Source organism: Xenopus laevis, chromosome 5S (genome assembly GCF_017654675.1).
Source record: "Xenopus laevis strain J_2021 chromosome 5S, Xenopus_laevis_v10.1, whole genome shotgun sequence".
In the NCBI taxonomy this organism is placed as follows: domain Eukaryota; kingdom Metazoa; phylum Chordata; class Amphibia; order Anura; family Pipidae; genus Xenopus; species Xenopus laevis.
In genome coordinates, this window is record NC_054380.1 from 64,173,476 (window position 1) to 64,245,564 (window position 72,089).

Consider the following 72,089-nt stretch of genomic DNA (forward strand, 5'->3'; position numbering starts at 1 on the left):
AATGTTCCATGTGGCCCCCCTTCAAGTCGCTGACTAGCTCAGAGTTATAGAGCTGAAAAGCAGGAAGTTGGATTCTGGCTGTTTTATTAGAGATCTGTTCACTCCAGCCTTTATACATTACATTTTTGCCAAACTAACTATATTAGAAATATTTTTTATTTTGCACAGCCTATCTATTTACACAGTTTTTATTTTCACACTGAACTATTCCTTTAAAGAACACTGCTCATTTGACTATCATTTGCTCTTATATATGAGAATGTGATCATTATACACCCTTATCTGTAGTCATTGTTTGCATCTCACAGCCATAATGTACATTGGCAGGTACAGTCATCTCTTGGAATGCACCTCCAAGTGAAAGCCTAGTGTAAAATGTGATTCCGGAAGTGAATGGCCTGAAATCAGAAACACAAACAGATATTCATAGCATTCCTGTAATATGAAAATACTCAGCCTAAGTGAAAATGATAAGGAGATGGCAGGGGTACTGTACCAATGATGCAAGTTCAGAAACTTGCCTCAGGCGGCAGCGTCCCACTGGTTACCAGGGCTGGTAAAAATGCCAAAATTTCCAGGTCCTGGGCCCAGGCCCCCCTGCAGACAGCAAAGAAAATACAGTGAGGGGAGGCGGGGCAACAGCAGCCAGCCATCTCAGGCAGCAGGGTCAGGATCACCCCTGGGAGATGGCTTATGAGCTGCAAACAAACAGACCAATAGGCTGACAGGAATGCAAAACTATAGTGGTTGGGGTTGCTAAGACAGAAAAAGCTAGTAGGTTTGTAAATATGCTGAATGACAACTTTTTATTCCAGCTCGTTTAAGAACCTACTAGGAATAACTCTCTTTTGGACCTTGTAATAACTAACAATACTGAACTCATCTCTAACATTTGCGTGGATGAGCATTTAGGGAATATTGATCATAACATGGTCTCCTTTGAGATTCTGTTGCAGAAGCAATTCTATAAGGGAGTAACTCAAACACTAAATTTCAGACGTGCAAACTTCGACAGTATAAGGGCATATCTGCAACATATTAAGTGGGAAATGCTTTTCACAGGGTTAAAGACAGAACAAAAATGGGAAGTCTTTAAAATGCTCTTTAATAATTATACTTGTCAGTATATTCCACTTGTAAGCAAGGAACTTCGATGCAAAGCAAAACCTTTTTGGTTCAATAGAAGCGTTGGTGTTGAGGTGGGTAAGAAAAGACGTGCTTTTAAGTCTTTCAAGTTAGCTGGTACAGCTGAAACATTTATAGGGTACAAGGAGGCCAATAAATCATGCAAAGAAGCTATAAGGCAAGCTAAAATTGATATAGAAAAGGATATTGCAGCAAGCAGTAAAAAAAATCCAAAATTATTTTTTAAATATGTTAATAGTAAAAAAATGAAGCAGGAAGGGGTGGGACCCTTACTATCAGAGGGGGGTCAGCTGGTTGATGAAAACAAAATAAAAGCGCAGATTCTGAACTCATATTTTTCATCTGTCTACACTAATGAGGAACCAGTAAGTGAAGGTTTCCTTCTTAACTGTCCCAATTCTAGTAATACAACTAATGATGCATGGTTCACACATGAAGAAATTCAAAAGAGACTAGAACATGTTAAGATTAACAAAGGTCCAGGGCCAGATGGTATTCATCCCAGGGTAATTAGCGATCTTAGCTCTGGGATTGCCAAACCTCTTTACTTAATTTCTCAGTATTCATTGAGATCTGGCATAGTGCAGAGAGACTGGCGAATTGCTAATGTGGTGCCTCTATTCAAAAAAGGTTCCCGTTCTCAGCCTCAAAACTATAGGCCGGTTAGTCTGACGTCAGTGGTAGGAAAGCTTTTCGAAGGGTTAATAAAGGATAAGATACTGGACTTCATGGCAAATCATACTATGAGTTTGTGCCAGCATGGTTTTATGCGTAATAGATCTTACCAGACTAACTTAATTTCTTTTTATGAGAATGTGAGTAGAGACCTCGATTCTGGGATGGCAGTGGATGTGATTTACTTAGGCTTTGCTAAAGCATTTGATACAGTGCCACACAAAAGGTTACTGGTTAAATTAAGGAATGTTGGCCTGGAACATAGTATTTGTACCTGGATAGAGAACTGGCTAAAAGATAGACTACAAAGAGTGGTGGTAAATGGAACATTTTCTAATTGGACCAGTGTTGTTAGTGGAGTACCGCAGGGCTCTGTACTAGGTCCCTTGCTTTTCAACTTGTTTATTAATGACCTGGAGGTGGGCATTGAAAGTACTGTTTGTATTTTTGCAGATGATACTAAATTGTGCAGAACTATAGGTTCCATGCAGGATGCTGCCACTTTGCAGAGTGATTTGTCAAAACTGGAAAACTGGGCAGCAAACTGGAAAATGAGGTTTTTGATAAATGCAAGGTTATGCACTTTGGCAAAAATAATATAAATGCAAGTTATACACTAAATGGCAGTGTGTTGGGATTTTCCTTAAATGAAAAGGATCTAGGGGTCTTTGTAGATAACAGGTTGTCTAATTCTGGGCAGTGTCATTCTGTGGCTACTAAAGCAAATAAAGTTCTGTCTTGCATAAAAAAGGGCATTAATTCAAGGGATGAAAACATAATTATGCCTCTTTATAGGTCCCTGGTAAGGCCTCATCTGGAGTATGCAGTGCAGTTTTGGACTCCAGTCCTTAAGAGGGATATAAATGAGCTGGAGAGAGTGCAGAGACGTGCAACTAAATTGGTTAGAGGGACGGAAGACTTAAATTATGAGGGTAGACTATCAAGGTTGGGGTTGTTTTCTCTGGAAAAAAGGCGCTTGCGAGGGGACATGATTACACTTTACAAGTACATTAGAGGACATTATAGACAAATAGCAGGGGACCTTTTTACCCATAAAGTGGATCACCGTACCAGAGGCCACCCCTTTAGACTAGAAGAAAATAACTTTTATTTGAAGCAACGTAGGGGGTTCTTCACAGTCAGGACAGTGAGGTTGTGGAATGCACTGCCGGGTGATGTTGTGATTGCTGATTCAGTTAATGCCTTTAAGAATGGCTTGGATGATTTTTTGGAAAGACATAATATCAAAGGCTAATGTGATACTAAGCTCTATAGTTAGTATTGGTATGGGTATATAGAATTTAATTAAAAGTAAGGAGGGGTGTGTGTATGGATGCTGGGTTTTCATTTGGAGGGGTTAAACTTGATGGACTTTGTCTTTTTTCAACCCAATTTAACTATATAACTATGTACTATGTAACTATGTAACTTAAAGGACCAGTAACATCAAAACATTTTTTTTAGAAATGCATTACTATAAAACAAAAAAAACAAGACAAATTAAACTTTAAATTAAAATGCCTTTATTAAGAAATAACTTACAGAAACTACACTTCTGCTCCTCTTCAGAAAAGGCGACAAGGCGACCATCCATACTGCAGTGCTCGATTTCTCCTCCCTGGCTATTCACTGACAGCATGTGGCTGGGAAGCCCACAGCTGTGGACTTCTCTCCCATCCCCTCTATATTTTATCCCTGCCAAATCCCTAGCCCAATACCCACAATAAAGATACACACAATGACTTTGTGGTTAATCTGTGTAATCCACAGCTTTATTAATAATTAGATAAACTGAGCTTTTTATTGCAAGGAAGGCAAAAAAACTCTGACAAGTGAATTGCCTTCACTAGAGGGAAAAATTCCTTCCTGACCCCTTAAAGGCGATCGGATTTGCTTCCACGATCAATGCGCCACATTGAATCAAGGGAAGCGGAGGGGGGGAATATCGTAAAGTAAGGGACTGCGGTGAAAGGATGAGAAAGAGAACGGAATATGGCAGCATAAACATGGGCACATTTAAGACACACGATGAATGCTGCTTTCCTTTCCATTCCATTGGACCCCGGGCAGCCAGCAGACCCCGGCATTTGCAGTCTGAGGGATGGAATGAAAAGGAATGCAGGGTCTACCAAGTGGCTTAAAGGCGTTCATGTGTATAACACCATATTTTGGATAAAGGGGAGGAACCACTGGTGGAACTACACTGGTGAAAGTGCAGTGGATGAAAGGGGGCATCACTTGTGGAATTGAGGTGCCCCATACTGCTGTTTCCTGAGGATATGGTGCCTAGACTGAGGTGCATCGGTATTTGGTACAGAGGAAACTGCTGGTGGTGCTGGTATCATGTGCCGTTTGCGAGTTGTTCGGAGGACCATCTGTGAAACCAAACAAGATAACTCAGACAATGTATTTTTTTACCTTAGCAAGTGATATCCCTGTAAAATCCTTATGAGGGTATTCTGTTATCCAGAATGCTTGGGACCTGGGGTTTTCTGGATAATGGATCTTTCTGTAATTTGGATCTTCATACCTCAAGTCTACTAGAAAATCATGTAAACATTAAATATACCCAATAGGATGGTTTTGCTTCCAATAACTATATCTTAGTTTGAATCAAGTACATGAAACTGTTTTATTATTACAGAGAAAAAGGAAACAATTTTTAAAAAATTGGATTAGTGGAATAAAATGAAGTCTATGGGAGATGGACTTTCTGTAATTCTGAGCTTCTTGGATAATGGGTTTCCAGAAAACGGATCCCACACCTGTAATATTTAGGAGCACATTAAACACGAATCAGGTGATTAAGCAAAATTAAATGATTGACCAAGTGTGCGAAAGAAAAGGATGGATTATATACTGCACCTGAATATCTCTCATTGTTCTTAATCAGTATGGCCTTGTTGATCTTCTCTAGGTCTTTGTAGAGGTGTTTCAGGTGGGCCTTGATATATCTGTAGTCCAGCCAGAACTCGTTCTTGAGGTGTAATTTCTACCATTTTGTAATTTTCACACAGTCCTTGGCCATACACAGATGGTAGAGTGCAAACCCGATGTCATTGGTGATCTTGTCCCTGATGCACTCGAGGGCCCGGGAGTGGATCCTCAAAATCCCTGATCTCAAAGATGTCCAGATCAGGTGAGATCCACCGTGAGTGCTAGAAAAATGTAAGAAGCAAGAAAACATTGAGGTCAGGGCACACACTATGCTAAACCCTGTCAAATTTCTGTTTCATTGTATTTACACAGAAGATATGCATGTTTAGCATTGGGTTAGCCCCTCCTTTAACCCCTTGGATACCTTTCTCAGCAGTCAGAAAATAAAATGAGGAAATTAGCTGTGAGCACCTTTACCTTTTCATAGTGCCACTGGTAGTAAAGCCTGCTACTTGCACTCATGCCCATCTTTGATGTTCCTGCAATATAAAATAGAGATTTGGGATAGAGATTAAAGAGATATTGGGAACACAATAAAGAGGTAAAAACAGCAGCATATTTACACCTTATTTAATAAGAACCCTTTTCATTCAGAAACTATGGTTTTAATATGGTTCCAATTAGAAACAAATGCTTACTTATGTATATAGAATGCCCCTCCCCACCAGCTCCCCATGTCCTCATTTTAAGACAATACCATCCCATTTTATTTGGTCCACAAATCAGCCCATTATTTCTGTGAGGGCCCTACTTTCCTCTGGATCAGCAATTACACAAAAAGTTAGACCTTGATGGATGTGTGTCTTTTTTCAGCCTTGTCTACTGTGTAATACATATTACAGATGCAAACAGGGGCCTCTGCACTAGCGACTTGAACCCCCACGACACCCGTCCAGCACTGAAGGTGAGTGCCGCGGGGAGGCGGCAAAAACAATGGCGGCAAATTGGGCAGGATCGCCCCTGATTGCCACAGCCTATTGCCACTTGTCCATAGAGACTGGGACTAGAGCTGCACCCAACAAATATGCTTTAGTAGGGTGCAGCAGACCCAGCAAGGGCCTAAACATTCCCCCTATGCTGTGCACCCTAACCCCTCACCACCCCCCAGCTCCATCACCGGATTTCCAATGAAAATCTGTGGTAGAGACTGGGGAATCTTATTTTTTTCATTTAAAAAATAAATTTATAGGCACCCAAGGGCCGCCCCCCAAAACCTGCCACCTTAGGCACAGGCCCTCGGGGGCCTTAATATAAATAAGCCCCTGTCTTCTCCAAGAGATAACACGGCTCCTACATCAGAAGCATTTTCTGGAAACCGCAGATATTTCGGATGTACAATACTGTAGCAGGTGCTGAGGAAGGCATCCACCTTCTAATTAAATCTGACAAGGACAGTGTTTGCATGCAGTGCTTCCTTTAATGAGGACTGAGAGAAAAACAAATTGTTTGTTGCATAATATTTCCACACACACACTCTCTCACACACACTCCCTCTCTCTCTCACACACTCCCTCTCTCACATACACACACTCTCTCACACACACACTCCCTCTCACACACACACCCTTTCTCTCTCTCTCACACACACTCACTCTCTCACAAACACACTCTCTAACACACTCCCTCACACACACACTCTATCACACACACACTCTATCACGCACTCCCTCTCTCACACACACACTCCCTCACACACTCCCTCTCTCATGCACACACTCACTCCCTCACACACTCTCTCACACATACACTCCCTCACACACACACACTCCCTCACACACACACACTCTCTCTCTTACACACACACTCTCTCTTACACACACTCCCTCTCTCACACACACACACTGACTCTCTCACACACACTCACATTCTCACACACTCTCTCACACACACACACACACACACGCACTCTCTCACATACACACTCACTCCCTCACACACTCTCTCACACATACACTCCCTCACACATACACACACACACACACTCTCTCTTACACATACACTCTCTCTCACACACACACTAACATTCTCACACACTCTCTCACACACACACACTCTCTCACACACTCCCTCTCTCACGCACACACTCACTCCCTCATACACTCTCACACACACACACACACACACACACACACACACACACACAAACACACTCCCTCTCACACACACACACACACACACTCTCTCTTACACACACACACTCTCTTACACACACACTCACACACACACTCCCCCTCTCACACACACACTCTCACGCACACACTCTCACACATACACTCTCACACATACACTCCCACACACACACACACACACTCTTACACACACACTCTCTTACACACACACACTCACACACACACACACACACACACTCTCACACACATACACTCTCTCTCACACACACACTCCCTCTCTCACACACACACTCACTCTCTCTCACACACACACTAACATTCTCACACACTCTCACACACACACACTCTCTCACGCACTCCCTCTCTCATGCACACACTCACTCCCTCATACACTCTCACACACACACTCCCTCACACAAACACTCTCTCACACACTCCCTCTCTCACGCACACACTCTCACGCACACACTCTCACACATACACTCTCACACACACACTCCCACACACACACACACACACACACTCTCTCTTACACACACACACACACTCTCTTACACACACACTCACACACACACTCCCCCTCTCACACACACACACTCTCTCACACACACATCAAATGCACTATTCCTTTGATTCATACAATTCGAATTCAGGTAAAAATGGATCAATTCGACAAAAAAAAAAATTAATTTTGGTTGGTCTTTTTGAATTCGAATTTCGAAGTTTTTTCAATTCCAAATTCGACCCTTGATAAATATGCTCCTTAGTGTTTTATCTTCCAGTAGGAAAAAATGGAAATAATAAGATTTTACCAGCTATGAGATAGAGGTCACCATTAATAAATTCCAAACTTTCTTCAGGAACTTATACAATACAATATCTAGGGCAATACTGCCTGTCTTCTCTGTTACCAATTATTTCCTGTCATTAACAGCTATTTTTGCTGCCCCTGTTCTAGACCATTTATTGAAACCTCTTTTCAATAAAGTTGTTAGATGTTTCTTTTAAATGCATAGTTTATTTTCTATAATTGCATTTTAGGAATAATTTGAATATTTTTTCATTACTATTATTAACACAAATATTTTTATTCTCTTTTATTATTTTGGAAAAGGATTACTTTATGCCTTCATTTATATTAACCATATGTTTTACACTTTGCATTTCAATTGTCCAAGTATATGGAAAAATACATTTAGTTACAGCACTGTGTTATATAAAAGTTAAGAAGATACATTATGGTATTAAAAAATAATAAAAAAGAGAAGAAAGGTTTTGCAAACTCTTTTGCTGTTATGATATTATAGGAGGATACATATCTTCAAGACCAACATGAGGAAATAATGGGGTCTTATGCTATTTGGTTTATAGTGCCAGGGAGGCCCAGGTTATTAGCTCACTTTCCACCCAGGCCCTGCCAACTAAGTAGAATAGTGTGATTAAAACTCATGTTCACTCACAAATTAATTTTTTTTATTTGCATAATGAAATAAAATTAAATTTTTAGCCACTTTTTTTTATATTTATTAAGTATTCATTGTAAAGTGTCTAAAGTTATTTGTAAATGAAAGGGAGAACAAATAAATGAAAAATGAAAGGGGAAACTCTTCCTTGAATAAAAGCTTCTCTTGAATAAAGCTTAAAGCGATACTGACACATTCCTATAAAAATCATAGGAACGTGTCAGTATCAAGTATGTGCTGCACCCGCAATAGTTCCCCTCAAAGCCCCCCTCAAAGCTGCCCCCAGCCCCGCAAACCTTGGTGCAGCCAGGGCCGGAACTAGGGGTAGGCAGAAGAGGCACGTGCCTAGGGCGCAGCAGTGGTGGGGCACTGGCATGTGCCCCTTCCGCGTGTCTACCCTGTGTTCCGGCCCTTCTATAACAGCTCACCAGCGCAGGACTTAATACTTTGCCCTGCTTCTTCCAAGACCCGCTCCTCCTGCGATGCGCTCATCACCACTAACACCCGCCCACCGCACTGGTTGTGCAGTGCTGGTAGCAGCGCAGTGGGGAAATTTATTACAGAGAGGGAGGTGCAGGAGGGAGGGTGGTGAGCGGCGTGTCCTGCCTTGGGCGCATTAAGTGCTTGGCCCGGCACTGGGTGCAGCAGACTGCAGACACTACTAAGAGATCTTGGGGCAAATTCACTAAGCGCCGAAGCGCCGAACGCTAGCGTCAATTCAGGCATTTTCGTTACTTCGCAAATTCACTAACGGACGCTGGCGTAATTTCGCTAGTGTAACTTCGCACCCTTACGCCTGGCGAATTTGCGCAACGAACAAAACTACGCAAATTCACTAACGCGCGCATTGTTCTGAACGCCACCTTTTACGCTAGACTTCCTTCGCCACCTCAGACCAGGCGAAGCGCAATAGAGTAGATAGGGATTGCTTCAAAAAAAGTGAAAATTTTTTCTAAGTCCCAAAAAACGCTGGCATGTTTTCTATATTATGGGTGATAGGCTGAAAAAGATCGAAATTTTTTTTGGGGCTCCCCTCCTTCCCCCCTACATTTCCTAACTCATGGCAACTTAACTATACAGTGGCCACTTGTGTAGGGCAAAATAAAAATTTTATTTGATGTTTTGAAGGTTTTCTAGGCATTTGTAGTGCTGATACGTATTCCTCCATTGAAATTTGAATTTGGCGCCGTATGCAAATTAACCATCGCTAGCGAAACTTCGATTCGCTTGGCGAATTAACGCTAGCGCAACTTCGCAAACTTACGCTGCCCCTGTGCGCAACTTCGGATTTTAGTGAATTTGCGGAGTGCTGGCGAAACTACGCCTGGTGAAGTGTGGCGAATTTGCGCCTGGCGCAACTACGATTCTTAGTGAATTTGCCCCCTTGTGTATTGCTTCAGTGGTGCTGGGCTGGGGTCGGAGTGATCCTTCCATAGGCTGAAGTCCTGTTTTTATTTGTAATTAGCCTATGGAAGGATCGTGCCGCCCCCAGCCCAGCATCACTGAAACAGCACCAAAGATTTTTAACAGTGTTGGTGGGTCGCGTTTCTGCAGGTTTGCGGGGCTGGGGGCGGCTCTGAGAGAGGCTTTGAGGGGAACTATTGCGGGTGTAGCCCATGATTGATACTGACATGTTCCTATGATTTTTACAGGAAAGTGTTGGCATCGCTTTAATAGTATAATGCCTGTTTTGGGTAGAGGGCTTTGTAGATTTGGGACAAAGATTAAGGGGAGTGCAATCCATAGAACACAGGATGAGAATGGGCATTCAAATGGCCATCTAGGGTAAAATACTAATGTTGTATTTGCTTGAACTTTAGATGAAGATAAATTATTTTTTTTAACAAATTTAGCTTTATCTAAAAACCAGCCTTGGTTTAAGAAATGAATCAGTCAGAGGTTATCACAGGTGAGTTAGCTGTGAAATTTTACCCAGACCATCCTGTTTGGAAAATATGAATTATTTATATGGGATTACGAGGGAAGGGTGTTTGCTAAGGTTGTACTTAGATTTAGCTTTATCCCATTTATTTATTCAGGGTGGAGTGATCTCTGTATTAAATGTTTCAGTGTAATAAATCAATTCAGAGGTAGATGTATAGGTTGCTTGTGTCTGCATGATGAAAGCAGTCTAAAGGTGGCCATGCACAGACCAAGTCAGCAGCTTATTGGCCTCTGTATGGGGCCCTCCGACGGGTCTACCTTACCGTTATCTAGCCAAAATCAGTCAGATGTTGATCGAGCAGGTTTAAAAATCCTATCAAGGTGAGGACAGCATAGTAGTAAGACTGCTGCATTAAAGGAATGATAATGTAATGTACTCTTGTCATGCACTGGTAAAACTGGTGTGTTTGCTTTAGATATGCAACTTTAGTTTATATAAACAATCTGCTGTGTAGCCATGTGGCAGCCATTCAAGCATAGGATACACAGTAGATAACAGATAAGTTCTGAAGAATCCCATTGGATACTACAGAGCCTATCTGTTATTGGCTGTGCATCCTGTGCCTTTTCTCCTTTTTCAGTTTTGAGTAGCTGTACCCATTGCTACACAGCAGCTTGTTTATATAAACTATAGTTTCTGAAGCAAATACACCAGTTGTACCAGCACAACAATACATTATAATTCCATTACTTTAAAACACTTTTATATTTTGTTGTTACTGTTTCTTTAAGAACATTTCCATGCACTGAACAAATCTGTCCTTTATCTCCATGTTTGATTCCAGTGTAATATAATGAAGAAAAAATTAGGGATGCACCGAATCCACTATTTTGGATTCGGCAGAATCCCCTTATCCATCTTGGAAGATTCGTCCGAATCCGAATCGTAATGTTATTGTTCCTGTGTGTCATTGCCCCTAGAGACATTTCTTCATTAAACATTCAAATGCAACATAAACAAAACTCTAACAAGTTTCAGCAGTAAACCATTACCACATGGCTATATTGTATATCTCCTCTCCAGTTAGTTGGTATTGGAAAAAATGCACACTTAGATTGTTTTTCTTGTAATACTCAACCTATAGATTGCCACCAAATATAATCCCACTACTAAAAGTTGACCCATAGATTGTACAAGTTATTTATAAATTTTGGGTAGTGTACACATTATCATGGAAGGAAACAAAATGCCACATGATGTGTGTATAGCCAGTGGGATCATGGCTTTTAGTCTACCTGTGTTCCCATAATATTAACATTACTGTTAGTTTACCAGAGGGTATATAATGTCTGGTCAATCATTTGTTCCTTATTCTGTCTCTCTTGAGTACAGGATCCACGTAGCTCGTATACAGTTAGGTCCATAAATATTTGGACAGTCAACTTTTTTTCTAATTTGGTTCTGTACAATGAATTTTAAATTAAACAACTCAGATGCAGTTGACCTACAGAGTTTCATCTTTAATTCAGTGGGTTGAACAAAAAGATTGCATAAAAATGTGAGGAACTAAATCCTTTTTTTAACACAATCACTTAATTTCAGGGGCTCAAAAGCAATTGGACAATTGTCTCACAGGCTGGTGTGAGCAATTCCTTCATTATGTCATCAATTAAACAGATTAAAGCCCTGGAGTTGATTGTAGGGGGAGGGAGGTGCTTGTATGTGGAAGATTTTGCTGTGAACAGACAACGTGTAGTCAAAGGAGTTCTCCATGCAGGTGAAACAAGCCAAAAACAGGAAAAAAAAACATCCAAAAAATTGCTACAATATTAGGAGTGGCAAAATCTAGTTTGGTACATCCTAAGAAAGAAAGAAAGACAGCACTAGTGAACTCAGCAGTACAAAAAGACCTGGGTGTCCATGGAAGACAACAGTGGTGGATTATCACAGAAGAAAAGAGAGAGAACTGACCCATATATCTGCACCTTCCTATCCACAGCACCCAAAACTCATGTGTGTAAATAAATAAAATGTAACTTTTAATATACCATTAAAATTGATGTCCAGTATTCACACTTACAAATTGGTTAACAGCAGGAGGACTGATTGACCTGGGCAAGGTAAGTGGGTTCTTTAGGTCGTAAGCTATTGTGGCTATATGGTAGACAAGTGCTACCAGCCACGCTTAGCCAAGTCAGTCACCTGATCTGAACCCAATTGAGCATGCATTTCACTTGTTGAAGACTAAACTTCGAACAGAAAGGCTCACAAACAACAACTGAAAGCCACTGCAGTAAAGGCCTGGTAGAGCATTAAAAAGGAGGAAACTTAGAATCTGGTGATGTCCATGAGTTCAAGACTTCAGGCTGTCATTGCCAGCAAAGGGTTTTCAAACATGTATTAGAAATGAACATTTTATTTTCAGTTCTTTAATTTGTCCAATTACTTTTGAGCCCCTGAAATAAAGTGATTATGTTAAAAAAAGGCTTTAGTTCCTCACATTTTTATGCAATCTTTTTGTTCAACCCACTGAATTAAAGCTGATAGTCTGCAGTTCAACTGCATCTGAGTTGTTTCATTTCAAATTCATTGTGGTAATGTACAGAACCAAAATTAGAAAAATGTTGTCTCTGTCCAAATATTTATATAAATAATAAACGTTGTCAATCTTTCTTCCTCAAGTGATCTCTGGTCTTTTGATTTTTCCCCGACAGTATATACATTATATATTATGAGAGTCAGTCCAAAAGGTAGGAGAGAGTTCTTATTTAAAAGGGGGCCCATCACCCAAAACAATTATTCCAAATCCTATTTTATCATGTTATTCAAGCAAAATGAACTTTAATTACACTTATTTGAATCTTGTTTCCATCAGTCTGGGAACTCTTTTTTTATAGCAAGCAGGCATGAGCCATTTTGTGGACACTGTTATGGACACTGTTATTAAGACAAGCCTTGCATCATCTCAGAATCTTGTTTGCACACCAGAATGGCAGAACCTGATGTCCATCCCCATGCACTGGCTACTCAATTAAATGGTTAAGAGAACTGGGGGAGAACAGTGACATCTAGGAAGTGCTGAATGGAAAGTGAAAGCAATTGCTTGCCACACCTCTATGCCTAAGGCATAGAGGAGGGGCAGGCAAAATTTGTTACACTGCTGAGATTTTTAAATGAGTTTACAACAGCTATGAACGCTTTAATAAAAAAAAGAATTTGGATTTCATGTTTAATTTGAAAAGGACTTTTATTATACAGTTTTTTATGTCTGGGTGACAGGTCCACTTTAATAAGGGAAACTCAGTAAAATGGCCATTCACAGTTATGGGCTGCACGCATAACAAAGTAAATCAGAAAACATGAAGGCTACAATGTTTTATAAAGTGATTTAAAACTAGGGTTGCCACATTTTCTGGAAATAAAATACTGGCCTTCCTATATATTTATCTTTTTTCCCTATTAATAAAATTGGGATCAACCATCATTTTTACCGGCCAGGTGGAAACCCTATTTAAAACTTAAGTTTGTGACTTGATGTAAAGGGTAATCAGCAGGAAGAAAAACAGTTTTCGGGTTTGGAAAAAATTATATTGTCTAGTCTTGAGAAGTCTCCTATAGATAAACCCAAACCCCCTCTCATCCACCCCCAGTTGCCCGGAATAGTGATGAGCGAAATTTCTCACCTAAAACGACACCCAATGGGAGAAAAAAATTTATGTAAAAAAAAATTATCACTGCAAAAAAATTGTTGCCCATAGACAATGCATTTTGGAGAATTTTTGCCTTTTCGCAAATTTTCACTAGCCCATAAATGGGGTATGCTTGGGAGTGGGACTGTGCAACTCCTGATAAAAGGGCCTGTGCTTAGCGTATATCAGCCTGATGCTGACAGCCTTCATTCCTACCATGCTTCACAAGGCTACACGCAACATAATTTATGTTAAGGGTGTTAATTTCTAGTAAAGCTGCATTATTTATAGGGTCGCCCTTTCAACCTAAGCGGTTATAAAGACAAAAGTAGAGTTTAAATAAAAACCAAAATAAACCGAGTTTTTAACATTATTTTAATCCGAATGCTTTTCAAGCACAGGTTGTCACTACACTCGGTATATGTGTATGGATGTGTACAACACCAACGTTTGCTATTTTTAACACATTCCATGATGGCAGAAAAAGCAGGCATGGACAGCACCAACATATCTCTGGCTACTTCACTACAAACCAGCATTTCTAATTGGTAGAATGAGCCGGCGTTGACATCACAATGATTTTTGTAGCTCCTTAAAGGAGATTCATTGCTAAAAAAATTTCGCTGCTTCGGGACTTTGGCTTCGGCTGTTTTCGTGGCTTCGGGTCCTTCGGCTGTTCGGCACTTACGCATTTCGGCTGTTCGGGACCTCAAAAATGGGTGCACGGCTTTGGCACTCTCAAGCGCAGAGATAGAGACAGCGAACAGGAAGGGAGAGTTACCACACCACTAAGGGTGGGGGGGGGGGTTCTGGTTATGGGGACAGAAGGAGATCAAAGCAGCAGGACACTGACAACAGAGTCTTTGAAGCCATGTAGCTGCTGATGTTGGTTTTACAGTTTGTGACTGACAGCACTGACAGCCAATGGGAGTGAGAACACAGCTGTTATACAAATTAGCCAACCCTGACCTCAGAGCAGCCCAGAAGCAGGTAGGAGAGAAGCAGCAGGGAATGGATTCACTATGACTGCAATATTTTTAAAACTGTACCTTTTTTTAATACATTATATTTAGACATTTTCATACTTTCATGCAATGATTCTTTTTTACCAATTTTTAATTTCGCGAGAGTTCCCCTTTAACCAAAAGAAAAAACAGGATCAGACGGAATAAGCCGCAGATCGATGGGCTGTACCACTGTGTGGCTGTAGGTTGCGATCAGAAAAGCATATTACAACATAAACGTTTATGGTTATGAGCGAGCAAAATAAATGAACCATAAAGCAGCCGCCATTTTGCCAACGCAGCTGTAAGCCGTACTCATGTTAAGGAAGACGGAGTGGGACAAGAAGATTCAGCCGATATTAACCAATACGCCCCCCTTTTATTTTCCTGCCTCCGTCCTTTTCACAGATCACCTATCCCCGCCCTCTTCCATCACAAGCTTCTGCTCTTGCTGTAGGGCTGGCGAGCGCCCCGGGCTTGTGTGTCGTTATTTGTTGTCCTTGTTACTCGGACTGGCCGTGACAACGGAGGTTGGGATGGGGGGAAGCTGCTGAACTGGCAGAGCAAGAAGGGGGGAGTCCGAGGCAACACGTGACTCTGGGAGTAACGGAGGGAGGATGAGCTGCAGGGAGCGCTGAGTGTCCAGCTGCAGAGAGAAGTGCGGAGGGCTTCATTCAGACGGAGCTCGGCCAGTGTGTATGTATTTGTCCCGGCAATGGGGAAACATCTGTCTATAAATACATGTATATATGTGCGTGTTTAGCTAATATAGGATGCACATGGGATTTTGAAGGCAGGCGCATACCTGTACATACACACACCATATTCCACTCATTCCCAACCTTTGTGTCATACAGCTGTTGCTGGACTCCAGCAGGCGGTCTTTCAGCATATGTTAGAGAGGGTAGTGGGAGTTGTAGTCTAGCAACAGCACTGAGCCATACTGGGGTGCAAAGCAGTATCCATTTTCTCTGAATACAGATGCTGTGAGTGAGCAGCCCTCTGATGAGCACCACAGTCTATTTTCCTGAAAGTAAAGAGCAAAGGGTTTGGGGGAAGTGCTGGCATTTTCCAACCTGTCCCTGCTGCTGTGGTATTCGAGGAACACAGTGGCACATTTGGGTACAAGTTCATTGCCATGCCTCATATATTGTCAAACCCCAAATCATTCAAATATTAATTTTGATAAGCTGCAAGCCTTTCCCGTGCCATTCATTTTAACAGAAGCATTGCATGATGGAGGATCGCTGTCTTATCTGCACAATTGTACTTGCCCCATATTTATATTCCCAGATGATTTTACAGAAGAGCTCTCTGCGATATGAGGGATAGTATATTGCCATAGGATGGCCAGCCTGCAGTCCTTACAGCTTTTGCAATACGACACCCTTGGACAGCCAAATGCTGTCAAATGATTTGAGAGTTGTTGTTCAGCAACATCTGGAGGGTTGCCAGTAAATAATCCTTGATAATCTAACGTTTATGTTGTGGTTCTAGTGCTGTCAGCCAGTTTCTGTTACATTGAAACATACGTTGTACCATGTCCGCTTCACATGATATCTGCCAGACCTCGGTGAACCTTGTTTTACTGAATTGTAGTCTTTTAATTAGTGCACAGGTTACTACATGCTCTTTTAATGCAGGGAAAGGCAAATATACAGTAACGTAAAAAAAATTCTAATGAATTAGAAATAATACGTTGGTACTTTACACCATAGGTCACCCTGTTCCACGTGGCTTTAAAGGGCATTCTCAGTGTTGCTCATATCTGGAAGGTTGATATGGACAGTAGTATCACACATTTACTACCTACCAGTTAGCTGTTTCCTTACTCAGTAAGTCATTATATGACTAGTGTTTTCTGGGATATCATGTTCAAGTTGACTAAAGAGATCAGATTTTCAGAAAGGAAAATCGTATGCAGTGCAGTTTCTTATCTGTAGTTAGACATTCTGTACTGTGTACATGTATCCTATGTACCTGAAAGTATGTCATTTACAGCAAACACGGAGCCATACTCGTGTGTGTCCTGAATGTAAATATTGCTGTGTCAGACTTGGACTGGTGTCTGATTAAAGCAATTTGATCCTCCTCCTCCTCCTCTCTTACCAACCCCCCACCTGCCAGTTTTCCTTCCTGGAAGAGGAGGGGTGAGATGATATCTCACTGGTAACCTGCTTCCTCCTCTTCATGAAATGTTAGTGAATTCCAGTGAATTGTGGGAGTTGTACCAGGGGACAGTGGAAAGAGCCCATGTTACAGTGACCCTGCATTTATATATGTAATGCATATCTGAATAAAATAAGATGACTGATATCACTCTAGATAATTATTTTACTCTATATAATTTTTTAGTTCAATGAGCAGCCCTTTTATAAATGTTTACATTCTGTTATGTTCAGGCTGACTGTACCAAAATGACTTTAAAGCAAGGTGGAAGATAGATCATCAAAGCAATTCTAGGCATAATGCAATACATTAAACCATATCTGTATAACATACCTTTTGTAGAGTGAGTGGATTGTTGTTCCTGTTCAGCTTCTTCTAACAACCGTGTACGGTATATACCATTTTATGAGAGGCTGCAGCTACCCTTAAAAGGGTATCTTTTTTTAATGTTAAAAATGATCCTACTAATGTGAAACATGATGCATGGGCAAGATGTATTTGTCCCAGTCAGTGATGGAGTAAATATGTTTATGTTTCTGATTTTTGAGAGCGTAGCTATAAGATGATGGTTAGCAAAGCTGTGCAAATTGAAGGTGTCACAGTTAATAAATATATATATATATATATATATATATATATATATATATATATATATATATATATATAAATGTTTGAAGGGGTCATTCTTTAAATAGCAGAGGCACCTTTTTACTGAATGCACACATTCATTCACTGATACCACCACTAAAACAGCCAGTGAGATATCAGAAAACTATTCCTACCTTGATTAATGAATAATTAACATTATGGGCTGTGATCTGACTCAACTGGACAGATTACAGCAGCATGATAATGTATTTTACATAATTTGGATGCATGTGCCAATTGAATGATGCAATTTCATTACAATTACGTGGGATAGAATATAAAAAAGGAAAAAAAATGAAATGACTGGCACAGTCAATGAAAATCACAGTTACATGTTACATGTTTCATTTTCATGCTGCTTCTTTGTCATAAATGTAGTTTTTGTTGTTAATGCAGCTCCTCAGGTTGAATCCAACTGCAGCTTTATGGAACGCTAAATTTAATTGGAGGTAATTGCGGAAGTGGAATCAGATCATGAAATTCCCGGTCATAACGTAGCAGTATATTCTCTTGTTTAATGTTAGTTCAATCTTTAGAGCTTGTGCTGAACATACATGAACTATGGATTTAATCATGGAAAATGTACAATATAGTGCCCCTTTAATGGTTTGGACTGTAAGTCAAGAGAGCACCAGCTCTCTTAGTCCAACTGATTCAGAATAATAATCAAAATAAAGTTGAAATAGAGATCTTATATGAGTTATGTCCATATTGCTACTATCCAGCAAGTGAGAATAAATGTCCTTTGTTTTCCATCAAGCAAATCCCATACTTCCAAAAATACAGTGTACTAAATTTTGCCTTCTGAATGCAGCAAAAACAGTTCTGCTCTGGTATAGCTCTAAGTATAATTTACAAGCCACAATTTGTTGATGTTGGTTTTTGTAGGTTTTATTTAACATATAATATGACAACAAACTATCTGTGCATTGATTTGACAATGCTGGTGGCTCATAATTACAACTCAATAAATACCCTTTGCATGATAGGAATACATTATTGCCAGCATATGATTTCATATTATAATTAAAGGAACAGTAACATCAAAAAATGAAAGTGTATAAAAGAATTGAAAATAAAATGTACTGTTGCCCTGCACTGGTACAGCTGGTGTTTTTGCTTCATAAACTCTACTATAGTTTATAATATATAAATAAGCTGCTGTATAGTCATGGGGGCAGCCATTCAAGCACATGAAACACAATAGATAACAGATCAGTCTGAAGAATCCCATAGTATAGTACAGAGCTGATCTGTTGTGTATCCTGTGCCTTTTCTTCATTTTCAGCTTTGAATGGCTGCCCCCATGGCTACACAGCAGCATGCTTATATAAGCTATAGTAGAGTTTCTGAAGCAAACACACCAGCTGTACCAGTGTAGTACAAAAGGACATTATAGTTTCATTACTTTAATACATTTTTTGTAGTAACTGTTCCTTTAATTACTATTCACTTCATTTATTAGTGTGAGTATTGTTGGTACAGTAAAGCTGGCCATACAGGTGGAGATTCACCAATTTGGCAAGTTTGACAAATGAACAGATCTCTGATTTGGCCTCATTCACTGGGCCAAACCGAGCCGATCAAACCATGGATCAGGCTGAGTTGGTAGATTTTATTGACTCTTGGATGGCAACCCTTACATGGGTAATAAAGTCATATGAAAAAGTTTGTAAACCCCTCTTAATTCTTTGGAGTTTTGTTTATCATTGGCTGTGCTTTCAAAGTATCAACTTCCTTTTAATATATAACATGCTTTATGGAAACAGTAGTATTTCAGCAGTGACATAAAGTTTATTGCGTTAACAGTAAATATGCAATATGCATCATAGACAGGTGCATACATTTGGGCACCCCAACAGAGATATTACATCAATACTTCGTTGAGCCTCTAGACGCCTCCTATAGCCTAGATGAGCGTCTGGATGGTGGTATTTGTGACCATTCGTCCATACAAAATCTTTTCAGTTCAGTTAAATTTGATGGCTGCCAAGCATGGACAGCCTGTTTCAATTCATCCCATAGATTTTCCATGATATTCAAGTCAGGGGACTGTGATGGCCATTCCAGAATATTGTACTTCTCCCTCTGCATAAATGCCTTTGTAGATTTTGAAGTGTGTTTAGGGTCATTGTCTTGTTGTAATATCCAACCCTTGTGTAACTTCAACTTTGTGACGGATGCTTGAACATTATGCCGAATTTGACAGTAGGTAGCAGGTGTTTTTCTTGGAATGCGGTGTTCTTCCGATATGCAAAGTGCTTTTTGTTATTACTAAATAACTACATTTTTGTCTCATCAGTCCAAAGCACTTTGTTCCAAAATGACTGTGGCTTGTCTAAATGAGCTTTTGCATACAACAAGCGACTCTGTTTGTGGCGTGAGTGCAGAAAGGACTTCTTTCTCATCACCCTGCCATATAGATGTTCTTTGTGCAAATTGCATTCAATTGTAGAACAATGTACAGATGCACCATCTGCAGCAAGATGTTTTTGCAGGTGATCTTTGGGTTGTCTGTAACCATTCTCACAATCCTCCGCAAATGCCGCTCCTGTATTTTTATTGGCCTGCCAGACCTGGGTCTTACAGCAACTGTGCCTGTGGCCTTCCATTTCCTGATTACATTTCTTACAGTTGAAACTGGCAGTTTAAACCTCTTGAGATAGCTTTTTGTAGCCTTCCCCTTTAACTATGATACTTAACAATCTTTGTTAAGTTGCTTTGATTATCCCATGCTGTCATTCTTCAGAGGAGAGTCAAACAGAAGCACAACTTGCAGTTGGCCACCTTAAGTACCCTTTCTCATGATTGAATATACCTGCCTATGGGTTAAGGGTTAATAAGCTAATCCAACCAATTTGGTTTTGCCAGTAATCAGTATTGAGCAGTTACATGTGTTAAATTTGCAAAATTACAAACTTTGCACATCCAGTTTTTCTGATTTTATTTAAATTCATACAACTGAATATTGCTTCACTAAAAATCTTTGTTCAGAAAACACTCAGTACTCAGAGGTTCCTGGGAAATGAAAGACATACCACTGTTCTCTTTTTTGTTGAAAGTGGAGTAATTTATTATGCAGGCTGAGAGGGGTTCCCAAACTTTTTCATATGACTGTAGTATCCAACTACAGAGGCTCTTCATATTTTAGGGGAGTTCTATGAGAGTGTAATTTACCAGTTCAATTCATTGCTGTATCATGGGTGTCGTTGGATTCATTAATGTTATAATAGTGTGCCACATACGTTTTTTGGCATGTTTTGGCAATAACCCATTAGACGTGAATTACTTGGAGAACATGTATTTGAAGCTAAAGAGAACTGTAGCGAATAGTCTATAGTGCCCATTTAAAGTTTTTCCATGAATCTCGAAAATTCATGGTTTTCCTATATTTCTAAAAAGCTATAAAATTTTGAGATTCATTATGTTTGAAAACCTCTGTCAAAAGTTCACCAAGTAAAAGTTGTTGAGGTGCTGTAGAAGTCAATGGGAGCTGTTCTGATCTCATTGGACCTCTTTAAATCAAAATTCAAGGATTTTTTTTTGCTAAGAATTGTCTGAGAAACTTGGATTTTTAGAGGTTTTTGCGGTTCTTGTATTTTTTTAGCGCATGTTCAGCATGTTTTTCCTGTTCATTCTTTTTATATTCTGATCTTTTAATAAATTCAATGACAGTCATGGTTTTAGAGTTTGTGAGTTTAAGCGTGGTGTCAAAAACCTCTAAAACCACTAAAATCCGACCTTCAATAAATAAGCCTTCCACGTGTATGTGATGTTTACTAGCAACAATGTCAATTAACAAACTTGATTTACGTTGCAAATATTGAAACAGGTAGCTTACTTCAGCATAATATGTTTTCTTATTTAAGTTAAGTATTTTTTATTAGCACAAAATGTTTCTGTGTACAGGTTATTTTAAATTTGTGCACTTTGCAGTTTGGCCCTTACCTGTAGGTTTCCAGCATATAGAGATTATTCTTCACTGTAGAGGAAGCATTCTTATTTTATGCAGTACCTGCTGAGGAAGCATTCCAACTGCCAAGTGAAATCTTTTTTACTGCAAGATTCCTGCCCATCATGGAAGCTCCTACATATATAAATATTGCCGTTAGTAATTTGTGTTCATATGAATGAGTTATTCATTTTGCACAGTACCACAGTGATAGCATTTCAGTATTGTTATATCTCATCTAGTAAATTCTAATCATATTTATTTGTTTATTTTTTTTATAAAATTTAGCATACTTTTAAGTAGAATTATAGGCATAACATGTTTATTACATCATTGCGTTATTAATTGAACTTTTGCTAAATAGAGGTAAATCCATTTTCATGTTGCCTATCACATCTTCTTTGCTCTGTTACTACTTTATTTTTTTTAGAATACTTTTAGATTTACTTAAAAGGAGGAGTAGAGAGAGCAAATTTTGACATGTGCAAAATGCAAAGTATTGGGTAAATTGTTTCCCTAAGGGCAATGACACACAGGGTTATTTATCAAATAAAATGCTTTTACTATTTTCTGAAAACCACTCTGACCAAATCCGCACTGACCTCCCCCCCTATTTATCAAGAAATTTTTACGAAAATTTCTTGTGCGGGAAAAGACTACTGTAAAAATCGAATAATGCGTTTTTTTCTGATTTGTTGATGAAAACGGCAACTTTTCCGAAACAACAATCTTTAGATTATCGAACGAAACTGAGCACAGATGAGGATATCTTCAAAATGTCAACGGGATATCTGCCTTTGACTTCTACATGAATTCAGCTGGTCTGAGTTGGAATACTTTTTTATTCAGACTTTTAACACCGTTGGGGTTTAATAAGTCACAAAAAGTCTGACCAGAACAAATAGGACTTTAATAAATAACCCCCACAGAATTACTTATAGCCACTACAAAATACTAGTTATACTGATTCACTGTACTAATTCCCCCTGGAGCATTCAAAATACCTAGTCCCAATGCTCTTAATGTACAAATTATCCTTCATTCTGGCAGTTTCTTTATTTAATCTCAATGCTTCGTTCTAAGAGTCAATCCTGAACAGTATGTCCTTGTTTGCTTTCTCTTTTTTGTTTGTTAACATTTGCACTGATATCTTACAGGTAGTAAGTCGGGGTAATTTAGCAAGGGACTTGACTCTTTATATGGCTCCAGCCTCTCCAAAGACTCCTTGGACATGTATTTATGATTGACATAATTTTCTAAGCATCTGAAGCCCCTAGGTGATGCGTAAGAAAACTAATTCGCTAAGCACTGTGTTGTGTGCGGCTGATAAGCTTAGGTCGTACTGCATGTTTTGTACATTGGCAGAGAATAGGTTGATCTTTCCCACACCTGTCCTATATTTTTAGTGACAGGAATAAAAGCGATGTGCATATCACTGTGCCCATGGAATGGTAGGTATATATTTTCCTGCCACTGCACTCAAGGGGGAGATCGCCAAAACTCAGGCATAGAAAATGTACAGTTTGACATAAGACTTAAAGGAACAGTTCAGTGTGAAAATAAAAACCGTGTAAATAGATTCTGTAAAATTAAAAAAAATTCTAATATAGTTAGTTAGCCAAAAATGTAATGTATAAAGGCTGGAGTGACTAGATGTCTAACATAATAGCCAGAACACTACTTTCTGCTTTTCAGCTCTCTAACTCTGAGCCAGTCAGCGACTTGAAGGGGGGGGGCCACATGGGACATATCTATTCAGTGAGTTCGCAATTGATCCTCAGCATTCCGCTCAGATTTAAAAGCAACAGATATGACCCATGTGGTCTCCCCTCAAGTCCCTAACTATATTCGAAACATTTTCTATTTTGCACAGCCTATCTATTTACCTAGTTTTTATTTTTACACTGAACAATTCCTTTAAGGTGATCATGTAAGACCTCTGGAAGATTTGCATGTTTGGTTGGCAAACGAGCGAGTATTTCCCTGAATATGCAATGGGCAATATTGTGCTAGAACATTTGGCCCTTAGGAACCAAAAAGAGGGATGCAAATAGTAAATCATAAATTGAGGACCACATCAAAAATCAAGCCTGCCCTATCGAGTTCTGGCCAGTTTTTTGGCCAGATATCGATTGGGAATGCCTGTTGGTGGGCCCCATACATGGGCAGATAAGCTGCTAAATCAGTATCTTAAATCTGCTTGTGTATGGCCACTGTTAGATGCATTTAGAGAGATGCGTATTTCAGTGCATCAACAGTGGATGATTAGAGGAAGTTACTATTTTTAATAAGGAAGAATTGGCATTTTTGTGTTTTGCGTTTTGTTTTAGTTGTTTGCAGCATTCCTAAACTGATATATCATGACTGATGTGTCATAATAGGTTGGTTTATCTAGAAAAATATGTTTAACAATGGATGTTATTTTTTTATGGTTCAATGTCTTTTTTTTTGTATTTGTGTCGTAAATGGTGGTTAATTTGAGTGGTGCATTTTTTTGTTTTCTTTTAATAAAAATATAACAAACATAAAGTAGTTAAATATTTTTCAACACAGCTTAATGGGCGTTATGTCTTTTTGTCACAAAATAAGGAAGTGAAAAATATTTTTCCCCTTCCCACCCCTAATTTGCAGATTAGGATTCAGATTCAGTTCGGTATTCAGACGAATCTCTCACTAAGGATTCAGGGGTTCGGCCGAATCCAAGATAGTGGATTCAATGCATCCCTACTTTTTATTGTTGTACTCCTTCTCCAGCCATAAAGTGCTGATCATTATTTGATAATCTGCTTTTGATACAACAGAGAGACTGTATAGAGATTGGCAGAAGGAAGAGGATTTAAAGTTTTGAGCTATCATATTGCGAACTGCTAATTATGTATAAAATGATGCACAGTTTATATAGTGGAAACATCAGTTACAAAAACTTCTAAATTAAGGTTCTTATTCCAGATATCTATGCTGCAGTGTAAGTATGACAAAAACTTGCATGATTTTAAGGATTCAGATTCAGTTCAGCCAGGCACTGAATTCTGGATTTGGTGCATCCCTTTGAATTGGAGTTCTATTTTGTAATTTAGCATGTTCATTTCATACAAGTCTCATTTTAAAGGGGTGAGTATGAATCCTGCAATAAGTGCCAGGATTTGATGCATACCTAATTTAAATAAAAAACAACCTGCCATGATGCTTTAATAAGAGAATGATAATGGTGGATTCATAAAAATTATGTATTCAGATATGCATTCTATCTTTTACACATAAAGCCTATGGCAAACAAGATAGGGGGCATACAGAAAGGTAAAAGCTTGTTAGTGATGCAGGAAACAACTCCTGATGCTTCTCTACTGATTCATTAAGTGTGAGTGTCAGTATCTGTCAGTTCTACATCAGTAATTTAAACTTAAGACTTAAGATTTTTTCAGACCCCTGCCAAAACAGAGCAGCAGGTAGTACTTCTGTTGCACCTTCATGATAATAGCAGCATAAAAACTGCTAAATATTGTATCTCCAAAAACAAATGTAAATAGCAAAATTACTTAGAGCCCTATGGCTTACTATGGAATGAAAAAAGTTTTTTTTGTGTAAACGTGATACAGATACAAGCTATTAAAAAAAAAAAAGTTCATCGTGATACTGGTTCTTTTGATTGTTCTTTGTAAACATCACTTAAATATGTTGTGGGCTGTACACTTCCTTTAAAGGGGTTCTAAGCCCAAAAATAAGGGTTTGCCTAATAAAATAGCATGTAATTCTAAGCAAGTTTGCAGAATATATTAATTTAAAATGTTCTTTGGAATTGCGATTGCATTACTTTTTTTTTATTATGCACAGCTGGTTCCATCTTTTGAAGCGGTGCAGCTGCTTTTAATAACCGTATTTACAAATACTTTTAAAACCATTGCTAATTAGTAATTCATGTATATTGGAAAGTTGCTAAGTTGTTGTAGTATTTGTCTTTATTAAGATAAATATGTTCAAACATAAAATTTGTATATATAGGGGGGAAAAAGCAGCAAAGTGTGAGGGTTAGGGCATGCCTACCAACCATCCCTATTTCTGCAGGACAATCCCGATTTTGATAGCTCAGCCAGCAGTTCCGGGTTTCTACTGAAATGTCCTGAGTTTCTATTCTATCTGAGTTTCTCCTGCACTGACACCAATAAAAGTTACAAAGTTTCTGAAACGTAATTAAAATAAGAGGCTTTTTGGCAGATAGCTCAGAACGCTCAACAGCTGGACTTTGATACATTTGTAACAGTTAAAGATAAGCAAAGAAAAATTGTAAATATTTAAGATAAGCAAGTCTATTGGAGAAACTGACTCACAGCTTAAAGGGTAATTTCAACTTTATTAGCAAAACTATTATAACACATAAAACATGGACCAAAAACTCTCAGAAATGTGTTCAGACTTTCATAACCTGGCAAATTTTGTAAAATTGACATGGTAATTAGGGGGTGTGGTCATAAAATGGTCCGGGTCAAAAAAAATTGCGCCTGATATTTTTGTCCCTCTTTTAATTTTTAAATGTTGGGAGGTATGGGTTAGGGAATGTAAATTAAGCAAGCAAATCTTTAAAAGGGTTCTTCACCTTTAAATTAACCTTTACTTGTAGAGAGTGATATTTGGAGACAATTTGCAGTTTGTTTTCATATATATTATTTGATCTCCAGTTTGCAATTTCAGCAATCTGGTTGCTAGGGTCCAAATTACCTTAGAAACCATGCATTGATTGGAATAAGAGACTTAAATATGAGTATGAGAGGCTTGAATAGAAATATGAGTAATAAAAAGTAGCAGTAAATAATAGTAAGGTTCAGGTTCAGTGACCCCCATTTCAAAAAAGAAGAAGAAGGCAAATAAGTAAAAAACTATAAAAATGAAGAGCAATTGAAAAGTTGGTTAAAATTAGCCATTCTAGAACATACTAATAGGAAATGTACAGGTGAACCACTTCTTTAATCATTTTTTTATAACTCTTTATGGTAATTATAAGCATATATCAACAAATGAATAACATTTTAATCATTTTTTAAATATACTATAAGCTTTATATTTTTTATTTAAAAAAATGACATTGTGGTATTTAAGTCTGTGTTTAAAGGCCTAAAACAGTTTCATGGCTGCGCTTTTTTCAACTCTGCATATTCATTAAATAGTTTGGGCCTTTTTATGCCAAGCATATGCTTTAAATGTCAGCCTGAACATACTGTCCATTCATACTATGCAAGCACTCCTCATGGGTAGAATAATTTGCATGACTGCTTGTATGTATGTATGTATGTATGTATGTGCTCGAAACGTTGGATTTTTTGTAATAAGATGTTTTTCTTTGTATTAAGTCCAAGTTATATATATATATATATATATATATATATATATATATATATATATATATATATATATATATATATATATATATATAGTCATTCGCTATAGTATAATTCATATGTTTTTATCTTTTTTTATCGTTATTGAATTATCTAAAGGATGTCTATACGCTCTGGCTCTTAAAAGGGATCTACAATTTTAAAATTACAGGAGATTCTATTACTATTAAGGGATACAGATATTATTTTGCTGGCAAGACAAGAATTGACAGCAGAGCATATATCTGCAACTGTTTTAGATATAAACAAATTCACTCATATGGTTCCTGTTGGCTAACTTTCCAACATTTCCCAGGGTTGCAGTAACCGTGTCAGCCAGAGAAAGCAAAGGAGAGGAAAGATAGAATTGTAAGGAATAACACTCCTTTAAATTGCTATATGCACTTTTGCTTTATAAAACTTAAAATCAAATTTGCATGTAAGTTCTCTGCCCCCAACCCATTAGTTAATAGCACCCCTCCTCAAAATCCTGCTTTGGAAAGCATTGAAAATATTTAATATTTAGGGGCAGTTTGTGTGATATTAGAGCTAAGCAGACAAAAACCGACTCACTTTTTTATTTATTCCTATGAGGTTTTTAGAATTGTATTTATCAATAGAGTTCAACATTTGACAAAATGCTTTTAAAAAAAAAATCCCATAGGAATGAATAGAAAGTGAGTGAGGTTTTTCTGTGGTGAATCCTAATCTCACACTTCGTAAAATCTGCCCCTTATTCTTTACATTTGATCAGGTTTAGACATGTTCTTAGTTTCCCAGGTGCCCACAATCTTTACTGCTGCACTGCAAATTGGAGTGATATGCCCCTCACCAGCCTATCAACAGAACAATAGGAAGGTAACTGCTGCTTGACACCTGCATTGCTAAAAGTATTCCCATGCCCCTATAGTGGTAGATATGAGAAACAACATAAACATTGGCTTATCTGAGAACAGTTCCATTGTGAAGTGCTGGCTCTTTTTAAAAGCTCAGGATCAGGCACAGTGGCCTGAGTTGCCTATACACCAATATTACAGCTATTTGTTCAGGTATAAGGCTGGGTCCAAACAGGGTCTAAATCAGCCTGCTGAAATCTGCTGAAGTCTGATTTCAGCCCCTTGCTGCTGTTCTTCTGTTTGTGGCCAGATGCCTTGTGTCTGCGTGAATGCACTTGTGGATTTCGGCTAAGAAACGCAAAACTTTGCATTTTGCTCCATTTTTTCTCACTGGAGCCAACACTATGGTTCCAGACACTAACAGAAGAAGATATTGAGGGGCTGATTTCAGACCCGTCTGGCCCCAGCCTAAAGTTTTAAATTGTAGCATTAATTATTTAAAATGTACACAGTGTAATTTAGTAATACAAGCTATAATCCTGACGGAAACCCTTTAGGTATAATTTTAGTATGGGTAACCATTGCAATAGATCAATATTGCCTTTTCTATTGTGTAACCAGACCCTAAAAGGGGTACCACAGACTTGTCTTGCTCTTAAAATATATTAAAATATAGCAATTGTCACATTTAACTTGATTATATTTTCCATGGCATTGTGTGAGCAGCACTGCTAAGGTGGTACATATTGATTGGATTGCATTATTAAAAGTAGACCGCATATTTGTAAGTGTATGGGCACCCCTGCACTAGGTTATGCAAAGGAATACAAAAAAATGGATTTAAAGGAGAAGGAAAGTCAATTTACATTGGGGGGTGCCAAAATTTAGGCACATCCAAGTTGATTCTATTTACTTACCTGACACCTATGGCTGGTGCTCCTATCAGCAGAGAACTACACCGGCCCAGGGTTCTTCCAGCGAGCACCACTGAGCAATCTTCTTCATTCTTCTTTGGTTTTCAAATTTCATAGGGCAGACGCAGAATGAAAATAGCAGGCTTTCCACTCTACTGCCTCTAGAAGACCGAGGAAGTAGGAAGAGGCTTGCTCCATGCTGCTCGCTGGAGGAACCCTGGGCCGGTGTAGTTTTGTGCTGATAGCAGCACTGGCCTGGGGTGTCGGGTAAATCAATATAATCACTTGGAGGTGCCTAACTTTTGACACCCCAAGTGTAATTTACCTTTCATTTTCCTTTAAATCTGCCTTTTGTTCCTTTAATTCTTTGACACTTAGTACTGTAGAACTGTAGAATAGAAAAGCTAAAGTGTTTGTTGCATGTGGGTGTTTGTCGTAGGCGATTTAAAGTGCAAAACTGTTACTTAAAAGATGTAATTGGTGCCACAAAGAATCCTGGGTAAGATTTGAATAACTGCCTTATTCAACAAATTTTGTTTGTAGAGAAAATTTGGAATCTTTGTTCATCATGTTTGCTACAATAATAGAGAGTTTAACAGTATTTTTTTTATATTAATTTTATCCTGCTTATTAAAATAGTTATATTGTGTTATATTGAAGCCCAATCAATAGCATATGCTTGTGTTTAGTCATATGATTTTATTTTGGGACAATTGTGATGAACTCCTTTATTTAGGTTGGCAATTTATTGCAATTACTTGGAACAACAGGGTTTACTGTGCTACCTGCAGTTTTTATGTTATTTGTTATCTTTTACAAAATATATTTTTAGGTAAGGAAAAAGCTGTGCAGAAAATAACTAAATTAAACTAACATTAACATTTGCTGATGCTTTTCCCTGAAGTTTAGGCAACTTATTTCTTTTGGGGTCGTTAGGCTGAGCTTATGTCACATTAGCACTGTGGTTGCTCTTTAACCACTTGCTAGCTATATATCAATTCTGTGGCATCAGGATACTCTTTAATCCAGGGGTGTCCAAACTTTTGGCTCGCCGGGCCACATTGGAAAAATTGTCTGGGGCCACACATGAAATACACAAACACGTTTGATTTGTAAATGTAAAGGAAATACACAGAAAAGAACTACAATGCCAGTTGGATAACCAGATGGAGCTATACACTGGAATATCAGACACCTGGATATTAAATAGACTTATTATTATATTATTATTACTAACTGGGCAATGGGCAGAGTCCCCCCTCCTATATCTTTTGCGACATGACGTTTCCTCGGGAACCAATCGTTTCAAGCTGGGCCGCATTCATATGCATCCTGGGCCGCATGTGGCCCTCAGCCGTAGTTTGGACACCCCTGCTTTAATCTATTGTATACCTCTGGTAACCAATGGAATGGTGTGATCAAAGAGCCCCAGCAGACATGAGGTTAAAAGTAGCAATGGTGCAATGGGCCAGTAATACAAGAGCAAGGAGTACCACTTTGTCACTGGATCTAGGGGTCTTTGTAGATAACACGTTGTCTAATTCTGGGCAGTGTCATTCTGTGGCTACTAAAGCAAATAAAGTTCTGTCTTGCATAAAAAAGGGCATTAACTCAAGGGATGAAAACATAATTATGCCTCTTTATAGATCCCTGGTAAGGCCTCATCTGGAGTATGCAGTTCAGTTTTGGACTCCAGTCCTTAAGAGGGATATAAATGAGCTGGAGAGAGTGCAGAGACGTGCAACTAAATTGGTTAGAGGGACGGAAGACTTAAATTATGAGGGTAGACTGTCAAGGTTGGGGTTGTTTTCTCTGGAAAAAAGGCGCTTGCGAGGGGACATGATTACACTTTACAAGTACATTAGAGGACATTATAGACAAATGGCAGGGGACCTTTTTACCCATAAAGAGGATCACCGTACCAGAGGCCACCCCTTTAGACTAGAAGAAAATAACTTTCATTTGAAGCAACGTAGGGGGTTCTTCACAGTCAGGACAGTGAGGTTGTGGAATGCACTGCCGGGTGATGTTGTGATGGCTGATTCAGTTAATGCCTTTAAGAATGGCTTGGATGATTTTTTGGACGGACATAATATCAAAGGCTATTGTGGTACTAAACTCTATAGTTAGTATAGGTATGGGTATATAGAATTTAATTAAAAGTAGGGATGGGTGTGTGTATGGATGCTGGGGTTTCATTTGGAGGGGTTGAACTTGATGGACTTTGTCTTCTTTCAACCCAATTTAACTATGTAACTAACTATGTAACTGTGCGATAAAGATTTTTAAATAATGAAACTTTGCTTAACTTTTTTTTTTAATTAATGAAACTGGCACAAAAAAGATAAATAATGTTTCAAACATCCATGGCAATGAAGGAGAAAACTATTTTGAATTGAGTTGTTTTGGACATTTTTAATGGCTTAATATAGTGATCCCAAACCAGTGGCTCAAGAGCAACATGTTGCTCACCAACTCTTTGGATGTTGCTCCCAATGGCCTCAAAATATGTGCTTATATTTCAATTCCTGGCTTTGAGGCAGCTTTTGGTTGCATACAAACCATGTATGCTGCCATACAGAGCCTCATGTAGTCTGCTAGCCCACACAGCGGCTACCAAATAGGCAATCACCGCACTTATTGGATCCCCAGGAACTTTTATCATGCTTGTGTTCTTCTCCAACTCTTTTTACATTTGAATGTTACTCGTAGGTAAAAAACCTTGAGGTCCCCCAGCCAAATATAGAGTGACTTGGGGGAATAAAGGCTGTACTGTCAAGTTGAACTTGAAGCTGCTGTGAGGCTTAAAGGTACATCTACATGGATACTTTACCGCAGCACGTGACGTGCATTCATGACTTTTAATCCAAGACCATAACTTTTTTTTAGTAAAATATATTGTAACATGATATGGTATTAATTTTGTTCTGTCTAGTTTATTGGGCTATGCTGCCTACATGGCCAAAGGGTATTTTAAAGGGATACTGTCATGTGAAACCATGTTTTTTTCAAAACACATCAGTTAATATTGCTACTCCAGCAGACTTCTGCACTGAAATCCAATTCTCAAAAAAGCAAACGGATTTTTTTATATTGAATTTTGAAATCTGACATGGGGCTAGACATATTGTCAGTTTCCCAGCTGCCCCCAGTCATGTGACTTGTGCCTGCACAAGGATGGAACTATTTTCTGGCAAGCTGTTGTTTCTCCTACTCAATGTAACTGAATCAGTCTCAGTGGGACTTGGCTTTTACTATTGATTGCTGTTCTTAGATTTACCAGGGAGCTGTTATCTTGTGTTAGTGAGCTGCTATCTGGTTACCTTCCCATTGTTCTTTTGTTAGGCTGCTGGGGGGTGGGGGAGGTTGGGGTTGATATCACTCCAACTTGCAGTAAAGAGTGACTGAAGTGTATCAGAGCACAAGTCACATGACTGGGGGCAGCTGGGAAACTGACAATATGTGTAGCCCCATGTCAGATTTCAGAATTGAATATAAAAAAAATCTGTTTGCTCTTTTGAAAAATGGATTTCAGTGCAGAATTCTGCTGGAGCAGCACTATTAACTGATGCGTTTTGAAAAAAACATGTTTTTCCATGACCGCATCCCTTTAAAGGATCATGCTTTGTTGAAAATTCTTCTCCTCTACAGTGTAAGCCAGACATTTTGTTGTTGGCTCATCTTCCTCTTACCTATCCTAAAGTCTATCCAGTTTCACTGTTTTTAAAAACAGCCACCGGACAATGATCCATCTCGAGTTTAACATGAATTTGTTTGCTGAACACAGTTAATTTGGATTGTATTACCATTTCTCTTCAGATATGACCTCATTATTTTTCTATCTTGGAAAAATGTTGGAATTTATCCTTATAGCTACTGATTGGGTGAGTTGTCCCTCTCATTATCCTTTGCAATCAGACTACTTAAGAGTTTGGAATAAAACCTATATCTTTTGCTTTTGTCTACATTTACTACAATATACATATACATAAATGGATGTAACATAAATAATATAGTCAGAACTAGTGTTCCTTCACTTTGAGGCATGCTATCCCAAAACTACAGAAATAGACTTGAACCCTGATTTCCTGTTACCCGTTTTAATAAAATCAATATAGATATGTAAAACACACCCTGTTGAGTTGCCAAAATGCAAAGCCAAAGTAACACTGAAGTAACACTGAAGAACAAAATAAAAATATGAACATTTGCCTACAGTTGAGCTTATGTCAGTCCAATTTAGAAGCTGTGTGCCATTCCCAAACTGTGTGGGAAGCTTGAGCATGCTCATGCAATTCCAGTGGCAAACCCAGCTTTTTGTTCTTAGTAACAGACATGTTTTTTTTTTTGCAAATGTACGGTTCCTTTATTCCTTTTGTTATTTGTAAAATCTTTTTCCAAAATTTCTTAGCCCTTCTGTATTTTTACTTAAAGGAAGGTGTGTTTGCTTCAGAAAAACTACTATAGTTTATATAAACAAGCTGTTGTGTAGCCTTGGGGGCAGCCATTCAAGCACAGAACACAAAGTAGATAGATACGTGAAGAATCCTATTTTATACAACATAACTTATCTGTTACCTGTTGAGTATCCTGTACCTTTTCTCCTTTTTCAGCTTTGAATGGCTGCCCCCATGATTACACAGCTTGTTTATATAAAATACAGTTGTGTTTCTTAAGCAAACACACTAGTTTTACAAGTGAAACACAAAAGTACATTATATTTCATTACTTTAAGATACTTTCATTTTTAGTGTTACTATTCCTTTAAAAACTGAAGCTGTCTATATCCTGATGTTACATTAGGGGAGTCTGGAACTGTTTTGTAACACAAAAGCACTTCCTGTATTGTAGAAGGCTTAAAGGGCACCAATCATAACTAAAATAATTTACTAAGTAAATACACTATGTGAAAGTTTAAGAAATCTGATTTTTAAAACAGAATTTTTGTATAATGAAAATCATCAGCTCACTATACCTTCTGCAAGATCTCCCCTATCTCCACTGCAGTTCTAGCTGAGGCAGGCATCTTGGATTTCACTGGCTTCTCCTACCTATATCTTCCCAGCCAACTGTAGCTCTGAAATCTCGCACATGCTCTGTTGAAATTCATTATCAACTCTTCTAAACTATTTTTAAATCAGCGAAACCTCTGTGTTAGCTGCTGTTCAGTAGTGCTGCCACCTTCTGGAAGTTAGTGTGCGCCCTTCATTTGCATAATAACATCACCAGCAGGGGACAAGATAGGGAAATCTCAAGATACTTCTAGTGGAGGAGTTTACTAAAACAAGGCATTTTGTGTAGAATACTCAAGGCAGTGCTATAATCTGAGCATGCTCCTGAAATTTACATGTTATAGTCTCTGTTATAGTCACAGTATGGACTCCCTCAGTGAAAGAACCCATTTGACAAAGTAAGGGATTTTTTTTTTTAAAAGGTTATGTTTTATTTGCTTTTAAGAAACATTACAAACAAGAAAAAATAAAAGTAATATATCCAAAAACATGTGCATAGTTAAGACATGTGTCACTGGTCCATAATTATTTGCTTACAAGTGGTACAGCGTAGATTGAGGGTAAGTTAGCATCAGAAGACATTACAGGTATAGTGTAAGTATATATATATTATCCGGTTGCATGATAAATTCTAGGTTGCACGCCCGGTCCCATTTCCCACCAAGGACTCCATATCTTTTGAAATTTATCTGCGGTGCCTCTCGCTTCATGGGTAAGCTTTATTTTGGGTATAGTGGAATCAACAAGGTTAATCCAGGAGTCCTTTGTGGGAGGGGTACAGATGAAGCCACTTGGATTTGTGAGTTAAATGCGTCATGACTCAGAGTTAATTGAAGAAACTGTGTAATCTAAAGTTATCTTAACTCATTTAATGCATTTAACCTTTTCATTAGCATACCAAAGCACCATTGTTCACAATGGTGAATGCTTTAATTAGATGGGATGTTATGTCACAGTTTTCTGTGTTAAATGAGATAAATGGGATATCTGTGTTTAGTTATTCTGTGTCAAACAGACAAACCAAAGTGGCTGCATCTGTAGGTCCCATCCAGTGCATAATCACACATTTTTTAGCATAGAATAATAACGCTCTAAACCTTAATCTCGCACAGACAGTGGGCAAAAGGTGTTCCACTGCACCCAGGAGACACACAATGGGGGAGAGTATATTTGGGAATTCGAGTGTGTTCGCTAACGAGGCCATTACTTGCGACCAGTAAGTATTTATCACTGGGCAAGACCAGATCATGTGCAGAAAATTGGCTACTGGAGTTCCACATCTGGGGCAGGAGTCAGTGTCCGTCTTACCCATTGCCTTTAGTTTAAGCGGGGTGATATAGAGTTGATGAAACACCTTGTATTGAATCAGCCTATCCCTTATTGCTATTAAGCTTTTATACATAGTTTCTGTTGCCTCGTCCCAGTCATCCTGGGTCAGCTCTGGAATGTTAGTCTTCCACCGTACCTGAGCTGTGTGGAAAGGAGGGGGGACACTGGCTAGCAGGTTTTTGTATAGCCTGGACACCAACTTAACTGTTTGTTCAGCTATGAGTGTGTCTTCAATTGTCATTGTGGCAAGGACAGGAGAAAGAGTACCAAACTGGGCCTTAAAAGTGTGTCGAATTTGGAAATATCGAAAAAGTGGGAGGGTCTGAGAGGTGCATTTGGCTTGTAGTTCAGTATGTGAAGGGAAGGTACTGTTTTGCAGAAGATCGCCCAGGTATTTAATGCCCTGCCTTGGCCAGAAGAGGAAGTCCTCTAGGTTACGGAAGTGAAGTAGGTTGGAGTTGCCCCATAATGGTAATAGTGGATTCAGCCGAATTGGTCCTTTCTTGAATAATTTCAATACTTGGGTCCAGGCTCTATGAGGAGTGGAGATGGTGGATGGCAGACTGCCGGCATCTGAGATTTGCCGATGGGGAAGATTTTTAAGTCCTTCCAGTGACCCTATTATATTTGCATGTAGCGCCATATTTGGGTTATATGGGTCCGGATGATACCACCAGTGCAGGTAATACACTTGGGCCGCTAGGTAATACAACTGGAAGTTGGGTAAGGCGAGTCCACCATCCTCCCTCTCCGCTGTCAATTTCTCCCAGGAAATTCTCGGTACCTTACGGTTCCATATAAAGGGAAGTATCAATTGGTTGATTTTTTTAAATACTGATTTGGGAATGTATACGGGGGCATTATGGAGGTGGTATAGAAATTTCGGTAGATAGATCATCTTGATCAGGTTTATTCTCCCCCACAATGATAGGGGGAGATTAGCCCAGCCCAGTAGATCAGATTCAAGTTTTGAAATTATGGGATCCAGGTTCTCTTGTATGTAGTTTGATAGATTTGTTTGTATGTGGAGGCCAAGGTATTTAAATTTCTGGACCCACTGAAGGGGAGCATTGGGGGGGAGATCGTTAGGGGGGTCCTGATTGTCAATTGGGAAGAGAATGGATTTATCCCAGTTTATTTTGAGGCCAGAGAAACCTCCGAATTGCTCCACTACTGTGAGCAGTGATGCTAGCGAGTTCTGGGTGTCTGCCAAGTAGATCAAAAGATCGTCTGCGTACAGGGAGATCTTTTCAGTAAGTGGGCCAAGTTTGAGACCTACAATTTGTTCAGATTCGCGTATGGCTATGGCTAAAGGTTCTATGGCTAAGGCAAAGAGAAATGGGGATAACGGGCATCCCTGTCGCGTACCTCTTTCCAGTAGGAATGGACCTGATATCATGCCGTTAACCCTGACCCGTGCAGTTGGTCTATAATAAAGCATCTGTATCCATTTAATGAATTGGTCACCCAGGTTAAACCTGCGAAGGGTCTCCCATAGGTAGGGCCATTCTATTGAGTCGAAGGCCTTAGCTGAGTCTAGGGAGGCTATTGCTCTTGTCCCCACATTGGCATGTTGCGTTTCAATGTTAGTATACAATCTCCTAATGTTAATATTTGTGGCCCTACCTGGCATAAATCCCGATTGATCGGGATGAATCAGGTCTATTATATAGCGTTGGAGTCTTGTGGCCAAGATTTTGGCGAGAATTTTGGCATCAGTGTTTATAAGGGAGATTGGCCGATATGAACTGCACTGGTCAGGGTCTTTACCGGATTTAGGGACCACAACTATAAGTGCTTCACTAAATGAAGGGGGCAGGGAGCCAAGATCAAAGGAGGCGTGAAGGGTAGCCAGCAACTGGGGAGCCAGCTGTTCTGAGAGGGCCTTGTACCAGTTGGAGGGAAGACCGTCTATGCCCGGTGTTTTGTTTGTCGGGAGGGAGGCAATGGCTTCTTTTACTTCTTCTATTGTAATAGGTCGATTTAGGTTGTCCTTGTCATAGGAATGTAGGGTTGGGATCGAGATGTTGTCTAGGAAGGGTAGGTGGGTGGTGCTGGATTGGGACACTGTGGATCTGTACAGCCCACGATAATAGTTTGCAAACTCCTCTACTATGAGCTTGGGATCGTTAACCATGTCACCCCCGTTCGACTTAATGTTCGGTATAGCTGTAGAAGGGCATTGTGTCTTTGCAAAGTATGCTAAAAGCCGTCCGTTCTTGTCCCCCTGTTCAAAGTATCTCTGCGATTGGTAGAGAAGGACTTTTTTGGTCAGCAATGTGTTATGTCGTTCTAATGCATTACGTTTCTCTAGTAGAATTGAGTAATTCTCTGGTGTAGGGTTAGTGATGTGATCAGTTTCAGCCTGATAGGCTTCTGCCTCTGCCTGTTCTATGGTTTGTCTGGCTTGTCTACGGGCCTGTGATATTGCGGCTGTTAGCGCCCCCCGCATAACCGCCTTAGAGGCGTCCCAAAGAATAGCTTGTGGGGCTGAGTTTGCATTAAGGGCCCAATAATTAGAGTAACCGTCAGTATTGGCCGTTTGTACTAGGTCGTTGGTCAACCAGAGAGGACTGAGCCTCCACAATCTCGAAGTCGTTGGAGTCGACCATCTTAGGGAGAGTAAAAGTGGGGAATGGTCAGAAAGTATGCGCGGCAGAAATTGCACTTTGTCAATGTAAGGGAGAATATCTGAGGATACTAAAGCTAAATCAATCCTCGAGAATGATTGGTGTGTGGTAGAATGGCAGGAGTATTCTCTCAGCCCCGGGTGTTTCCATCTCCAAGTGTCAACCAAGTGGAGGGCCTCCGCCCATTGAGCCAGTTTAGTGGGATTAGTACCTTGTGCATTAAGGCGGTCAATTTGGGGGTCCATGATGGAGTTGAAATCTCCTAATATACTTACGGGGGCTGGTGGCAAAGTTGCAAGTTTGTTATTAACAATATCTAAAACTGTTCCAGAGTAGGGTGGCGGAATATATAGGTTAACTATAATCAAAGGTTTGTTATAGAGGGTACAATAAAGAATAATGTATCGGCCATAATGGTCCGTAATTATTTGGGTCAGCGAGAATACAGTATTTTTTTTTATTAATATAGTTACTCCCCGGGCGTGATTGGAGAAAGTGGAATGGTACGACCATCCTACCCATGGACGTTTCAGAGAAAGGACTTTTTGTCCTGTCAGATGCGTTTCTTGCAATAAAAGGATGGAGGGTGCGTGCTTCTTAATATAGTTATGCATAAGGCTTCTCTTAAATTTGGAGTTTAGCCCCCTGATATTCCAGGAGATTATATTACAAGTAGCCATGATCATGGAGAGCTACATATGTGAACGGATGGGGCCTCAGTACCTGTACAATACTAGTGACCAGTGTGACCATAATAGGAAAGAAGATAAAAGTTAACATAACACACATAAAGCATTTCAGCGTTCCAGAAAATAAGTAAAATTTTAACATCCCCCCGGATCCCTCCCTACCCACCCTCCAAACATGGGTGGGTCTAGAACCCATAACAAAAGACCTGGAAGTGGTCATTACTGGGGTGCGCGCCCCTTCAAACCCAGAACTTAAACTAGTCAAAGAAGGAAAAAAAAAAAAAAATTTAAAAAGGAGAAGAAAATAAACAAAAGGGACTTGAACAGCCATTGTCCCTACCGGCCCGGTTATAGAGTAGGCTAATGGACTGCCTAATATAAAAAAAAAAAAAAAAAAAAAAAAAAAAAGGAAAATGTCAGACCCCATAATCAAGTAGTCTTGCCCCTCAGCTTGGAAGTAATCCGAGGACTTGATTCGTGTAGTCAGGTGTCACACTTCTTGTTACAGCAGCTTGCCTAGCTAGATGGAACAGAATATCTGCGTGTTGGTCCGGGAGTGGCAAGTCTCTCCCCCCCAATTCAGTATCAGGCAGATAGCTTAGCCAAGTCTACAGTAGACACTGGGGAGCATGAGATTATATTGGTGAAGGGTCGTTAGTAAGACTTAAAATTGCCTTTTTCAGTCTCTTCTCGGACTGTTGTCGGGGGCCTGTCTCCGTGGACCCCTTGCATCTAACCAGCTGTCTGCTTCTGATGGTGTTGCAAAAATATGTGAGCGTCCGCTATCTAGGACCTTTAGTTTAGCGGGGAAGAGCATATTATACTGGATCTGCGCCTCCCGCAAACGCCTCTTGACTCCCTGAAAAGTAGCTCTTTGTTTTTGCACTGCGATAGAGAAGTCGGGATAGAAGGAGATACGGGTGTTGTTGTATTGTATGTCCCCTTTTTGGCGAGCTGCTCTAAGAATAGCGTCTCTGTCCCTGTAGTTAAGGACTTTCAGTAAGAAGGGCCTCGGAGGAGCTCCTGGTGGAGGAGCCCTAGCAGGGACTCTGTGAGCTCTTTCCACTATGAACACCTCAGAAAATATATTGGCTCCAAACAATTCTTTCAGCCAAGTTTCGGTAAATTTTTCAGGAGTTTGTCCCTCTACCCTCTCTGGTAGACCAACGATCCTGACGTTGTTACGCCTATGTCTGTTTTCCAAATCATCTGTTTTGTCCAGTGCTGTTTGGAGCTGTTGCTGTAATCCTCGTATAGTGGTTTGCAGGGGAGAAACTTGGTCTTCTAGAGTAGAGACCCTGTTTTCGACCTCCGTTGTTCTCTCCCTAACATTCTGCAGGTCTTGCCGTATCAATGATACATCTATCTTTAGTTCTTCAAGCTGTGCAGTGGCTGTCGTGCGGTTTTCCAGTATTGCCCCCATCAGTTCAAGTAAGGGATTTTTTAATCAGTTTTTTTCAAAAAACTATTTTGTAGTTTGATTAAACGTGTTTAGGTTTTACTGGTCAGATTGTCAATATGTGGTTGATTTTGGCTGTGATAAATAAAAAATAGGAATTATTTTCAATTTATTCCAGTATTTGGAGGACTGTTAATAGATACAGTCATGACTGTATTCTGCGAAGGCTTCTTTTTTTCTTAAGTGCTTTGTGCTGTGAGATTTTTCTCTCAAGTGTTTTGGAGAAGAGTTCTGTTCTATAGCTTAAGAACCTGTGGACTCTTTGTTCCCTTTGTCTCCTTTGCACCTACATACTTCCCTACTTACACTGTTAGTAATTTAGGTTGCATATTGTAAGCAGAACCTTTACAAGAAACTGTATTTGAAAAGCACATACAGTTATGGAAATTGTACATGAAAAGCACATACAGTTATGGAAATTGTACTTGAAAAGCACGTATAGTTATGGACCTGTTTTCTGGGGAAGGCGTCTTTCTGTAATTTGGATTTCCTTATCATAAGTCTGCTATAAATAATTTAAACCCTGTAGGTTTGTTTTGCCTCCAATAAGGATTAATTATATCTTAGGATAAAGTACATTGAACTATTTTATTATTATTATTATTATTATTATTATTATTATTGAGAAAAAGAAAATACTTTAAATCATTCGAATTATTTAATTAAAATGGGAGATGACCTTCCCCAAATTCAGACCTTTCTTAATTAACGAGTTTACGATAATTGTTAGCATACCAGTTCAAGGTTTTATAAAGTAGAAATGGTGTTTCAAAGAAGATAGTGCTTGGACTTACTGTACGTGGTATACCGGCTACAGTCCGCATCTACTTACGTCACTAAAGGATTTTTAACTGAATCGTTTTCAGACTATTTTTATTCAGGCCTTATTTTGTGGTCCAATATTTGGTCAGCACCCCATAGCTCATAACAAGATCCATTAAAGGTCATTTGATCTTTCTGTAATTTGGAGCTCTATACTTTAAAGGACACATCGGGAGGGGGGGGTGTGGAAATAAATGCTGGCAGTGAGCAATATCCTTGCCCACATGGGTGACCATATCTGGTTTTTCACATGAGTTTTATAAATAGTAGCTCTCAAATTCAATTTCTCCTAGTTCTAGGGTCATCAGCTCTTAGCATCCTAAGAAAAAATGTACATGTAATGAGCAATTCTGATTCCAAGCCTTCCTTCAAGATTTTATTTATTAATCCAAATATATATTCAAAACCGATTGTTAAGATTATCTATATGTGAATGTTAGCAAATATTTTAGCAGAAGTTTTGCCAACCCTTATATATAGACTTGCTAAAACCATGGATAATGTAGATTTTGCAAAGTATGGGTGTTCTAGCAGAGACATTTGTCAGTATTGTCTATGGCAGGATATTTTCTAGCATTTGAAGCTACAACATATAGCACCTTGTGTAATTGCCTGTATGCTACAAAAAGCATCCGTAATTGCTGATCCTTGCCATCTCTCTGTGAGATTTAATAACCTATTCTGTCTTTTACAGATGTATTGGTGCCAGGCTCTGAAAAAGAATGCCTCTGGTTAAAAGAAACATCGATCCTCGGCACTTGTGCCATACTGCCCTTCCCAGAGGAATCAAGAATGAACTGGAGTGTGTTACTAACATTTCACTGGCCAATATAATAAGACAATTAAGTAGTTTAAGTAAGTCGTTTTGCACTTTATACATTTAGCAGCTTGTTAGTTGTTAATATGCTGTTATTTTACTTGTATTTTTTTGTTTAAATCTGTATTGTCTCTGTGTATAAAATATATAGTGAATAAAGTACCCCCTCTTGTAAAATATAAAGATATTATATACCGAGGAGTTTCATGACCATATAAAAACACGAGGCCGAAGGCCGAGTGTTTTTATACAGGTCATGGAACTCCGAGGTAACTTCTAATATCCTCATATTTTACAACTGGGGGTACTTTATTTATTATAATACACAAGTTTCAGTGAGTCATGTGACAGAAATGACATCAGAACTCGCCGTTTATAAGGATATAATTTACAAGATATTCATGGCTTTTGTGTATTATATGCATATTAGCGCTATATAAATAAATGATGATGATGATGATATTACACCAGTTTATCATGAGATACTGGCACTTTTGCTTAGCTTAAGATAGATAATTTTGGCTGCTGTTATTCTAAATTCACTGTACAGACAAAATTCTAAAAAATTTATAATTTAGTAGGGATGCACCTAATCCACTATTTTGGATTCGGCTGAACCCCCGAATCCTTCGCGAAAGATTCGGCCGAATACCGCACCGAATCCGGATCCTAATTTGCATATGCAAATTAGGGGTTGGAAGGGGAAACATTCTTTTACTTCCTTGTTTTGTGACAAAAAGTCACGATTTCCCTCCCCGCCCCTAATTTGCATATGCAAAATAGCATTTGGTTCGGCCGGGCAGAAGGATTCGGCCGAATCCTGCTGAAAAAGGACGAATCCTGGCCGAATCCCGAACCGAATCCTTGATTCGGTGCATCCCTATAATTTAGACACCAGTATCGGAAACCTATTTTATGCATGAAAATACAAGTAAAGCTGGCCATAGATGTTGAGATTTTAAAGATCTGATTGTCATCGTGAGACCACGATTATCTTGGAACGATCGTATGATCGTACGAATTGTCCATCAACTAAAAAGACCAATTTGCCAGGAAAACAAAGGGTAGCTGCCTGCTTGGCCCTGCAAACATAGATAGATTGCACTAGGACTGACAAAGATTTTTTAACCTGGCCGATCAATTTCCTAACAGATGTTGGCCAAAAAATCGTAAGATGTTCGATCGTTCGAATCCCACTAACTGCATGATAATTTCAAAGGATTGGTCGGACTTCGCTAAAATCAGTCGTTCAGCATGAGAAATCTTTGCGTCTATGGGAAGCTTAACTTGGAACATACTTAAGATTTAAAGGCCACAAATTGCAGTAGGTTAGCTCAAGGAAACTATTCATTTTTATAAAGTGCACATTTTGACTAAAATGGTGACATATCTATGCCTACACCAAACTACCAGGCTTTTATTGCTTTTCTAATGTTAGTCCTTTTTAAATTAAAAATATTTTCCTACATGTGATTAGGTACCAAGTTGAAACATCCTAAATGTGAATGCCAGTGATGTGATGACCAGTGTGCATAGGTTTACCAAAGTATATGTGTAGAGGCACCAAAATGAAAATAGTCCATATGAACTATGTTCACCATAGAAAACCATTCCTAAAGTTAAGTTTTGAATTTCTGAAAGTCGTTCAAAACCTGCATTTTTCCTTCCACATTTCGATAGTACCAACATAATAAATCTTAAATATGCATGCCAGGGGGCTTCTGAATGCTTTGGTTCTTAATGTACACATACAGTTATAAAGTATGTGCATTTTATGTGTACTAAAGCCACAAAATAGTAAGTTTGTGATTTCTAAAAATCCCCTTATATTTCCAGAAAGTACAGTTTCCCCTGAATCCAGAACAGGTAAAATGTACTAAAAACTACTGAACCGCAAAGCTACAATAAACAGCATTTTTTAAATAAAAATCTTCTAATGCATGCATTTTCCCCATAATATTTCCCACAATTCTAACTTAACAGTGTAAATATATAATTCAAAATGATTTTTCACCTAGTGAGATTTGTGGTCAAAATTGCTTTGTTTCATTTCTTTTACTATGTTATTGAAGTTTTATGGGCACAAACAAGCAATCAACAGCTATGTAGAACTTGGCAAACAAGCAGATCTTCACACCTAAAAGGTGTAGAACAGCAGGCACATCTCTTCTAGGTCCAGTGAGTGTGCCATAGGGATGACCATGTCCCTCAAGCAAAATTCCCAAACCTCATTGCTCGTTGCCTAAGGGGTTCTAAGCCCCCTCAAAAGCCGGCGATCTGCATCCAAACCAAGAAGTATCATTATTATAATTAAATGTCAATTAACAGGGTTAATCATCACGTTTCAATATTAGCAACCCTAAAAGGAATTTTTAATTGGACATTTCACCTTAAACTCTCATACTAGTTGACCCTAAACTCATGTGGTCTTTTTATGTGCACAATTTCTGACCAGTAACAATAAAAATGAAGTGGGTTTTGTATACATCTACCTTGAACTGGTAGATGTGTCTGCTTCAGAAACACTATAAAGTTTATATAAAAAAGCTGCTCTATAGTCATGGTGATAACCATTTAAATCGGGTTTAGACTGTACATATATTACAATGATTTTCGTTCTTGCGCAGGAAGATAAATAGGAATATAGAATATACAGGGCTATAGAATAAAAATAGCTCTCATTCTTTTAAATTTACAAAAAATATTTTATGTCAGGGAGTAGGTTTTATTTCACACAACTGCAGCTAAAAGTTGTATTCATTGAGCAGTTGGAAATCACAGTTGTTGTTCATTTACTAAACCTTCAATTGTTACAATCTTTTGGTGGATAGAAAAGGCTTTATGCTACCTAGAACAAAGATCTATGGTATGGAGCTTGGCATTTAAAGGGGACCTATACTCCAGAAATCAAAATTGAAGTCAATGTATTAAAAGTGGAATGAGTATTTGCAGCGCATATCTATTTTCTGTGTCTTTCATTGTTTCTGATATATTAGCAGCTTTATAGTACTAACATTAGGCTTTCATGTGGCAACTTGTGGAGACACAAAAAAACTTGCTATAAATAAAATCTGAAACCCAACATGCGATCCACAGACCCGCCAACCCGCATCTACACCTGCAATCCTCAGGTTACCCGCTTTTTTTAATGTAACCCATGGGGACTCTACACTCTGGGTTGATTTTTGTTTAACCTTATCTGCCAGTGTAAATAACTATTTGCCTACCTCTATAACTCCTAACCCTTAGTCCCGAGATTTAGGATAACAGTTCACAAGAATTTTAGTCTAAAAAGAACATTCTCCCAGCAATAAACAGGATGCATAAACAGGAAAATGTATAGAAATGTGTTTTCTATTTGTCAGGTAACAAAATCCAGCTTCTGAAGAATGCTAACTGTGGTATCACTATAAGAGCAACTACTGTTGTGTAATGTATTTCTCTTGTCTTCCAGGTAAATATGCAGAAGATATATTTGGCGAACTCTTTAATGAGGCACACAGTTTCTCCTTCCGAGTTAACTCTCTTCAAGAACGTGTAGACAGGTTATCTGTTAGTGTAACACAACTTGACCCAAAAGAGGAAGAATGTAAGTTCTCAAAGGCTTTTAAATATAGCATGTTTTAATTTCTTTCCTTCATATCTAGCCAGTGAAAATTTGAACATTTTCCCTTACCGTAATACAAAAATCGCTTGTTAAAAGGACAGACAATATATTCACAAGCTGACACAGCTGAACAGTTGCTATTGTCTGTAGCCAGCACATGAAATAGGTCATGTGGAATTCCACATTCCATTGCATTTAATATTCCAATGGAGGAAAGTATTACAGTAGCATATTTAGTTGATACAAATGCCCTGTCCTGCTTAATGCCTTTTAACATCTGTTTCAGGTAAAATAAGATTGTTTTTATACCCCACTGTTTAAGACTGTATTTTTTTATAACTTATAATTATTTATATTTTATTATAATTTTTTATATATAGTTATACAATTTCCCATCATTCTGGGATAGGTGACTTACTAGAACTGATCAAGAAAACAGCACTGCCAAAGACCCAAAATGCAAGGCATCCTTCAACTTGGCCAATATGTGGACATCGTTGTTCAACAGTTTTCCAGTGAATGAGCAGTTAAAAATGTGAAATACTTTAGAGATGTAAATTTTTAGAGAAAAGTATTGGTATCTCTGTCCAGCTTTCTGTATGTGGGTAGTCAAGTTTCTGTTAAAACCATTAACCATATTAACGTTTCCACAAAAAAAATACAGTTCACATTACATCTGCTTCATATAGTTTGGCCAGGCGTATATTTATTCACAAGGCCTTTGTTTACATAACTGCATTGTAAATAAAAAGATAAAAGGAACATTGAATTTCCTTAAATTACTTAGATAAATTCGGATTTTGATAAATTAAAATATCAGAGTATTTAAATAAAAAACGTCCTACCAAACTAGAATCCACCTTATTTATTAATAGAAAAGCACAATTTAATCGGATCGGCGATAAAACTGAGTGAAAATCCGAATCGTCAGATTTTCGTGCTAACTCCAGCGTAGACTACAGAAACTTCTAAATAGTATAGGGACCTTTCTCATTGACTTATTTACAACCTCGGCAGGTCTGAGATGGAGGATTTTTGGATTCTGACTTTTTCCATCCTCAAGGTATAATAAATCTTGAAAAAATTCACTTTTGTTTTCCACAAAAAATTTTTAATTTTATAGTAAAAAAACTCAACCTCTAATTGTTTTTCTGTTAAATTTCAATTTGTTACTTTAAGGTTGAAGGGACAAAATACATGTTTATAAGTGCTTAGGAAATTGAGTGACTGAGAAGTACTGTACATGTATAGGATCTCGTATCCGGAAACAGACTATTCAGATCTGAATTACAGGAAGTCCATTTTATACAAATAACACTAACTTTTACAAATTGTTTCCTTTTTCTCTGTAATAATAAAACAGTACCTTGTACTGGATCCCAACCAAGCTGCACAAATTAATATTGGTGACAGAACATATTGGCATTGGTAAGAGTGAGCATTTTGACTGGAGGTAGATTTAGGCCTACCCTGCTGAGCACTACAAACTTATTTTGCCTCATGTGGCACTGATTCCTTCCAGTCGTTTTTAAATGTGGGCCATGTAAAACTTCCTTTTTAATGTAGCAAATATTTGATGCCATTATTTTTATTACTATTTTACACCACATAATAATCTGGCCCTAATTGTCTGTAGGATAGGAATTATGAGTTTCCTCAAACAATATTTCAGTTATCAGATATCTGTGTTAATGCTTCAGGAAAGTTGCAACTGTTGTGCACTGACCTTTAATGTTTCCAGTAAAATCATATATAAAAATGCAATTGGGGCTCCTTGAGTTGTAACTAAGTGCTCTCTGTATGAGTCTGCCTGGGATGATCAAAGAACAATTTTGGAATACAGAGCATAACTAAAGGAAAGGCACACTAGAATGTCACACACTGCTGTGTGCTCCGGATGCCTGAGGAAGTAGCTGGATCTGCAACAAGAATAGCCTTTAAAAGGTGAAACTTACACAGAAGTCTTCCAGCAGTTTGTTGCTCTATTAACAATGGCTGCCCAGTAGGAAACTACATTTTCTAATCAAATGCTGTACATTTTCCAGTAATGTAACAGATTTTTCTGAAACCTAAATGTTCTGTTGGCAGTTGAACAGAGAATTCCTACCTATTCATGAGTAAGTTAATTTAGTTAGTTAATTTAACAATGCAAGTACTGTTGTTTTTAATCAAATAATCCAGAGTTAATATAGTTTAAGGAAACAGCAGCTGTTGTATTTAAGGAGCAACTGTTGGGAAAACATTAGGAAGCAGCTGTTTCTCAGTGCTGAAAGGTTGGACCTCATGCAAGGTTTAGTCTGGAAATAAGAGCCATGCATAAGTCTTTCCTCGCTATCACTTCCTAACCCATCATTTGAGTGGTAAACTAGTGTGCCACTGACGGTTAACCTGTTGGTATATGCTGTTTAAAAATGCACATTCTTTCATAGCTTACCTCTGTTTTGTTTTCTGGCAACCCAAATTTGTTATCATTGAATTACTGATCGGTAACACTGCTCGACGGAAATAGGATTGACCTTACTTATCTGTTACCTGATATTTCCTCTGCATTTTATTGTCACATTCAGTACTGAGATATTTTACAGTCCTTCTAATTATTTGGAGTATTTTAGGGCAGTGGCAGTATTACATTGTAATGCTTGTTGACAGGCATCAAAATGCTGTGATTTCATTTTTGATCACCAGTCACCTGACTCTTGAGTGTACTCATGAATGTGAGCAATTGCTATTTAAATGCATGAGGGGCATTTCCAAACTTTTTGCTACCTGCTCTCTCAGATGGAAATCACGGGGGGTAACACAACTCCCTGAATACATCGTTGAAGCATTCCCCTTAAAAATATTTTTTTTAAACAGTGCCAGTCTTTAAAGATTATAGATTAAGGAGTTTAAACTCATGCTACATATTTTGCCATACAATGTACCCCTTGTCCATATTTTTACTAGTTTACATCAATGATGCCTAACTGTGGCCCAAAGGCCAAATACAGCCATCCCATTCATTTCTTAAAATATGGACACCAGAAATTAAAATCTTTTTTTTTTCCATCAATCATAACATTGACATGCTTTTCGTAATTTTGTTATAAAGGTATTTGCCTTTGCATTACCTTTCTGATTCCCCGTATTCCTCTGTGAGGGGGCTGCCATATTTGTGCAGCAGTTGTCCACACTCTGACAGGGTGAGAAGGAACAGTCAGGATGTCAAAACAGTCAGGTATAGGAATGTAAGTAAAAATTATTTTAAAAAGCAGACCTGTAGGTACAGTGTTCGTATCACTTTAAGGGCTTCCGTGTTTTTTTGTTTTTTTTTTGTATTTCTTTAATTAAGGAAAAAGAAAGACATAATGCAATTTACAGGAATGGCAAAGACTGGACATCCCAGTCTGCTCGTGCAAGAAAAAACATTCATATTTTCACTTATTCCTGAGCAGAGAATACAAACATTCTTGTCGTCTTCATAATCTATATGTAATCTTGATATATGATGCTTATAAAATAAAGCATTAAAAGAAAAAAATTAAAAGAAATGAAAGAGAAGAGGGAGGGGGGGAAGGAAACTTAAAGGGGAAGTAAAGACACTATTGAAAGAAAATGCTGTCAAATAAAATAGCATTTGTATGGCTGAGTAGTGGCGGAGATTGCTAAATCGTATACCCGAGTTAGTGGGGGAGGTGCGGGAAGTAAAAGGATTATAAATTACGAATACTTCTATAAGGTTTCAGTGTTTTTTAATGACACAATCGGTTTAATACAATTTTGTCTCTAAACATTTGGCATATTGAAAAATTTGCACCTTTATGTGTGAAAATTTATTTATTTTTTTTAAACCTTAAACGTAAAATGTATTCAGCTCATTTTTTTTCTTGCATAAGTTATAGGGCACCTGTTTATGCCAACATTTCTCTTCATGCCTTCTACTAATTAACCTTGATAATAAATGGGTTTCCCTTGCCATACAGTAATTTATGCTGTTGATCTATGTGGTGCTTTTTATAGGCATTTGGGGCAGGTGGTGTTACATATTCATAAGACAGTTGATTTCCTAGGCAGTCAATAGGTCTCATTTTCATTGCTTTATCAATCAGAACCAGTTGAATGTTTCCATTAAGTAAGATTCAATTGATCCATTCAGTATTTGTACTGCAGAAACTCACTGGATTAATGTGTCCTCTTTTTCATATAAAAGGCTAATTCAAGGAAATTACACTAGACCTTTTTGTAGGGGTTCTTTTTGTGTGAGAATTTAGAATTTTGTAGATTAAATAAAGTAATTATTCAGCACATTCTGGTGTGATTATGCTGTTTTATAAGCTGCTCACAATTATTTTACAGTTAAATCCTTCTTTAGTTGCCTAAATCCTTTTGGTCCCAGAACAGTTCTATGGGTAAGGTATTCTTTGTAGAGCTAGTTTCCATTTAACACCTGAAGTAAGTATCGAGGAATATAGTCACCCAATGTAAATGCCTTCCAGTATGCTTTCAGAAGGTCTACCTTTATTCCTAATGTTTCAAAACTGCATGAGCACAAAAATGTAAAAACGGATTTGGCACTTGCTCTAATAACTGTAGACCCAATTTGCCCTACCTAGCACTGAATGTGTTAAAGAAACAGACTACATTGGTTGACCTTTCCACTGATATGGTCTGTATAGAGAGAGCAGCCAACAAGCACAAGTAAATAAAATATAAAACTAGGGATGCACCAAATCCAGGATTTGGTTCAAGATTCGGCCAGGATTTGGCATTTTTTAGCAGGATTCGGCCGAATCCTTCTGCCTGGTCGAACCAAATCTGAATCCTAATTTGCAGATGCAAATTAGGAGTGGGGGGAGAGGTAATTGCGTTACTTTTTGTTTGAAACAAGGAAGTATAAAAATGTTCCCCTTCCCACCCCTAATTTGCATATGCAAATTCGGTATGGTATTTGGCCTAACCTTTCGTGAAGGATTCGGGGGTTCGGCCGAATCCAAAATAGTGGAACTATAAAACAGAATAGGCCAAAAAGAAGGAGATCCTGTGTTAGGTTGGCATTGACTTGCCTCTTTGTGTAAGCCAGCTTTAGTATGAGCACAAATAAAGAAAGGCAAAGCCTATCTATAAATCTATATGCAGGATATGCTTTGAATTATAATTATTCTATTAAAGAAATGTGGACAACCATTTCAGTAGTACTACTTCAACATAAATATTTTTTGAGATACAAATGGCTAATGCTCGTCTGTAAATTGAAAATATAGCCATTGTCTTGTCCAGTTCAGTAACTCATGTTTTTCAGAGGCAATCTGCATGGTTTATTTGATAGTACACTATTAACATTTATAAATAAAACACAAGGTTCCCAGTTTAAAGACTGTATTTTGTAAAGTTTCCATGCTATATTGATCCCTATACTTACATTACTGCTTACCTCTCAGTATCACTGCAGGACATCACAATGAGAAAAGCATTTCGGAGTTCAATTATTCAAGATCAGCAATTGTTTCACCGCAAAACGTTGCCAATTCCTCTACATGAAACTTATGAACTATGTGAAAATCCTCCACCACTTAATATACTAACTCCCTACAGGTGAGTAAAATCTGGTTATATGTGCAAATTCTGCTTATCTGTGTTTTTATTTTTGTCCATTCATTCAAAGGAACTTGGGTTTGACCCGGAGACTCTGCAAATACCCTATTTCTAGAGACACATACAATTTGGCTGTGCATGGATGAAATAGTTAGTCTTGGCAAGTACCTTATTTCATTACATCCAGATCCTGCCACAGTATGCCCATCCCACAGCCATACACAGTATTGATTGTCTATTAAAGCACCACCCCTGGTGCAGCATCATTTGCATCATTAAAGCGATACTGTTATGGGGAAAACATTTTTTTTTCACAACGCATCAGTTAACAGTGCTGCTTCAGCAGAATTATGCGCTGAAATTAGTTTATCAAAAAAGCAAACAGTTTTTTTTTATATTTCGTTTTGAAATCTGACATGGGGCTAGACATATGGTCAGTTTCCCAGCTGCCACAGCCATGTGACTTGTGCTCTGATAAACTTCAGTCACTCTTTTTAATGCTGTACTGCAAGTTGTAGTGATATCATCCCTCCCTTCCCCCCTCCCAGCAGCCTAATAACAGAACAATGGGAAGGTAACCAGAAAGCCTCTCCCTAAAACAATATCAGCTCCCTGGTAGAGCTAAGAACAGCACTCAATGGTAAAATCCAGGTCCCACTGTGACACATTCAGTTACATTGAGTAGAATAAACAACAGCCTGCCAGAAAGCAGTTCCATCCTAAAGTGCTGGCTCTTTCTGAAACCACATGCCCAGGCAAAATGGCTTCAGATGGCTGCCTACACAACAATATTACAACTAAAACAAAATACACTAGCTGGTTCAGGAATGAAATTATATATTGTAGAGTGAATTATTTGCAGTGTAAACAGTGTAATTTAGAAATAAAAACGACATCATAAAAATCATGACAGAATCCCTTTAAGCCCATGTCTGCAGTGCTGCTACAGTCCTGACCCAGAGCACCGAGCTGCTTCTCTTCTCTGGTTTATTCTTGCAGTCAGTAATAAAGTTGTTATATGTACACAACATTTAAAACCTTCAACATGTACACACATTTACTTATACTGATGTTTTTAAAATGCTTTTTGGAAATAGTGCAATGCAGCAAATAAAATAGATTTAAAAGAGTGCATCAATAAATTAGTCATAAAAATTACAAAACACGAGCCACTGAGAGAAAAGGAAAAAAGCTTCCCGAGTTTTCAGTCTTAATTGGATTACGGATACCTGCTGATCAAGGACAGCAATTTGGCAAAAGATTTTGTAACCATGTTTTAAAACAATTGTAAGCAACTGAATACTGCACAAGTGCACTGTGCTTAATAGGATTTATTTTGCAAGTCACCATACACTTTACTATATAAAGAATAATATCCTGCAATTACGGTGTAAATTGTTTTATTCCATAATGCTTTTTTTCAACTTTGTTATTTACTGCTCAAATCTCACAAATTGCAATCTGTGTTCTTTTGATAAAAATGAGCGACCACATAGCACAGCACATGGCATCCAACAGATGTCACTAGCTGACGGCTGTAATTTAAATATGCCAATTAGATTGATATAATGTGCTGTACTTTAAGCCTGTTATGTGTGTAATTTTTATGCTATTAAGTTCTTAATTTCTTATGTATCTTGATGGCTTTGATTGTTCATGTCCAAGACTATATAGCTTTGATTTAGTTATATCAGGTAATGACCATGTCATAGCAATTGAAAGGCTGTATTAACAGGGCTTGAGGAGATTATTACATATTTTCTAAATAATGTACATCCCTCTCCATTCTCACAAAATTATGGTATACTGTGTAAATTTTTTTACACATGCTGATTTCCTGGAAAAGCGTTGTTTCTTTTAACATCAAAGTTGACACCTATTTGGAATGATATATTGAACAAATCTATAATCCACTTAGTATCCCCTTATATGGTGCAAAATATTGGCAATATTCTGTTCTTTGTTATGTTGCTCATAAAATACATCACTGTTCTTTTTATTTGCAGAGATGATGGCAAACAGGGCTTGAAGTTTTATACCAATCCATCGTACTTCTTTGACTTATGGAAAGAGAAGATGTTGCAGGACACGGAAGACAAGCGGAAAGAAAAAAGAAAGCAAAAAGTATGCTGCTGTGTGATTATTTTTGAATATATTTTAATTAACGATTTTCATTGTTGTAGTGCTCATATATGATGAGTTACTGATAGTTTGTTGGTGCTGGGCTATATAAGCTCGTTTTGTGTAGTATGGGTCTACCGTCTGGGAACATAACATAAAATGTTTTGTCCTAATTGTTTAGTAAAACATTTGTTGTTGCCTATTTAAGGAAACATGTGTAGAAAGTAATCATGACCAGCTTAACCAAAATCCGAATCCTGCTTATCTGATGGCCCAGACTTTCCTGGGTGGATCTGCCCAGCCTGCATTATGTAATGCACATTTTCTGGTATGAGGCCAGAGGGCTGTTTATGACTGATGTAATTGTAATCAATCGATGATTTAAACTTTTTACTATGTTTTATAATCAAGATACTAAGTGGTGTTTTTCGCTTACAGCAAAAGAATATCGATCGTCCTCATGAACTAGAAAAAGTGCCTCGGGCTCCACATGACAGGCGTCGCGAATGGCAGAAGTTGGCTCAGGGATTGGAATTGGCTGAGGATGATGTAGATCTCCATCTTCATCATAAGCATATAGAAATCGCCAATGGACCAGCTTCTCATTTTGATACAAGGTTTGTTTGCACTGCACTTTTTTTTTAAAATCAGTTATTTTTTAGCTTTGTTATCATTTATCCTATTGGACCATTTCTAATCAATTAGGACTTTTAGAGTTTTTCTGATTTTTTTTCACTAGTAATTGTCTGAAAAACTGAGGTTTCCATATTCTTTACCACATTGGTCAAGTTGTTTTTTTTTCCTCCCCAGTCATACTTTTTATATTCAGATCTTTTTTCTTTTTTTTTTAAAGGTTTTTATTTTGCATTTTATAACAATAAACAAACAGACATTATATCATGCGTGGTATATTCAGATCTTTTAATAACTTTAATAGCATTTGTGATTTTAAAAAAGAGTTTAATTGTGGTTTCTAAAAACACTAAAATTCGACCTGTATGACAGTTTAGCTCAGTTTGGGTGATCCTAAATATACCTCTATGCCTTTGGCTAGTCTAATAAGCCATAAGTACAAGGTACAATATAAAGTTCATGCCTTATCCTTTGTAAGTCACTATATCTACTCTGATGTCAGTAGTAAAATCATTAGAAAAACAAATACTTTTAAAATACGTTAAGCTATTAAAAGCAAAGTATTAATAAGAAATATTATGAAATGTTGAAACTGCTAAAAAAATCCAGTGGTTTGAGTGTACACACAATGCTATGTGTCACTTGACATTAACTCACATACTGAGCCTGATGGAATTTAAAGGAGAACTAAAGCTAAACTAAAGACTTGTTGTTTGACTTGAATGTTGTTTTTGGCTTATGTACAAGCCCAAGGCAACCACAGCCCTTTAGCAGTAACGATCTATGTCTCCAAAGATGCCCCTGTAGCTTCCCATCTTCTTTTCTGATGATTCACTGCACATGCTCTGTGCTGCTGTCACTTACTGAGCTAAGGGACTCACTTACAATAAGTACACACAGAATATAAATGTCACAATATCAGACTGATTAGTAATTAATACAGATAATTACTACATGGCAGCACAGAAACCAGTGCACCTAGCATGATTATCAGCCTTGTATTTACAGGCCAACCTCGTGTATTACCGTATATACTCGAGTATAAGCCGATCCGAGTATAAGCCGAGGTACCTAATTTTACCTACGAAAACTGGGAAAACTTATTGACTCTAGTATAAGCCTAGACACAACTACAGCCCTGTCTCCCAGCAGCGCACCTTCCGCCAAAGAGACTCTCCCAGCGATCGACCGGACTTCTTTGCAAAGTTGATGGTGACAGAGAATTGTGCAGAGAGTGCTGTGTGTCATAAAACCATCACTGATCTTTCGTATAACCAACAGATGGCGCTGTGTGATATTGCAGTTACTGTTATTCTTTGATATAACCAACAGATGGCGCTGTGTGATATTGCAGTCACTGTTATTCTTTGATACAACCAACAGATGGTGCTGTGTGATATTGCAGTTACTGTTATTCTTTGATATAACCAACAGATGGCGCTGTGTGATATTGCAGTCACTGTTATTCTTTGATATAACCAACAGATGGCGCTGTGTGATATTGCAGTCACTGTTATTCTTTGATACAACCAACAGATGGCGCTGTGTGATATTGCAGTCACTGTTATTCTTTGATACAACCAACAGATGGCGCTGTGTGATATTGCAGTCACTGTTATTCTTTGATATAACCAACAGATGGCGCTGTGTGATATTGCAGTCACTGTTATTCTTTGATACAACCAACAGATGGCGCTGTGTGATATTGCAGTCACTGTTATTCTTTGATACAACCAACAGATGGCGCTGTGTGATATTGCAGTCACTGTTATTCTTTGATATAACCAACAGATGGCGCTGTGTGATATTGCAGTCACTGTTATTCTCTGATACAACCAACAGATGGCGCTGTGTGATATTGCAGTCACTGTTATTCTTTGATATAACCAACAGAGGGCGCACTGTTATTCTTTCATAAAACCAACAGAGGGCATTGTGGGATATTGCAGTCTCTCCCCAAGTGAACTGTTGGTATAGGAATGATTAAAAGTGACTGCAATCTCGGCTACTGCCCGCTGACCCGAGTATAAGCCGAGGTAGACTTTTTCAGCACATTTTGGATGCTGAAAAACTCGGCTTATACTCGAGTATATACGGTATTATCTGCTTGATAATTTGTAACAACCCATAAGATAAGCTTCTCAACAGCTGCTCAGAGCCCACTGAGCATATGAGTGTCGCAGACACTTTCCAAGATGGTGACCCCCTGTGACAGGTTTGAAGTCCTGGATCATTGCTGCTATTGAGAAGCTGAAACTTTAGGCTGGTTCAATAAGTGCAGTATATAAAATATGGCATTTTTAGCCATTTTCTTTTAAGGGGTCCTGATAAGATGCTTCAAAAGAGTGAATCCGGTTGGTGCCTCATCTAAATGGTGCATTCTTTTTATTACTAGGGGCTTTTTGTAACATGTTCAGTTATGATGCTCATCAGTTTCTTTACCATGTAAAAGTCACCCATGCAACACTGGCTGGGCATTTTTAAGGCAGATGTATACCCAAACTGTGCAATCAAACGTACAAATTAAATTTCAAGTCTATTTTTTACTTTGTTTTTAAGGCCACAGGCATATGGAGAAAACATTGATGGACCATTCTCACTTGCAGCGCTACCATACAGTCAGATGAATGATTTTCTGAACAGAGTTGAAGACAGGGTGTTGGTGAGACCTCATGAACCACCACCGCCTCCACCAGTGCATGCCCCTGGGGATGGAAAGGCAATGCCTCAAATTATTAGGTAAAAATTAGAATTTCTTTTAACAGTTTAACATTTTACACAAAATATTGATACATGTTTCTTGGGTACTATGTAAACTGACGCCTAACCATATTTTCGCAATTACCAGCTTTTAAACGGCCACTAAGGCCACAAATAGTGCTTGCTGTGCAGATCGGTGCTCTCATGTGTACAGTAAACAACTGTGGCTACCCAACAGTCCTAGGGCCATGGTACCGAAAAGTTTCAGACAGCAGTTTCAGTGTCACAGATTAGTATCTGGAACTATAAAAATAAAAAAAATAAATAAACTACCACTGCTTTACAAATACATGTGGAGTGCTAATACAGACACATACCTTCACACAGTAACCCAGCCAATGAGTTTGGACAGTCAGTGAGTATGATCTCAGAGACTAGAGACTTGCTCTGCATAGAACTGAACTTCTAGCATAAATATACACAAGTTCTTTTAGGCAGAAAATTATTTTTTTTTTGTTTGTTTTTTTAACGGTCCTAATGTCTTTCTTATATCTCTTTTTTTTTAGTGCAACACCAGGATTAAGTGAAAACAGACCACAGTCTCCAGCCATGGGTAGAACATCAGGCTTTGCCAGCCCTTCTCCTCCACCACCACCTCCTCCGCTACCTCCACCTCCTCCACCTCTTCCATCTGCTCTTTCAGCTTCCTCATTACGATCATCAATATCCTCTACTCCTCCCCCTCCAATCCCACCACCACCACCTCCACCACCTACAACCATTCAGACTACTGTTGTCCCTCCTCCACCAACACCCTTGCAAATTGCTCCTGGTGTTCTCCACCCAGCTCCACCTCCTGTAGCACCTCCACTTGTACAGCCATCTCCTCCTGTTACACGAGTTGCTCAGATCAGTGAAAATGTTCCAGCTCCACAGATAGAACCGCCAGGGCTTCCTCCACCACCTCCTCCTCCACCTTTACCTCCTCCTGGAATGCGACCAGCTTCCCCTGTTGCTGTCCCACCTCTTTCTCATCCTGCCGGGGCAGTCCACCCTGTTGCTTCTATCGCACCTGGTTCTCATGTTCCATTATTGCCCTCATCTCCATCACAAGCCCCTGAATCTAAGAGGCACCCCTCAACACTCCCAGTCATCAGTGATGCTAGAAGTGTACTTCTGGAAGCAATAAGAAAAGGTCAGTACTAATTTTAATGGACACAATTAAAATATATTGATATTAATAAAAACTGTTTGATCTTAATAAGTATTAATGTTAATTTTACTTCTTAAATGGGTCCTCCTTACAAAAAAAATATTGTAGCGCAGTAAGAGAAAATGTAATTCTGAGCAACTTTCAATATGTGGTAAAGTCCTTTTTTATAAGATATCATAAATGAATAAGCCCTCATTTTATAGGCAATATTGAATAATATATGTTGCTGGTTTTTAATTAATATTGTGTTCAAAAATGCCCACTTTATTTGAGCTCCCCATAAATGTTCACTGGTACCTGTCAGCACTGTTACAATTAGAAGACGCCTATGTGAAGCCTGCTGAATAGTTTAAAATTTGCCAAAGAACACATTGGCCTAAAGAGAAATGCCACAACATTTTGTGGACTAATGAAAGCAAGATTGTCCTTTTTGGGTCTAGGGGCTACAGACAATTTGTCAGAAGACTCCCAAACACTGAACTCAAGCCACAGTACACTGTGAAGACAGTGAAACATGTGGCGCAAGCATCATGATATGGGGATATTTCTCATACTATGATGTTGGACCTATTTATCACATAACAGGGATCAGTTTGAATACATCAAATTCTTGAAGAGGTCATGTTGCCTTATGCTGAAGAGGAAATGCACTTGAAATGGATATTTCAACAAGCAAACTCCAAAACACACCAGTAAATGAGCAACATCTTGGTTCCAGGCCAACAAGACTGACATTATGGAGTGGCCAGCCCAATCCCCAGACCTTAATCCAATAGAAAACTTGTGGGATGACATCAAAATTGCTGTTTCTAAGGCAAAACCAAGAAATGCAGAAGAATTGTGGAATGTAACAGGTGCCAGAAGTTGGTCGACTTCATACAACACAAATGTGCAGCAGTTCTCTGAAACACTGCTTATACAACTAAATATAAATTCTGTGATTCAATGGAAAGCAAAATCTTGAAACATTTTTCACTTTATACAGTGAATGTTTGAGTTTGTGAAGAAGAGTGCAGACACTGCTATTTTTTTGAAACAGCCCAATATTCCCTTTTCTTCATTTTCGGTAAAGGAATACCACATTTATTTTTCATGTTTGATTTGGAATAGAGTGTATAGTGTTCCCAATGCATTTGCAAGTATGAAAATAAAAGCTATTATAAGGATTTTGTGCTTTAATCACTTTTTTAAACAGTGCTATTATTCTGAACACAACTAGATATATTGAAAGGTTGCTTGGAGTTGCATTTTCTTTGATTATTATGCAAAAAAAAACATTTTCAGGTTGAGGTCCCTTGTTATTATTTATGTGGATTTATTTTTTCATTAAGTGGAAGTATTTGTAGCTTCTCCCTAGAAACCCAGAGCAGGGTCATACAAACGTAAGCTCCTGTGAGCAGGCTGGGGGTATAATAAATTTAAAAAATATTTATATATTCTTTAACCCTAAGTATTTCAAAGCACTGTGTAACTTGCTATCGCTATATAAACAATGATAATATAATATGAACTAAGTGAATGTGGGGTCTCAAGAATATATATACATACAGTTCTCACTTTACATAATTTTATATACAGTCATCTTATTTGATCAAACATTAATTAATGGCTGCATGACATGTCATGCTATACATATAGTTTATGCTATACTTTTATGTGAAAATATTAATTTTTTTTTTTTCCAAACTGGTGTATTGATCCAAATTCCTTCAATATGCACCTATATATAGTCGCTAAATAAAGTTTGTTTTTTTTGTCTCATTTCTTTATAGATTGTGATGGCCCACTTAGTCTTATTGTGTGATTGCTGTTGCTTGTTGATTTGTCATGTATTAATCAATTGTGTGACTCTTTCAGGAATTCAACTTCGCAAAGTAGAAGAACAGCGCGAACAAGAAGCTAAACATGAGCGCATTGAAAATGATGTAGCCACTATCCTCTCACGGCGCATTGCTGTGGAATATAGTGATTCAGAAGACGAGTCGGAATTTGATGAGGTAGAATGGCTAGAATAGATCATATCTGATATAGATATAAACTACAAACTGGAATGCAGATGTAAACTGTGGTGCTTGTCCATTGAAAATGTTTGGTTATTTCTAGTGTTTTGTATCTCTATTACTTTACATCACCAGACTAAATTATGTTTTTGTACTTTTAGTTTTACAGTAAAACTAGAAATCTTGACATTTTTGGCTTTTTACACTTCTTTGGAAGATTATCATTTCCTTTCACTAGACCACTAAGTATTACAGTTGGGCAGCTGTCAAGTTGTAGAATAGGAAGGGTATTATTTTTTAATGTACTACTTGTGCACTTTGTGAATTTTAAGTTAATGAAGGAAACCAGAGATTGAAATTCCAAGGGCAGCTTGTATCTAACTATAATGAGCCTTATTTAATTTAAAATGCATTGTTTTTACAACCTCGTTGTCAGATCCCACTGCTATACATTAGGTCATTACACTGAGAAAATAATTTAAAATTAATAGAAATAAAAAACAATTCTACTATTTTGTTTTGTTTTTTTATGGCCTTATGAATGCTAAGTTTTTTATGTACATGTTGTATGGTACTATTTTGCCTGTACACTAAATAAAAAAAAAAAGATCCATGTGAAATATTATTTTAAACATTCTGTGTAACTTATGTAACTGTTAAGAACAGTTTGAGTTAATAAATTCATCATTTTAAATGGACATTATTCCTTGTTTTTATTAGATTCTAAGCTTAAGATCAAACATTACATATTTATACAAATTCACGCCACATGCTTTTTCACCCCTCTTCTGCTTTTGTTCTCTATTTCTCTATCTAGAAAAACTGGCCATGTAACCAAAGCTTGCCTATTTTTTTCTGTTCAAACTGGTTTCAAATTTGAGTATAATGTACAGTAGACATATATAACCAACTAACTGATTTTGAGCAGGTTAGGTGCTGTCAAGTCAAACCATCAGTTGTTATTGATCAGTTAACACAAATTTGTATAGAATAAGGTGGATTTGTAAAAGGTGTACTATGATATCCACCCTACCACCCTACCAACAGAAGCTGCTATCATTCAGATTTGTTTCCTTTAAAGAAAAGATGCTTCATCATGTTGCATCAGAAAAGTGCACCTGCCAATAAAACCAAGCATAAAACAGCAGCCAGGAAGCTACGGATCTCAGCTCTAAAAGTCATATTATGCATTGGCATTTATGAAGTTACAGTGCAGTATGAATAAGGAAGAGCAAGCATCATTGTGCAGCTCTAAAAAGTTCCAGTACATGCAAATTATATTGAATTTGGACCAGTACCAAACAGCAAAGTGGACAACTGAGCTTGTTTATTAAAGGTATACTATAATGGAAAAGAACAGAGTTGTGCTGTGTAAGAAAATATTAGCTTTGGACATGATTTTTTTATATCTGTTTGCAGATATTTAACAGATATTAGGGGTTGCTTATTTTCTTGATTTTTTTTCTTTGCCATGACTAGATATTTTGTCTAGAAACAGAAATTGTGCTCTTGTAAGGCACAGGAAGATTTTCCATACTGGCTAGCATAGGTCCAATAAAACACTTTGTAATCTGCTTCAAATAGTAGATTGTAAATGTGCTGGTAAAAGGATTTGATAATTGTAGTGGAAGTTTGAAAGAATGATCAGTGACAACTGTGCTCATTTTATATACACACCAATCTCACCTTTATTTGCTAATTTTGCTATAGTCACTATAGTGACTATAGTTGGGAAGGGTGGGGGCTTATGTATTTTGTGGTCACAGCCTCATTGCACCCCCGCCTAATAGTTTTTAAAAATAAGTGGTAAGCAAAACTTTTCCTTGTTTGTTATAGTTTATACAGGAGCAGTGACCAGCTCCATGTTGTAGCCCCCACCCTTCCCAACTATAGTCAGGTGATCCCACTGGTGTCTAATAAAAGGGCAGCCAAGTTTGGGAGTTTTACTTTGAAAGCAGCTAGTAAGTTGCAGGTGAAACTTAATCCCTTTGTAAAATGTTTAATGAAGCAATAGAATTCATAATGAATCAGATGAAATTTGAGCATTGGACTGGCCAGATATGGGATGACTTTGACGTAGTTGGCCAGCTTAAATATATTGCAATATATGGACAAACAATCCCTGTTTTGTTTAAAGTTTAAGGCATTTTTTAGTAGCGGTAAGCACAAAATGTCTATGTCTTAAATATATTGATAATGGGTTGAGTGCAGAGGACTCTTATATTTGTCTATATATATATATATCTGTTTGGATACCGGCACAACTTGTGTAGAGGTGTAAGTTGCCTGGGTGCAAATAAAGCCCAAAAGGATAAGTATATACCCTCGCACTCACAGGTCTTACAAAGAAATAACGGTGTATATAAATAAATGATGATAATGGTGTTTATTAATCAAAAATAAGAACTAACATTTCGTCTAGCACTGTAGCCTTTCTCAAAGTGCACTAAACAACAAACCGTTACCTTTTAAACCCCCAGTGGCCGGAAAGAGGAATTTTACATTTTAAATTTTAGCTTTACTTTGTATGTTTATGTTGTGAGCACAGCACTATGATGTCATCAATTCCTCTTCCCTGCCACTGGGGGTTTAAAAGGTTACTGTTTGTTGTTTTGTGCACTTTGAGAAAGGCTAGAGTGCTAGCTGAAACGTTAGTTCTGATTTTTGACTAATAAACACCTTTATTTCTTTGTAAGACCTGTGAGTGCGAGCCTCCTTCTATATATATACAGTATATATATATATATATATATATATATATATATATATATATATATATATATATATATATATATATATATATACTGTGTATATATATATATATATATATATATATATATATATATATATATATATATATATATATATACACAGTATATATATATATATATATATATATATATATATATATATATATATATATATATATATATATATATATATATATATACATATACAGAACAGACTTGTATCCGTTTTAGGAAGTAAATGTAGCCACTTGAGAAAGAAACAAACTTTTCTTCATTATTGTGCGCTTGTCAATTCTATCTCTAAAAACATAAGAATAAAATCCAGATCAATTAAAAAATAGCATGCAAATCATACTCTTTGTTCAGGCCATTTGGGACTATGGTTTCCAGGCGGCGCATCCAGAAGGCTTCATTTTTTATTTATTTATTTTTCTTACATCTCGATAGCAGTAATCATTACAATACCACAACACTGTACAGGACAGAGCGTTAAGTACACTAAAGTTATTAACAACAAATCTGGATAATCATCTGGATATCCCTAGATCCCAAACATTCTGCATTTTCTAACCCTGTAATTGTAGGGAACAAATAATGTATGTTTAGAGAGGCTTAAAGTGACCCCATAAAAGTGAAAAGCTTTCATAAGCTCTTTTATCGACAGGGCATCATGGCCGAGAGAGGATTTTCTCTGAGCCCACAGCATCAGATTATTATTAATTATTATATATTTATTAAGGAAACTGTCAAACAAGGAAAAAGTTGTATAACTAACTGCAGCTCTGCTTGGCAGCTTCTAAAAAACACAATTTTGCCTGCAATGTAAACCAGAATAGCCTTGCATGGAAAAACATTTCAACCACCAGAGGTTGCTACAAGACTTTGAAAGAGTGATACTTTTTCTGTTAAAGGAATTGTTCAGTGTAAAAATAAAAACTGGGTAAATAGATAGGCTGTGCAAAATAAAAAGTGTATCTAATATAGTTAGGTAACCAAAAGTGTAATGTATAAAGGCTGGAGTGATTTCATGTATAACAAGTCAGTCAGATCACTACTTCCTGCTTTTCAACTCTCTTGGTTTACACTGACTGGTTGCCCTGGCTACCAGGTAGTAACCAATCAGAGACTTGAGGGGGGGCCACATGGGTCATTTCTGTTGCTTTTGAATCTGAGCTGAATGCGGAGGGTCAATTACAAACTCACTGAACAGAAATGTCCCATGTGGCCCCCCTTCAAGTCGCTGACTAACTCAGAGTTATAGAGCTGAAAAGCAGGAAGTTGGATTCTGGCTGTTTTATTAGACATCCAGTCACTCCAGCCTTTATACATTACACTTTTGGTTAACTAACTATATTAGAAACATTTTTTATTTTGCACAGCCTATCTATTTACACAGTTTTTATTTTCACACTGAACTATTCCTTTAAAAGAACTTGAAAGGGAACAACACCTCCAAAAAAGTATGCCCTACACAGAAGAACAAAAAAAAGCTATGGCCTTTATGGCCATATAGACCTGTAGCGGAGTCATCAGAGAGACATTTTTCTGAGCCATTATAGATTTTACATACTATAGAATTTGTTTATGGGGTTTCCAAGTTGAAAACAGGCATAGTTCAAATGTTATTGCTTAATATATGTAAGCAGGTTTTCTAAAGTTTTTATAATAATTTGGCCAGTAGGGTTTCTGTGCACTGGGGCATATGGATATACAGACTATATATCCCTTCAATATAGTGTGATAGTCCTCTCTTCTACAATGAATGTAGATTAGGTATTTATTTAATCAAAGATGTGATTTAGGATTCAAGAACCACGTGACTTTAAAACTCTGGGCAATAAATGGAAATTTTTTGTTGTTGACGATTGATGATTCCGGCTGCAAAGAGGAAGTAAAATGTACATACAGAAGGTACATAGAGTAGGGTTTGAGGAATTTGAGACTGGGGTGGGGCACCCATGGGTGGCAGCCTTGGTGGGTTCCAGACATCCCAATCCGACACTGCTGGGGGGTTTGCATCACAAAGGCACCCCCCAGTGAATTTGTACCAAGACCATACACTTAGGGGCCGATTCATCAAGCTCGAGTGAAGGATTCGAAGTAAAAAAACTTCGAATTTCGAAGTGTTTTTTGGGCTACTTCGACCATCAAATGGGCTACTTCGACCACGACTTCGAATCGAAGGATTCGAACTAAAAATCGTTCGACTATTCGACCATTCGATAGTCGAAGTACTGCCTCTTTAAAAAAACTTCGACCCCCTACTTCGGCAGCTAAAAGCTACCGAAGTCAATGTTAGCCTATGGGGAAGGTCCCCATAGGCTTGCCTAAGTTTTTTTGATCGAAGGATATTCCTTCGATCATTGGATTTAAATCCTTCGAATAGTTCGATTCGAAGGATTTAATAGTTCGATCGAAGGAATAATCCTTCGATCGTAGCATTTGCGCTAAATCCTTCGACTTCGATATTCGAAGTCGAAGGATTTTAGTTCCTAGTCGAATATCGAGGGTTAATTAACCCTCGATATTCGACCCTTGATGAATCGGCCCCTTAAACTGTATGTAGAATATTCAAAATCAAACCCTTGCAAATTACAAATAAATCAAATAATTAAAGATAAGTCAGGGGTTGGAGTGCCCAACGTTTCTGGCAGGGAATGGCCTGGGTCAGCAGGGCCCACCAAATATTTCCTTGGTGTCTGGCCGGCCAGGTCTGACCCTGCCCCCGAGTGAATAAAATCACTCACCTGAGCAATGAGCATTGTGCCTTCATCTCTGACCATGTCACTGCAATCCTTTTCACTGTCCTGGACAGCCCACTTGCAAAGTAATAAAGCTAATATTTAAGTTCAGATTTTTACTTTATTGTGTATTCATGCTATTTAGGACAAGGAAAAGGATGCATATAGCCCCATGATGCTCAAGAGGTTGTACCCCAGGTCAGTGCACTTATTCAGCATCAGCCAGGGTTCTACGGTGTACCTAAAACATTGGCATCCACACTGAATTTGTGTTGACTTGTTTAAGACCATATGCATTTTATCTTCACTTTTTATCTGAGATTTTTGAAATAGTTAAATTTTTGTTGTGCTGCTCCTATTTCATGACTAGTGTTGAATGTCTAGCAATCAGGCAGGCACTGTCAATTACATGCTATCAAAAGGCCCATAGAAATATAATTAAAAACCATACACGATAAACAATGAAGATTAACTGAAAAGCTGCATTAAGTAGGTTGTGTTATAAAATATTACACATTTATATAAATCTGAACAGCCCCTTAAATCCCTAAATCCTAACTAAAGTCACATTTTAGTCAAGGCTACATGCTTGATGCTCTTTATCAAACTGATCACTGACCTGGACAATAGGGGACTGATAAAAACAGTGCTTATGATGTAAATCGTATCACAGTAGGAAACAGAAGTGGCTAATGTATTCTAGTAAAAATAGACACGGACAAATATATTTGATATGTGTACTGTGTGTTTTCATTAATATTTTTCTCAGAAAGCATTTTTTTTTGTTTGTCTATACTCTCTAATTCTGTATCTTTCCTAATTGAAGACTAACAAGGTCCTTTCTGGTGAACGCAGGTTTTCAATCAAAAGTAGATCTAATTTATCAAGAAAAGACAAACAATCCAACTGACAGTTTGCTAAGGAAGTTATTTTTATTATTGCTAACTGGTAGTGCTGAGAGAACACTTGCTCTGAATCCCTATTGTAAGGTTGAAAGTGTTTAATACCCTTTATCAAGGAGATAAATCTTCCATAATGCCTTGTTGCCATTTGCTGACATTATTACATTACATCTACTGTATGTTTCCATGACAATGGGACTTGGCACTTCAATTCCCCAATAGGTTAATATGGCTATTTGATTAGGAACACGTGGACATGTCATACTTATTCTAACACTGTCATTGTGATTTCCAGAGGATTTTGGTAGAAATTTAAAAATACTGGAAGATACTGCAAGACATGAAAAAAGTATGAGTGGTGTAACTAGAAATTACTGGGCTTTGCTCAAACCATGAGAAAGATATGAATTGCAGAAATATATTAAAATTCAACACAAGTTGCACACCAGTGCCACCCCCCAAATAGCTTGAGGGTCTTTTGCTATTTCACCTGGAATACTATTCATCTTGTACATTTCCAACATCCATTTTGTTAAATAATATAAAAAGAAACTAAATTAATAATTAAAATGAAACTAAAAATAGAATCTGAGACAGAAGCATTAACCATTACAGTAAAGACACTGAAATACTAGTAGCAACTACTTGTTGTGGCTACAAAATGCCAAAAAAAGACCCTGCCATAGAGAATACTGAGAATTGCCTGATATAGTGTCTTCGCAAAGCAAATTATCACTATTATCCATTTTGTAATCATGACAAGTAGCTGCTACTAGTAGCTGTGTGTGTCTTCACACTTATGATACTGATAGACTTTGGCATGACACACTAAAGGCCCTTATCTTTATTCGTGCAGCTGTAAAATTATTAAAGAAAAAAAAAAAAGCAGGTTCTCATAGAATCCCATGTATTCAAGCATAGTGTAAACTATATCTATTAAGATAAAGAAATAATTTGTAGAGGGCACACTGAAATTCTCTTTCCTACATCTCAGCAGTGGCAGATTTGGAGCTAACACAATTAAAACACAACTGTTAATTCATTATATTAACCCTAAAATTTGGCAGGTTATGAAAGTTTGAGCATATAGAGTTTTAGGCCCATGTTTTATATGTTTTAAAAGTATTGGTGAAATTGCCCTTTAAGCTCTGAGTTACAGTTTCCCCAAGAGGCTTATCTTAAATAGTTACAATTGTTTCTTTGCTTACCTTAAATTGTTCCAAATGTCTCTAAATGTAGTAACTGTCAAAAAGCCTCTTATTTTAATTGAGTTTAGAAAACCTTGTACCTTTTTCTGGCATCAGTGCAGGGGATCAAAGAGAAACTCAGGACATTTCAGTAAGAAACCCAGGACTGCAGGCTGAGCTGTCAAAATCAGGACTGTCCTGCAGAAATGTCCCAGCCTATGACCACTTCCTACCACACTTTAACATGGTGCCTGGTCAGGGGTGGCTCTTCCTCTTTGGCTTCTGGTTGCTGACACAGCTGGATCTGTTCCGGGGAGCCTTGGTACACCAAGGCCCAGTAAAGCCGTTCTGCCCACGAGGGACCAGTATCTCTAGTGATAAGTCGAGCAGGGACTAAGCTTACCATTGGTCCCCCTTTCACAGGGACAGGCCCGTTTCAGGACTTCGGTCCCCTTTAGAAATTGCCCCGTGAAGCGTCCCCGTCTGCAGAAAGATCTTTAAAAAATCCCTGTGAAGCAGCTGATCCGGTCCACACTGCATAATTCTACAGGCAGGGGGCGCAGGAGAGAGCAAGCAGGCAGCAGGCTGATGACATCACTAGGAGACTGAAGGGGAAAGGCGCACCTATTCAAACCTCTGTGGACTTGGCAGACTGATCAGGGCAGCAGGATCCTGTTCCAGCCTGCTGCAAATTCCCCCTCTCCCCCCTCCTCCCAGACGATCAGTGGCAGGCAGAGAATGCTGGTAAGTATCTGTTTACTGAGTTTTACCACCCCCACCGTTCTCTTATCAATGCTCTTTCATTGCAAAGTTTTAGCTGCTTCACCTAGCAATATTGCCTTTATGCCATCCTACTATGAATACTGGGGGTTTTGTACCTGGAATTGCCTTTATGCCATCATACTATGAATTCTGGGGGTATTGTACATGGAATTGCCTTTATGCCATCCTACTATGAATTCTGGGGGTATTGTACAAGGAATTGCCTTTATGCCATTCTACTAAGAATCCTGGGGTTCTTACATGGAAATTTCCTTTGTACCATCCTGCAGTGAGTTCTGGAGGTATTATACACGGAATTGGCACTACGTTCATTAATATAATAAAATGGGGAGTGGTTAGTGGGGGGGTGTCCTACAAAGTGGGCATGGTCTAAAAATGTTGCCGTGGCGCACGCAGTGTCCCCGGACTTCTTTACAAAAATTTGGTCACATTAGCAGGGACCCCATGAATGAGGCCAACTAGAGACAGAATAACCCTTTGGGAGAGTATGAGCAGTCCTGGGCTCCAAGGATTGAAGTAGGGAGTATCTCTCCCCTACGCTCTGTGTCTGCCTAAAGTGAAGGGACCGCAGCTGGAAAGGGTATCAGGCTTTACATTTATTCTCCCTGATCATCCACATTCTATCCAAGAGGTGTACACATGGTGCTACATTGTGCTGTCTCTGACTGAACTGTCCTGGCATCGTCATTATCTGCAATACCTTGCCTCTGTGTTTTGTGAGTATAACCCTATGGATCATTTGTCTTGGACAAATAAATTGTGTTCTGTTTTGTTGCTGCGAGAACCTTCTAGTGTCCTTTATTTTTTTGTTAAGCACAGTAGCTTATGTGAGTTGTAGATCAACTACCTCATTACTTTACATTTTCCACATAGGAAAGGCCCCGCATGTTGTCAAATGTAACCTGTGCTCTATTGCTATAGCTGGATGTTAACCCTGTAGTAGTATGGGTGAAATTTGCTGTGAATTTCCGCATTTTGCCTCAATCGACTTCATTTGGGAAACTGCGGCAACAATTCGCTGGTGAAAAATCTGCCACATACAAAACAAATTGACACTCGTCAACATTGGCGCACGCATAAAAATTGTTGTGCGTCAAAATTATGTTGACGCCCATTGACTTCAATATGTTTTGCAAATTTTTCACTGTTCGCAAATTTCGTGATAAATTTGCGGATTTTCCGGCGAAGTTAACGGGACAGATTCGCCATCACTTCTGTAGGCTTAAAATAGCCCAAAATAATGTTACAGAACTAAGAAGAAAACTTTATCAATGTACAGTGAGCATCAAGTATCTGGCACAGAGATGCCAAAATGAAGTTAGTGTATATACATATCATAGCATATATTGTACGTATTTCTACTTTCAAAATAAATACTGCCTGATGTGGGGTAAAAGTAAGTCAACACCAAAAAAACATATATTTTCCCAAAGTACACCCTCTGCCAAATGGCCAAATATGTCTTTCTACAGCAATGTACCAAACTGCAAAGCCATACTAAATGTAGCGTTTTTTCTGAAATTTCTGAAAATTGTCACAAAGCTTCAAATGTTCCCCATTATATACCCCAAATTTAGTAAGGTGCCGACATATAACATCCTTATTAAGCATGACAGGGGTCTACTGAACAATTTGATGCATAAACTTAACAAACTATGTGGTGCACAGATACCCCAAATTAATAACAAATCCAAGTGGCTTCATCTGTAGCACATATGAATTTTCATGTCTGACACTGTGGCTGCTGTAATATAAGCACACAGTATGTGTATTACATGCCATAAGACCCCCTTTAACAGTAGCGAGACCCTAGAAATTATATATTTTCAGAAAGAACACATTCTGATAAATGTAAAATTGTTAAATATGTCTTTCTACGGCAAACTTCCAAACTGCAAGGTCATGCTAAAAGTAGTGTTTTTTTAATTACATTTCTGAAAATCGTCACAAAGCTTGTGCTTCACCCTATTATATACTCCGGATTTCATAAGATACCAACATAAAGCATCCTAAATAAGCACATGAGGGGTCTACTGTATACTTTGATGCCCAATATGCATATATTTACCAAACCATGTGGTTCACAGAACCAGGGCCAGAAATAGGGGTAGGCAGAGTAGGCATGTACATAGGGTGCAAAGCGCCTCCTACGACTAGTCTGGTCCCTTCTCTCCACTCTCATGCCGGCTGATCCTGACTAAAAAGGACAGTACGGGCGTCCATCCACGTGTCACGCATGAGAGGCGGCATGACCGTCCAGACTGCGTAGGGCACTTGGTTGGCCTGGCCCAGCGAGGCACAGAGACCCCAAAATGGATATATAGCAGCCAAACGTTCCGTGGGCAAAAATGGTAACAAAGAACAGGTGTTATTCAATAAAATTACTAAAATCCAATAAAATCACTAAAACCAATACTTCTTTTCTCACCAAGTGTAATCTGTCACAGTCTGATTATTTTGGGTTGGCCAAATAATTTATGGACAGAAACTGAGCAACACCTAAGCAGAGCTGAAAATTCAAGAAAACTGCTACAAATGCACCAAGAGCAACACTCTCAACAGGCATCTTTTTACTATTAATATACGTAAAACATTTTTGGGGGTTAGTCTTAGCCTTTGCCGCAATGCGCTACTCATTACCTATATTTGCCTTCTCGATTGTGGTTTTACAACATTTATTATAGTTTTTATATTCATAAAATGCAGCTTCTGTCCCCACAGACTTGTAATTTTTAAATGTGTCTCTTCTTTCCTATTAACTTCTACATTTACTTCTTATGCTTCTATAATTATCATTAAGGAACTGATGTATCATTTATGGGGATTAATTCAAGAGATTAATATCACCATATTAATGGCGACCAATCAGAAGAATTAAATGATATGATGTCATGACAGTGGGAACCACTTGGAGAGCTACATTAGTATAGATTATGGCAACCATTTGGGTGAGCAGGAAAACATTACATCATGATGATAAGCACCCGAAGAGTTGGAAACAACCAATTGGGGAGTTGAATTGCTAAAAAAAAAACTACAACATATAAGATTAAAGACGTCCATTCAACTTAAAATTTCCCGCCGTATGTAAATTAACCTGAGCGCAAGACCTCTAGCGAATTTGCCCTAGGCAGAAATGTCGCCAGCATTTGGCGCCCACAACGAAACTCCGCATTTTAGTGAATTAGCGGTGTCTGAGCAAATGACAAAGTGTAGCGATGGGTGCGAAGCGGTTGCTGCCCGACTTTTTGATGGTTAATGAATCTGCCCATCAAAGAAATTGAAACAAATGCAGTACTTGTTTTAAATTCCATATGCATAAGGCTATCCCTGCCTAGGTGCTGTATTGATGCCTGGGAGGCCAACCCTGCCAAATTTGTGATGTTGCGAAATATCACATTTTGTCTAACCCTATAATATAAACCATAAAATAACTGTGCTGGCTGTATCAAACATGAGTTAATTAATGTAGGTTTGTTTCCTCACCACTAGGTGGTAATAAACTACCACAAACAATAAAGAAATATAAGCCATTTGCATTTAAAGGAAAATAGAAAATCATACATGTTCGAGAACTTTCCCATAGGATAGTTCCTTCAAGTAAACATATCCTAGAAGTTGTAGTTCCACAAAAGGAAGGTTTAAATTATTTTTCCTGACTCTGCTTGTCAAATATATTGTTCAACAAAAGGTGTGCAACTGTATCATCTTATATGATCAGGATCATTGTACTTTCCTCTTAAGAGGTTTAAAACTAGAGTTTTACAGCTAGCTTTTCTAAAATATCAGCCCTTTTATTAGGTATGCGTCAAGGTGCAATGTCACATAAAAAATGCCAAATGTCCTGTTTTTGCAGTTTGTATACTTTGCAGCTTGTGTTAAGTAGCACTGCATAAAGAGGGGGAGGCAGGGGTGTGACATGTTGAGATCACTTGATCCTATTTTGCACATCAATTGCACATACAGCTAGGGAAGTGCACACCCCTGTTTGCCATTTCTGTGTTCATTTACCTAGTGCCAGGGTGCATACAGCACAGACTAATGCTAGGCACACATATGCTCCCTATATGATCTAAAAGGGGCGCAAAGACAGGTTCTGTCTGTCTATTAGGGCTCTCGCTCTAGAATCTGAAGCTTTGGTCTGACCACTTAAAGCAGTACTTGAACTGTGCAAATATGCTTTATGCAAGTGAGGAATCAACGTGTTTTATTTGAGCTACAAGAAAATGCACTGATATTTTACAATGTAAAGCTAGGCACTTTTTATAGCGTTCAGTTAATGTCCAACCAAAATGCATAATGGTCTG

General features: G+C 38.2%; 1 protein-coding gene across 2 annotated transcripts; it reads left to right on the forward strand.

The window, feature by feature from the left end:
• Positions 1-15,400: 15,400 nt before the first annotated feature.
• On the forward strand, positions 15,401-60,117 carry wasf1.S (WASP family member 1 S homeolog). 2 transcript variants are annotated; one of them, NM_001092819.1, is given in 9 exon segments: positions 15,401-15,624; positions 41,452-41,612; positions 45,029-45,163; positions 50,599-50,752; positions 52,759-52,876; positions 53,312-53,490; positions 56,066-56,245; positions 56,773-57,401; positions 59,277-60,117. In NM_001092819.1, coding segments are annotated over 8 exon segments (1,686 nt in total). In that variant the 5' UTR covers positions 15,401-15,624; positions 41,452-41,479; the 3' UTR covers positions 59,435-60,117.
• The last annotated feature ends 11,972 nt before the right edge of the window (positions 60,118-72,089 follow it).

What these genes read in the sequence shown, in the direction of transcription:
- wasf1.S (XM_041564017.1), top strand. Translation starts at nt 41,480, where the DNA reads ATGCCTCTGGTTAAAAGAAACATCGATCCTCGGCACTTGTGCCATACT. An exon ending in AAGACAATTAAGTAGTTTAA is followed by an intron (nt 41,613 to 45,028) that starts GTAAGTCGTTTT and finishes CTTGTCTTCCAG; the next exon opens with GTAAATATGCAGAAGATATA. An exon ending in TGACCCAAAAGAGGAAGAAT is followed by an intron (nt 45,164 to 50,598) that starts GTAAGTTCTCAA and finishes CTTACCTCTCAG; the next exon opens with TATCACTGCAGGACATCACA.